This window comes from Eulemur rufifrons, chromosome 12 (genome assembly GCF_041146395.1).
Source record: "Eulemur rufifrons isolate Redbay chromosome 12, OSU_ERuf_1, whole genome shotgun sequence".
Classification (NCBI taxonomy): Eukaryota; Metazoa; Chordata; class Mammalia; order Primates; family Lemuridae; genus Eulemur; species Eulemur rufifrons.
The window spans coordinates 1,820,673-1,892,761 of record NC_090994.1 but is presented as its reverse complement, the minus strand read 5'-3'; positions in this window follow the sequence as shown (position 1 = coordinate 1,892,761).

Sequence of the window (72,089 nt, the reverse complement as noted above, 5' to 3'; positions counted from 1 at the left end):
TTTTACACCCTAAGAATGTCTTTCTCAAGGACCTGGGAGACATCTCTTTAAGTGTGATCATCAAGGAATACGGAGTCCTTCTCTCCCAGTTTTCCCAGGAGGGTAGGAGACCAACTCCTGTGGGTGCCTTAGCCCCAAGTTACAAAACTACCTCCTGCTATAAAGATATAAGAAGTTTATTTTTCCTTTAGATAAGGCCAATTAGCTACCACAGACAGCTAATTACTTCAGTTACCTGCGGAATCTAGGATGAACTCTGTGTGACAAAGGGTGCTATTAAATCCTCTTACTTGAGAACTCGTTATCGTTTATCTTGAGAACATGTTTGTGATGTAATGGGGTTGTATCGCCTTAGCCATACAGGAGGGTGAAATTTCTTTCTGTCTTTGCAATCTCTTATTGAACTGTTATACATGTGATACACATCATATTCTGGTTTAAAGCTTATTCAATAATATAGCTTTTTTTTTCTTTAGTATCTTTGTGGAGAGATTTTCTTGGGTTGAAGAAAATTTTGGTTTTAACTATATTTCCCCCAACATAAGTAATAAAATTATTAAGAATTAGTAAAAGGATTTTTTCCATTACCAGTTTTTAATATAAAAGAATTCTTCAAGTTCATGCCTTTCTCTTTATTTTGTTAATGGAAGAAAGCCAAAATCATCCTAAAAATCACTGAGAGACAGTATATAATCATTCCTTTTATTGGGAGTTAAAATTAAAATTAATAAAATGGTTTCATAGTGTTTGATATTCCCTTGACAATCAATGAACAAAGGCAGTTTAAGAAGTTCTATTTTATGTGTAAAAACTACGTAATTTTCTAATGATAATTACAAGCATTAGACATGTAAATTTAATATATATGCACATTTTAAAGCCTTTATTGGTAAATATGCCCCAAACACCCTTCAACAATTTGTATCAATTAAAAAGTTAATACTTATGTATAAGAGTTTCTATTTTCCTATGCTTTCACCAAAGCTACATATTAATTTTTAAAAATAAATTATTTTTGTATTTATGTATTTTATTACCTGCATAATTAACCTTATCTTTATTTGAATTGGGACATTTGTACTTCTGATGTTCTCCTATATATTGATGATTTTGATTTGTTAATATTTTATTTAGAGATTTTACATCTATGTTAATGGGAGAGATTGGCCTATACTTTTTTTCTTTAATCCTTGTGAAGTTCTGATATCAAAGTCATGCTGTCCTCAGATAATAAGTCCTCTTTTATGATTTTTGTAAGCATGATCATAAAAGTGGCATTATTTCTTCCTCATATGCTGAGAAGCAGTCACATGCCACCTAAACTCCACCAGTAACAGTTTACTATAGTCATTTTATGATGTGTCTGTCTATGTAGCTAATACACCCTCTCGCTACCCATCAATCATATTCTTTTTAAGCATTTCTGGTAAATTACTCATATCAGTAAACTCAGCTCTCAGTTTTTCAGCATGCATTTCATTAACTAGAGTTCTGTCTTTTTCTATATAAAATATGTATAGAAACAAATCCACACATTTTAAGTATACATTGGGCAAGTATTCACAAACACATGCAGCTGTATAATCCAAACCTCTATTAAGATATACAACATAACCATCCATCACTTCAGAAAGGTTTCCCATGTCTCTTCTGGGTAAATATCCACCCTAACTCTCCAAAGGCAGCTGCTCTTCTAATTATTTTTCTGCCACGAATTAGTTGTGCTGTTCTAGAGGATCACATAAATAAAATCACACAGAGGGTGTCTTTTCTGTAAGGATCCTTAAGGTCAGCATCATGTTTCTAAGATTCATCCTTGATGTTGCATGTGTCAGCAGTTCATGATGATTTTGTGACTGTCGTTTTGAGTTGTTTTCATTGCGTGAGCATATCAGTTTATTTACGCATTCTCATATCGATGGGCATCTGCATTGTTTCCGGGTTTTCTTTTCTATTATGAATAAATATACTATGAATATTGCTGTCTAAGACTTTGTATAAGACATATGCATTTTATTTCATATAATTCTGTTTTGCATCTGCCCAATTATTCCACGGTTTTGTGTGGCTTTGAATATTTGCTCTGTATACTGTGGTTTGACTCTGGAAATTAGCAGGGAAGGCAGGGAATGTGCTTCCAGGGGAGGGGCTATTTTTCTTGGGGTAAGCTTCCTTTCTAGCAGTTGGTTGGTCATTGGAGCACTTCCCTACCTGTTACTCCTCCCTGGCTAAACCCACTACTTTAGAAATAGTGCAAATGGCCCTGGTCCCACAGCCTAGCTCAAGCATGGGAACAAGAACCATACCAGCTGCTCTCAGTTCATCCCACAGTTAGTCCCTGTCTCCCCTCCTTGGGCTTCCGCTGACCTTACTCAGCTAGAAGTTTCCTGCACCCTCTCCTCCCGCTGTGAAAGTTTCTCCTACCTATTCTTTGAGTAGTGATTCATTCCAAGTAGGTTTTGCTTGGCGTCTGATTCCATGTGGCACTTAGTCACCATATCTTATCTGGTTTGTGATAGTGTCAGTCTTTCCTTATTTTTTTTTTGATTTTTTTAAAATAATTTTAAAGAATACCGGTCAGGAATATAGAATTTCCCTCAATTCAGGTTTGTCTGATGTCTCATGATTAGACTAGGGTTATGGGTTTGGGGGAAGCATATGTATGAGGTGAAACCCCTTCTTACCACATCTTAATACAAAGATTTAAATTTAAAAATGAAAATTTACTGTAAGCGAATACAGGCTAATGCTTTTATGGTATCAAAATGGCAAAGGCTTTTGTGAAGTATCAAAAACCTAGATGGTGTTAAAAATCTATAATTTCACAATATACAAAAAAGATTAAGAAGCAAGGATTAACAAAAACATTCTATACGCCATATTATATATAAGAGATAGCTTATCCTTAATGTATGTTAATATTTTTTGGATATAAAGAAGTAAAATTGCAAAATATCATAGAAAAATGGGCAATGGACATGACAAATATTTCACAGAGAAAGGGTTTCTTAATTATATGAAAATTTGCTCATATTCATTATGACAGAAATTCCAATGAAAACTACATACAGTGAATTCTTATTTTCTAGCTATTAAATTAATAAAATTTCAAAATTTGACAACACATACTGTTATCAAAGGTCCAGAGAAGTAAGCACTCTCCTGTACTTTTGATGGGAGTGCAAAATGGTGCATCTCATATGTGAACAGATTCATCAATATTAATGAAAATAAAGAAGGCATTTAGCCTTTGGCACAATGATGCCTCTTGTAGGAATTTATTCTACACATATACCTTTACAAATTCAAAAGTGACAAATGAACCAGCTTGGTTCTTAACAGCATTTCTGTTAAAGGACTGACACAATACATCATGATATATTTGTAATGCACACAAAAAAATATAATTCATAAAATATCATACAATGTAGATTTTATATCACTTGTTAATATTTCATTTTGGTTTCTATAATTTCACTGATTTGGTGCCAGCTTTATCTATTGAGAACTCCGAGAGCTGTGTTTAAGGATAGAAATGCAACAGATTTTTTAAATAATTCAGCAGCCTTGCTAAAGTATATTATTAGTCTAGTAACCTGTGGAATATTTTGAAATTTCTATATGGTAATACACAAAGGCTGTTTTCTTTCTTCCTTACCAATTTTCATAACTGTTATCAGAATAGGCTTCTGTGATGGGGATAAGTGTATGTGTCAACGTGGCACGGTACCTAGTTGTTTGGCCAAACGCTAGTCTAGATGCTCTTGTGAAGGTATTTTTAGATGTGATTAACTTTTACAATCAGTTGATTTTAAATAAAGCAGATTCCCCTTCATAATGTTGTTGGCTTTTAGTTGAGGGCCTTAGCAAAGATGGAGGTTTCCCCAAAAAAGAAGGAATTGTACCTCCAGACTGCAAGATAGAAATCCTGCCAGAGTTTCCAGGCTTCGGATTCAAGACCACATCAACTCTTACCCGAATTTCCAGTCTGCTGGTTGGTCCTAGAGATTTCAGATTGCTCAGTCCCACATCCACGTGAGCTGATAAATCAGTTTGTGTGCATGGGTGTGTGTGTGTGTGTGTGTGTGTATGTGCGTGTGTATGTATATACAGTAATAATAGTGGAGACTAATACAGATTAATGCCACTTTCTTGACTTGTTCCTGATTTTAGAGAAATATTTGAAACCTTCTATCATTAAGAATTAATTTTGTGTTTAAATTGTTTTAGATTTTGGAGCATTCAAGCCTTCCCTTCCTTAGGTTATATTTCCTTTCAGTATCACTTTTTGGAGGATTAAATGTGTGTGTTTCAGTTTGGAAAAGGCGCCAAGATTCTTAGTGTTGTAACTTTCTTTGTAGGATCCAGCAAGATATTGATAAATCTCAATATATTATTTTTGTACTCCTATGTTCCTCTGGTTGTTCCTATTTTGTTTCTTATAATTTTGTATAATGTTAAGGGTTTTGCCTAGTATAGAACAAAATGATTTCTAGCCAACACTGGGTGTGGTGGAATTCAACTGGGTGAAGAAGACATTGCTGTAATTGCCCTTCAAGCTAAACACATAATAAAAATCACCTGATTTGAAAATGCCCTGTTGCTGATATTACTGAAACTATTACTGGCATAAGTATATTATTAATATGTCCTTACGGCCTTTGTATTTTTTTAAATATGAGAACATGATAGAAATATCTTTTAATGGCTTATTTAATGTGTCTATCAAAATATAAATTTAAAATGGTGTATATATGTGTTGTATATAGTATACTCCCTTTATATAGAGACCCATCTAATATATTTAAAATATTACTTAACTGTATTTACATATTTTAATGATTTTTTTTCTCCCTCATGATGCTAAATGACACATAAAAAGTTTTAAAAGTATTTTTAGTTAATTTTGACATTCCCCACTTATAATGCAGTTGACTTATGCTTAAATTACTTTTATTCTAAATAGTTTGACCTTGTGTTATCTTCTGTACTTTGTATTCTGTTGAAATTACCTGAGTGTCTAATTTCTTATCTTGAAGAAAATGTCTTAAGAACAATTTTTTTAAAACAACTAGTGAAAAAATTTTTTTTCAAGTTTGAAGTTGTTTTTGCAAATATATTTATAATTCACATGCCTATCAAAACCCTTTTTAATGGTCTAATTTTTAATTTGATATTGTACATAATCATTCTCCTTATAATCATCATATCACCATCATCACCTCTTATCTTTAATGAGTATTTGCATCTTAAGGACTGTGTCCATTCCTTTATTACGTGTTCACTTTTAATCTTTAATTCTGTAAATTAGGCACTGCTATTCTTCCAATTCTCAGAGGAAGAAACTGAAGCTCAGAAACTGGGCAATTTGTCCTTCAGAGATTTTGGTAAGTGGTGAGAGAGATCTGACTCCAGAGTAGTTTCATAGACCACACTCTTAGCCACTGTGTTATATGGCGTGTTTTTATATATATATATATATATGTGTATATATATATATATATATATATATGCACACACATATATACACACACACACACCCTATTCATTGCCTCACCAACATCCTTAGTAAAATTTTTTCTTGGCTGAACAAATTCTAGAAGCATCAGCATGTTTGTTTGTTTTGCTACAAACCATCCTCATTTGAACCTTGTTCTCTCTTTCCCAGAAAAAAAAAATTGTTTATTTGAAAAACTGTCACAGATATATAGTATTTTTAAAAGAAAGGTAGACCAAAACAATGAATAAACTGAAATTTGAGGGAGGAAATGCTGAGTACCACATAAGTTTAGTTTCTAGAGAGGAGCCAAAACTGGAAGAGATGTCCAAGAGTAGCTCGGGAGCGAGGCCAGTCACCCGGTCAGCGAAGGAGGAATTTGCTGCAAGTCAATAGTCTCCTGGGACCATGGTCAGATACCCAGGATAAACTTGTTCCTTGTTAGGAATGCCCATGGTATTCCTTCACAGCCTTAAAAAAAATTAGTTTTGGCCATCTTATTAATATGTTATTTGACTACAATTTATTAGTTCATCTGCATCAAATAATTCATGATTAAAATTCATAGCAATGTTTACTTGTAGAGTACAGAAAGCAAAGAATGGGGAAAGGGAAATAAAAATAAAACCATAGAAGCAGGTTCTGTGGACTTATTTCTAAAATACTCATAGCAGAACTGTAAGAAAAGAGTAGTTAGGAAGTTGTACTAATTTGTTAGGTTGAGGCTGTAATGAGGTTGATTTATCAGGATCTCATCACATTCAATCTGCTTATAGATACCTTGCTCCATTAACTCTCCTAATGCTATATTTTCTAGTTCTCATTTTTACTGAGTCCTTTATACCGGCATTTGAATAATGTCAATACTTTTCCATCCTAAAATTAACAACAACCAGAAATTTTAACCCTGCAATTACTTCTAACTTGTACTTTAGCTCTGCAAACCCATTCATACCAAATCTTTTGAGAAAGTTATTCTCATTCATTTCACTTTATTATTATTTTTTTACTTCCCATTCATGTCTGTGCCCATTATAACTCAAATTCCCTCAACACAGTATTGATGGATTTTTGCCATCATCCACACTGATGCCAAATGCCATGAGAAATGTTTCAGCAATTATATTTCTTGACCTTGGATTACATTTCTATCCTGCATTTGTTCTTGTTAACCACTCTTTTCTTTTTAAAATATCCTCTGGCGTTGCTTTTCGTGACATCAAGCTCTCCTAGTTGTCATTCATTCTCTCCCTCTGCAAATTGATTTACATATTTCTCTCCTAGATTACGGTAACACTCTCTGTCTTGACTACAGTAATAATCCCCTTTACTAACCCTTTTAAACATGGCCAGAACATTCTTTCTAAGTGTAAATATGACCATGCATTTCTTAAGTATAAAATACATCACTGAAAAGTTTGAATAAAAAAATATTAGGAGAGCTTTCTTGCTTGAGTGATTACATTGATTAAGTATCTTTAATTTATTTTGAAACATCATTAAAAGCTTACGAAATGATTCTTACTTCCTTGGGTTTCAGTTCTCTCATATGCAATGTGAGGAATTTAGGTTACATTAGTGGCTTTGAAGACTGGATTCTCAAATTAAAGGAATTGGGGAATGGAATTTAATTTCAGTATTTCAAAAAGTCAAATTGATACTGCATTTCTATTCTCAAGTAATTGGTTCAAATTGTAGTAAATACATAGATTTTTATATTTAATATGTTAAACATAATCTTATGTCAAAATGTTATATATGTTAAATATAATATCTGATTAAAAGTTTTAAGTATCTCATGAATATAAATTTTAAAACTTTATAATTTGTTATACTATTTTGGGAGACATTTTAAAAACAAAGGGTCAATGAAAGAAAAAAATAAAAGCTATGTGATAGTTACAAGTAAAAATAAAATAAAATTAGATCCCTTCTGTGGACCTTTCTAGATATAAATACTAGAACTTTATGCATTCCAAAATGTGTTGGCGTCATCGAAATTCAAGGAAAGTAACAGAAGAAACTTTCACGACTGTGAAATGACACTAAACACAGTCCCCAGTTTTTCTTCATATTCATTAATGGTCATCACTTTGCTAAAAAAAAATACTATTATGACAGAGCTGGATATTTAGGGGAAGATATACATGGATACAGATAAACTAAAATAATTAGAGATTTATTTTAGTTATATGTTGAAAGTCTAATAAAAAATGAGAAAATTATGGATACCCACTGTGTAGGAAAGACTTTTGCTGACCTTTGATCTCAGTTCCTGGGAGGGGGCTTCTAACCCCTTGGGATTTTCAGAGTGATAGGAATATTTTTGTTATTCGTATAACCTCCTCCTAGACCACACCTGATAGTTTTATGCTAAAGACTTAACTCATATTTGGCACCTGATAGTTTATACTAATGAAAAGACTCCAGGTGAAGTCGGCTACATCAATGGTCTTAGGGTGGGGTCTGGCTACACCAGAAAGACCAACCTTGGGATTGGAGTGTTGGGACTTTGGTCCATGTGATGTGATACCAGCCAGAACTTTGGGAAGGTGAAGGCACTGGAGTTGAGTTCAGTCTCATGGGTGATGAGTCAATCAACCCCGTCTGCATACTAAGACCCAACTATACCCCCGGGCACAGAGCTCACAGGAGCATCTGGCTTGGTGTTGCCCCATGTGTGTGTTGCCACCCATCAGTGCCAGGCAGGTAACAAATCTGAAACACAGAAGCTCCATGTTTCAAACCCTTCTAGTCCCAGGTTCTACCCTATTGTCTCCTCCTTTGACTGCTTCCCATCTGTATCCTTTTGCTAAAATAAAATGGAATCATAACACTTTCTGAAGTTCTGAGGATCATTCTAGTGAACTACCAAAAAGGAAGGAGTCCATAAAGATCTCCGCATGTGTTGCCAGCTGGGCTTAAGTGAGGGTGGCTCTTGGGACCCCTGAGCTGGTGGCTGGTGTCAGAATTTTAGGTAGATTTGGCAGTTTGGAAGACTGTGACTTTAACTTCAAGTACAGCTAAATTCTGGTAGGCTCCTTCATCAGATATTGAGGTGTTACGTCATAGTGCACCCCTGTTACTCAAATGATAGAGTTGATAAAAGTAAGTACAGTAAAACTAGTATTTCTTAAAATTAATACAACTGAAATTTTCAAGAAAATTGAGTGGTACAGGGAAAAGAGAAATATTTGGTTGATAGAACGCTAAACAGAAGACTTAAGGTCAACTTTCAGAAACTTTTCTTTCATTAAAAAAAAAATCAAAGTGGAAAATTATATTCTAGTCTCAATAATGGTGAAAATTGCCTTTGATAAAATTTGACACTCCTTGAGTATTATTATAAGTTAAAAATCCTCAAAAAACTACAAAGAGATTTTGCCTTAATCTGATAAAATGCATCAATTAAATACTTACAAATAATATCAGATTTCCTGTTGAAATATTCAACATTCCTTTCCCAAATCAAGAACATTATATGGGTGTCCACTTTCACCAATTCTGTTAAATGCTGAACAGGCAATCACAGCTGGTGAAATAAGGCAAGGAACAAAAAAGCAGAGACATGAGAAAAGAAGAAGAAAACTGCAGATGACATGACTGAGTAGTAATAAAATGCATAGGAATGTACAAAATACTAGAGGAAATTCCTAAGTATCATAGTTATATGGTACAATGACAATATATAAAAATAATTTCTCTTTCTGTATGCTAGCAACAGACTATTGAAAAATGAAATTTTAAAATACCTTTTGCAATGTATTGGAAATATCAAATACCGAAGAATAAATTTGACAAAATTTGTTTAAAATACATACATTGCAAAAAATTGCTAAGAATTTTTTTAAAAGACCTAAACAGAGAGTTTTGCCCTGTTTGTAGATTTCAAAATCCAATATTGTACAGATATCAGTTATCTACAAATGGATCTATAAACCCTATGGAAGCCAAAGCAAAATTCCAATAGACCATTCTTAAAAATTGCAAAGTTGATTCTGTATTTTATATGAAAAAGAAAAAGACTTAGAATAGTTAAGACAGTCTTAAATAAGAGCAGATTTGGAAAATTTATATCACTTATTTCAATCATTAAAATAAAGCAGTGATAATCATGACAATGTAATATTAGTATCAGGATAGATAAAAAGATTAGTGAATAGAATAGAGCCACACATACGAAGTCAATTGATTTCCAGCAAATGCACCAGTGCAATTCCATGTGGAAAGGAAATCCATTTAGCAGATGGTACCTGAACAAATGGAAATCCATATGGAAAGAAATTAACCTTGGCTCTAACACATCAGCAATATAAAAACTAATTCAAGTTGGATCATAGAACTAAAGGATAAGACTTCAGAACATAATATAGAAGAAAATCTTTATGGTTAAGGACTTGAAAAATATTTTTTAGCATACACAGGGTACTAATTATGAAAGAAAATGTTGACAAACTGGCCTTCATCAAAATAAGAAAAGAAACAACATACAGCTACCTTTCAGTTTTTAACTGCAAAGACTTTACTTTGAAATTTTCTTTTTGCCTGCAAACCAAGTAACCACTAATGTATTGGACTAAGTGCATTGCCTAATGAATATTAGCTCTTCCTGCCCAGTGACAAAAACTAACACAAGCTTAGCAGCTATAAAATGGTAGGCAATAATGATAGCTCGCCAATTATGCTGCATTCTTGTCAGAGGGAGTAATGGGCAACATTGCCTGTTTGGAATATACATTTGTGCCTGCTCATTAAGCTTCTAAGCTATCTATTAGCTCACACATGTCTTCCTTTCTTGACAAAAATAGAGAAAGCTAAATTGATCTATTGTATATAAGCCTCTTTATAGCAGATATGGATGGAAAATACTAGTCCAAGGAAAGAAAGGCAAGTTATGGGGCAGATAACAAGTGTGTGCTCAGCTCATGTTTAACTCCTCCCCACCCCAACTTACCTCAAGGAGCCATTCAATTCACTTCAGCAAACATACTAATATATACAGCACCTGCTGACTAGAGAGTGCATTTTGAGCTCAATGAACTGAGAAACAAACAAGACCTAAATATTTAACTAAATACAATACAAATGTTGGAATAGCAAAGAGAGCAAAATACTTGCATCACAGGGAGTCTGTGAAAGCTTCCCAAAAGCAGCAGCATTGACCTGGAGAGAAATTTGCTCATAATGTCCTAGACAAGCATGTCTTGCCTCGACTTTGTGCTGCTGACGTGCCTGCAGAAGCGTAACAATGTGCTGTATGTTTGGAAATGTCCCTTTGTCCATGTGGTCAGAGCACATAGCAGAGTACGATTAGAGGTTGCTATTGTAGGAGATGGTGCTGGAGAGGCAGTCTGTGACCTTGCATAGAGTCTAAACACACACACACACACACACACACACACACACACACACACAAAGTTTTGTCTGGTTTCATGATTAGCATCTAAGTGCCTGGTCATACTCTCCCATCTTAAACTTAGATTTCATACATGGAAAAAACGCTGTGGTTGCTTTCTCTTAGGTTGGCCTTTTGTGAAACAATTAAGAGTTATGTCTCCATCCTTCAGAGTCTCTTTCTCTCCCACCCACACGGCTCTTGCTCAACTTCTCACCCCTGAGCTGGCCCTCAGCAGTGCCCCTCCATATCCAGCCTCGCTGGGTCAGTGAGATCTACTCTGTCTTCCAATATTTTATGATCTGTTTCTCATTTTCTTCCTTAGAACTTACCTATCTTATGTCTTATCCTCATAAGACTCCGTGTTCTGAAAACTAATCATGAAGTTAATTATCAGACATGAAGATCTTCAATAATTTAATTTGTTCTGTCTCAAGATTGGTCTCTCTCTCTCTCTCTCTTTTTTTTCCGCCAGGATCCCAGAGCACTCGTGTAATCAAAGTTCTAGCTGGGAAGTGGTAGAAATTGTAGGTCTCCCTGGGTAAATGATAACGAATATATTTTGCATCTCACCTTACACCATCCTTCAACACTCATCACTAGAGCTGTCTTTTCTGTATGTAGAACGCTGCCCCAGCTATTTACCAAGGAAGGTCACTACCAATCCTGTTATAATTTGGAATTATTTTTAGATGTCCCATCTATTTTTGGTCTAGAGGTAGATTTCAATAAAATTAATCTTCTGTATGAAACTGGGAATGTGTTCCGTGCCATTTCTTATTACAGTCGGGCATTTCCAGACACTGTGGATATGCTGATTAATGACCACAGTGGAACCCACGTCCTGGGCTTTGCTACTTACTTCATATAGCAGGGACACATCATTCATCAGCAATGACCACATGGTCTGCCATATTTTATTTCTTAATTACATTTCAGCTTTTGCAAACTTAGATTGTAAGTCAAGAGAAATTTGAAATTAGAAACTTTCAGAGCATATGAAAAGCATTTTGATTTGTACACAGAATCCATCTGGCCATCGTCGGAAGCAATAAAACACACTTTAAAACTCAAGAGACCAACATCTATAACTCTAGATTTTTCTGTGCCCTGAAAATATTAGCATGCACAAGTGAAAATGTTTTAACTTATAATTAGGTCACTAATTTTTCTATGCTTGGATATGAAATCAATTAATTTGAATAATAATTTTACCAAAAAGCGATATTAAACTCAAGTCATTGTATTGTAGGCCCCATTATTAACTTCTGAGCTAATTTTCTTTGCAAACCTATTGAGTATGCATGTTACTTTCAAATGTTAATTTTGGTTAACTGTTTAAACAACCACTGCCTTTGGGGCTATATCTACATTGGATGGATGGAGTTCAGTTACTTTAATTAAAAATATTCAATTAACTCAAACCCAGGTGACTGTTAGTCCAGACAACATTAAATTTCTGATTAATAATTAGTAAGTAAATAAATATTAGATGGAGAAAGATTGATTTTTCCCCTGGAAACTTGAAGTCAAATACAATTACTCATCACATTTTATTTTTAAGTAATTAGTTAAGAAAATACAAAATTTATAAAGAAACTCATTTCAGAATTAAAAGATAAACTTGGAAATGGCAAGAAAGGACACTGATTCTGCTTCCAAATGTTGTTAAATTAGAATGGAATGTTTACTTCTTTAAATACATTTGTATCTTATTTTTTAAACGATTAAAACATGAGCAACTTGTGTGCATACCAAAGAAATGATTAGTAATGAAACTAAAGAATATTAACGGATATGATAAAATCCTATTTTGCAAGCATTTCTATTACTTCAGACATACATTATCATGGAAAAAAATGTCAATGATGCTGAATAAAATAATATAAAAAAGCCAGACGCTACAGAATTTTGCAGCATTTCTGCATCTTCTTAATCATGTTCAACCTTCAAAAAACAGAAAAATTTCTCATGAGGTAAGGAATCCATAATTCCACATGTGCTTGTCTTAAATCCCTGTTCTGGTTGGCAAAATTTCCATACCACTGAGATCTGAGAACACCCATGACCAGAATGTTTTATAATTGGTACATGACTTTCTCCACCCTTGAGACATTATTAAATGTTTGGAAAGTGTGTCCTTTGCCTTTAAAATAAATTTACTTAAATATACATTCTTTCTAGTTACTAGTCTTGGTATAAATAGTATGCTTTTTTAAAGGGGACAGGAATGGTGTGGCTTGAAGAGGATATCATTATTTAATTTATTATTTATTTTATTTTATTTCAGAATATTATGGGGTTACAAACATTTTGGTTACATCAATTGCTTTTGTACCATTTGAGTCAAAGTTTTAATGTGACCATCACCCAGATAGTGTGTATTGTACCCAGTAGGTGTGAACTTACCCAGCCCCTCCTCTCTCTCCCACTTGCTTGATTTCTGATGAATATTATTTCTAGAAGCACACGTAAGTGTTGATCAATTAGTTCGAATTTAATGGTGAGTACATGTGGTGTTTGTTTTCTCATTCTTGTGATACTTCACTTAGAAAAATGGTCTCCAGTTCCATCCAGGTTAATATAAGAGATATTAGTTCACCATTTTTTGTATGGCTGAGCAATACTCTATGGTATACATGTACCACATTTTATTAATCCACTCATATATTGATGGGCACTTGAGTTGTTTCCATATCTTTGTGATTGTGAATTGTGCTGCTATAAACATTGGAGTGCAAGTGTCTTTTTTATGGAATGCCTTTTTTTTTCCTTTGGGTAAATACTCAGTAGTGGAATTGCTGGATCAAACAGTAGTTCTACATGTAGTTCTTTGAGGCATCTCCATACTAGTTCCCATAGAGATTGTACTAACTTGCAGTCCTACCAGCAATATATGAGTGTTCCTATCTCTCCATATCTGCACCAGCATTTGTTGTTTGAGGACTTTTTGATGAAAGCCATTCTCTCTGGAGTTAAATGATGTCTCATTGTGGTTTTGATTTGCATTCCCCTGATGATTAGAGATGTTGAGGATTTTTTCATATGTTTGTTGGCCATTAGTCTGTCTTCTTTTGAAAATTTCTGTTCATGTCTTTTGGGGTGTTAAATGAAAGGAAACAAAATTTAGGTACATTGACATGTGAAAAAATTGGGGAGGCATTTTTTTCTATACTGCTTTTATTCCAGATGTCATATTTCCTATAAAATATAATTAAATTTCTCATGTTTATTTAAGTAGATTATTGACCTTTAAAACATGAAAAATTTATTATCCAAATGATTTATCTTTTCAATGACTGAGATGAGATTGGTGTTGCCTGGGACAGGGAAATTTTAGGTTTATTGAATATTCTATATTTGTGACAATGGTTACTGGTAAATAAAAATTTGTTAAAACTCAATGAAGTGTACACTAAACATTCGTGCATTTTATTGTATGCAAATTATACCTAAAATTGATTAAACAAGCAGGGTAGATTCTAAATCAACTTTAGGTAAGATACTGAGAGGCATTTTCTTAAGGAGTTTCACTCTCCCCATCCTAATACCTAATACTTAGTAAGTCAGAATATGTATGCATTTAAAAAAATCCACTTCCACTGTTTTCACTACTACTACCAATAGATGGACTGCTTTTTAATTTGCTTGACATCCTTTTCCGGCTCTCTGAAGAGATGTTTTACTTTCAAATGTAACCATGTTTCTTCTTGGGCCTGTCAATCGAAGTACCTAATCTTGTTCATCGTGGTGATTATGTACTCCAAACTGAGTCAGTCTGCCTTATCTTGGGATTAATAAAGTCAAATAAAATTGTAATATGAAGATAATTCTTTCTCCATGGTGGAGAATCTGGACTCTGAGAAATCATGGCCATGGATCTGGCTTTAAGGTTAAGTGTTAAGTGTGCTCTAAAAGGAATAACCTTGGTCTCAGAGGTTAAAGCCTGAAGGTAGAGAAAGAGAGAGATGTTTGTGTAAAATCTAGAGTTCTGATGATTGCACTAATGTCGGTGAGTGCTAACTCTGGGTCAGGTGCTGCGCTGAGTGCTTTGCGTGACTTACTTCACCTGTAAACCAGTTTCATGGAGATTAATGACCTCTATCTCCTCTTATAGATGATGAAAATGCCACTTAGAAGGGTCCAGCATCTCATCTAGTCCATGGCTACAGACTCACAGAGGGGCAGAACTGCGATTTAGACGTAGATTGCCCGCGAGTGTGATTGCCATAAACTACTGCTTATCAGAGCAGGTGCAGGGAAGGAGGGGTTAACAAAGAGCAGTACAAGGGTGTTGGGGGTGAGAGTGAAGAGAAGGGAGGCTGATCACAGCAGGCATCTTAACATCTCTTCCTCTCCATCAAATTTTTACTAAAACTCATATCACTCTTGGATCATTTATTGTGTCAGTTCCACTGTCCTCCTTCAGAGTGGCACATTATTCCTCCCAGCATCTCTCCTCTGGCCTGATAGGATAAGTGCACACCAGGAGAAAGAAGAATCAATGCACAGCTGATTAGAGATATAAAACCTGCCCCATCCCTTGGAGACATTCTTTCCCCTCCTTTACCGACGACACTGGACTAACCCTAACCAAATGTACTGAGTAAGTACCAGCCCCCTGGTGCCTTACCTGCGTGCTGCTGTGGCACGGCTTCTCGAGCAGATGGTGAGAGAGTTTTGCTGCTGAAATGCTTCGGACGGTGTTGAGGCACGTAGGAGGAGGAGCAGATTTTAGTGCCACCCATGCAATAATGTAACCAGAACTGGACATGGTGATTATGACAGGGGTATTTGATGAGATAGCGTGGAATGATCGTTACAAGTAGGGATCTATTTAACAAAAACGGATTTCATTTCACAATTTTAAAGAGAGTTCACATTTTAAGAGGAATCATGTTACATGATTGGGTAGCTTTATTGTTGGAGGAAGAAATGTTATTGTCACGTATATTGAAAATATTTATAAATTCCCAAATTTGGTCCCTCCTTGTGCTACATTCTGAAATGCCATAAATGCCTTAGTCGTGTCATATTCTTTCTCACCATCCTCAGTGGTTTCAATATGGTTAGCAAAATCTACATATTTTACAGACACTCCAAATATACTCCTGCCGTTGTAGTTCTAGTACCATCTGCCTAGAATGCTCTTTCTCCAGGGCTAATTCCCTCATCATATTCACTTGCCTGCTCACACAGCTTGAGATTAAAGACTGTGTCCATAATTATTACATTGACAGTCATATGTCCTCAACTGACTTTACTTTTCTTCATTTGTTATTACCTTACTTATTTTTCTCAATAGTGTTTATTATAGCATGGCCTATTATAGGTTATTTTATGTAAGTAATTACGTGGTAAAATAGGTGATATGTCACATATCATATTTTGAAGTATTTGGTTATTTGTGTCCCTCCCCCACAACGTAAACTCCGAGTGAGAAGGAACTTTGTTTTGTTCACCACTATATCCTCAGGGCCTGAAATGATGTCTGTGATATCAAATGCATTCAATGAAAGTGTGTTTTACAAATTAATATAGTGAATACACAACTTTATAAACATGTTTGACATAGCTTTCCTTGCATTATCTTAAACTTTTCTAGTTATTAATCCTCCCTAAATCAGAATTTCTAAACAGATATAATAGCGAAAATCACTGTTTAGCCTAATAAGACCAAGGTTCCTTGTGAAGTTATTTCTACGTCATCATCGACTAAAGCAATTATGTTAATTATCATTAGTATTCATCTTATAGTAAACTTTGACTATGTAGAATACATTCTATACTGAACATTATAATCACCATAGTGTCACCATGCCAGTCTTTAAATCTTATTGTTCCCCAAGTTTCTGTATTTGTCATTTATCTTTTCTTGTAGAATCTCATCTTTGTGTGTGTGTGTGTGTGTGTGTGTGTGTGTGTGTATGTCTGTGTCTGTGTCTTTAACCTCTACATGCCTAAATCTTTCTGTCTTGTCTAGAGTTCTCTCTTAGCTTCCAGATGCCCAGAGCTAACTTCCTCCTTTTATAAATGTTCAATTAACTTAAAGTTGGCCTGAGGTTGCCTACATGCCTTGTGTTTATAAGTAGCAAACCACAACCTAACGTAGTATGTAAACAAACCAAAACCTACCATAACAATATGAAAAACAGCCAAGTTTCAGCCAGTCATAAACAGCCTACTCTTCACACCACGACCAAATAAGGCAAACCCAGCTGTAGCCAAGTAGGTGATTTCTCTACTTTGCTTCCTTGTTCAGCTTATGAAAGCTGACTCCTCACACTGCTGGGTGGAGTTCTCTGAACCTCCACTGGTGCAGGGAACTACTGATTCATGAATCATTCTTTGCTCAAATTCTGCTAAATTTACTTTGTCTGAAGTTTTTCTTTATTAACAAAAGATAATTTCTGTGAATTTATAATTGCATATGTAATAGTCTCCTATGATTGTACTTCATTCGTTGAACGATTACCTGTCTAGTTTTTCAAGTCAGGAACTCAGAAATAACTCCAGTATTCTCAACTATTTCTCATTAGATACATATAATCCCAATCTCATTAACTCTTCTCTTTCTTCTTTCTAAAGAGTCTCATAAAAAATCCAGCCATTAATAGTTTTAATTCAGCCCTTTATCACCTTCAAATATATCATTTCCTTTAATCCAAACTGCTCTACTCAAATTCCTTTATTACCTCTCTGTAATCTTTCTAAGTTCTCTCATGGCAAGTGAGGCTCTTTGAGATCTTGCCTCTATTTTCCAACCAAATTTGACATCTGTGAGCTTCTCCTTGGCAGAGACTTGGGCTTATTCATCTCTGTCGCTCTAGCACCTAGGACAGTGTCTGACAAATAGCAGCTATTAGGACAGAGTGCAATGAATGAATAATATATAAACAAATGAAAGGATTTCAATAGAATCCTTGGAACATATTTGATTCTTTTCTGGCAGTCTTTATTGTCACATTTTTGGGGAAGAATCAGCAAGCCATTAAGTAAACAGATAACAAACTTCACCTAATTCACATTTTTAAAAAGAATTTACAGTATAAACAGATTATCATCGATAATTCTGTGACAGTCTATAAACTTTATTGTCACATAATATTAGATAAAATTAGCACATTTCCTACAATAGAAAAGTATCTTCTGGGCATACATTTAGGAAGGTGTTATGAATTTAATATCTTAGCTGCTTTATATTCCTGACCATTCACATATAACCATCTAGTATACACCTCTGAAATTCAACTTCTTATGTCATTTCATTGTCTCGAGGTCCCAAAAGTTCATGAAAGTTAACATTTTCTTCTGTTTGGAAGAAAATGATTATATCCTGTTGGAGAGCTGTCTTTGCCATCAGTCTCTTAATGTCCTTACTTAATATGAGAAGCAGAGACATGCAACCCGTAGTTATTTTACTTCATGGGCCAACAGAGGCATTCGTTCATATAGCAAAATTTAGTGAGTGCTTCCTGGATATTAAGGGCTTGATGGAATCTAAGGGTTTAGAGGTGAGTAAGAAACAACTGCCCTGTTAAACACTTGGCTTAAAAGCAAGATGAGACTCTTGCTAAGTCCTACTGACAAAAGGGTGAGTGTAGTCAAGGATGTTATGGGAACATTGTGTACAACAGGCTCCTTTCAGAAATTCATCTTCAACAACATGCTGAAGTTCTGATAAGTTGTAGTGTTAAGAGACCAGTTTGGTTTAGTTTAACTCACTCTTTCTAATATATATTTGATGATAGAAACAGTCTTAGGCATTTTTTATTTATTTTATTTTGTTTTTGAAACTTTTTTGCATACTATAGAATTCGCACTGTACAATAGCATGGCATTAATAACAAGGATGATACACTTTCAGTTACTTAATAAAAATAACAAAATTATATGAACTTGGCATGGGGAGTAAGAAGTAACAATTGTACAGTGTCAAAATAGTTTATCTCTGAATAAGTTGGGATATCTGATGCTTTTCCATAAAACTCTAAGTGAATAAGATCAATATATGCATTATATATTTTAGCAAAAACAAACAAAAAACTCACTTTATATCTCAGGAATGATTTTTATCATGAATATGGATTAGTAGACAAGCGTCAGGCTTCACATTTCTCCATGAAATAATAATAATTTTAAGATATATAGTATTGTTCACATGAGAAGTCTTTTTACTACCGTTAATTATGAAGACTTGTTCAGATTGGACAGGTAGGTTTTATACAGTATATTTGTCTTTAAAGCATATTTTACATGAAATATTTGCATATATGTTACTTAGAAAATATTACTCAATATATAATAGGAGCAAATTGTTTCTTATTTTGTTTTCCATATAAAACCTATAGTTGTTCTTTGAACATATATTGCCTACTTTTTAAAAAACTTCATCTTCTTCCTATGCTTAGTGAATATTAAAAGCAAATAAATCCCCACACTTTAGATTCCATTTTAAGGGTATTTCTGCCTGAATTTCATTTTCATAGAGCATAGCTATGGCTACCTGTCTTCATTTATTATCTATGAAATGATATTTATCTTGATCTCCTGTGATATTATTAATGAACTTTGCCTGAGAAACAGTGCTCAACCATCTTGCAAAAAAATAAAACTTTACATGTCATTTAATGACATGACAAGAGCTGAAATGAAAAGCTAAAAAACAAAAGGTCATAAGAACAAAGGACGCAGACATACACAGAAAACACTCAGTTAAAAGCCATGGCTTTGAGGGCTTTAAAAAGAAAGAAAATAAGATCTGAGAGATGATGGAGAGCCTGGCCCTCAGAGGTAGGAGACAGTGGAAGCAGTAGAAATGTCAGAGGAAAAGGAGAATGACGATGACAGCTCAATCCAGGCAGAAGAGAGCAAACCCCATGGAGGAGAAAGCTAGAGATAAAAGAGTAAAACTAGTGTGATTTCCAGGTCATTACTGGAAAAAATAATGTTACACAGAAAATAATACATCTATGCTCACTGCATTTTTTTCAGCATCATGGCGCAATTCTATCTTATAAACAGACAGGAAAAATACACAACACACCTAAGAATGGATCCTGAAGGAAAATACAATTTCTATTCTGGGGGAAGAACAAAAGTGAGCTGGAAAAAATAAAAAAATGTTTGTGCCTTGTGAGAAGGCTAGAAAAATAGACATTCTGTGGTGCAGTTAAATGAGGACTGAATTTGCAAAACTGATTCAAAATTGGGTCTATTTACTCTATGACATACCAGCCATATGATTTGGGCAGTTACTTTATTCTCTGAGCCTTGGTTTCCTCACCTGTGAAAACATGAAGAAAGTACATTTCTCAAAAGGTTCTTTGGAAATTTAACAGGATGATAAATGCCCCACTTACCAGCAATGTAGGGTGAAGGTTTATTTGTTTAATGTGAATCACCAACTCAGTGTCAAAGGACCATAATCATGCAATAGAAATAGTTACTGTTAAAACCTTAAAGGATTCTAATATTGCAGTTAGTTGCACCTACAATTAGTCTACAATGGCAAGCCTAAAAATAGGACAAGATATTGAAAAAATAGTCTCAGAATAGATTTAAGCTATAGTTAATTATTTGCATAATCTGTTTTTTAAGGAGTCAGACAAGTCCACAACAATCAGTAGCCTAGAAAACATAAAACGTTATTCTTACTTTTCTTAACTTCTACTTTTATTAAATGCCTATTTCATATTAGGTTCTGATAAATGAATACACATAGAAATAAATTTTTGCTACTGATATGTTTTAGGGAAAATTAGAAATGCCTTCTTTTCTGACACATGGGTGGTTTTTGATTCAATTAAAAGAAAAATAAGTGAGGATTTCTTGAAAACCATGAGAATTTTAAAGCTATATGATGATATTTTTCTTTCCAGAACTTGTATCTCTCTCCTTAGTGGGTGAGAAATCACAGTGTAGTTCAATGGTTTAAGGCGTATCTCCGGAGTTAGATACACTTCGGAAAAAAGTCTTTTCTCCAACATTATTATTTGTGGCCTCTGGCAAGCTAGTTACAAGATCCTCAATTTCTCTCTTTGTAAAAGCAGAGATGATTATCCCTACCTGATGGAGTTTTAAAGAGAATTAGCTAGCACAAAATGATTCCAAATCGCCAGTCTTTATTGTGCTTAGGAGATAACTTTTGTTTTCATCTTCTCCTCTGGCTTTTGACGTCTTTTTCACCACAGAAACAAAAATGCTCATTCTGTTTTTGGTTTTCATGTTCTTTTGCTGCTGTTATTATTTTGGGGTTTTTGTAAACAACAGAGCATTTTTTTCTAGCTACATTTTCTTTAATTCTCAAAGAAATTATTCCATCCCCAAAATATATATAACTTAAATAAAAACCAGCTATTGAAATAACATTAATCTTGTCATTAAACTGAAAAATGGCTTTGATCATACTACAGAATGGATGCCAGTATCTTAGTTGTTGCATAAAAGCAAATGCCACAAAGTGATAGACAAAGAGTGATAGATAAAGATCATAGATGTCCCTCCCATGTGATGACTAGAGTATAAATCATTATCATCATCTTCTTATTCATCACCATCCTCATCCTTTCCTTTTAATATATAATAATTTATAACTCAGTAGTTGTTTCACAACATCACTCACTTGATCTGCAAAAAATTCTGGATTTAAGCAGAGCAGCTATTACTATTCTTTTTTCACAAATAAATAAATTGACTCATAGCGTCACTTATCCTATAAGTGTAGTGATGGAAAGTTAGTGTGTCAAGGTCCTGCTACTTCAAGTCCAATACTTGATTTCAATCAAAATCAATCTTTAGAGACAAGGTAAAATAACAGTGTCTAGATTTACAAACAAAAAGTAAGCACAAAATATAAAATAATTGTTTTCAAGCACTGGATATCAAACCATAAAGGACAGTGATCACTGAGGGACCAAAGGAAAATAAGATGAGTCCTGCGATTTCCTCAATTTACTTACTTGAGTTTCCAGACTGGAAATAGGTAGGGGGACTGAGTTGAGCCTGGCAGAGTCTCTGAGTTGAGATGTTGCTGAGCTCCAGGGAGACCAAGGTGAATAGAATTTGCAGGGAAGAATAACTGAGCAGTGAGTGATGCACAGAGAAATCTCTCCAGACCTTCCAGAAGGTCCACCTTGTGTATGTAGCAGGGCACTGATCAGCACACACATGTGATGAAACCACCAAACATGGGAAAGCACTACCCACAAGGACTAGAAGTAACATTGCCAGTCAGAATACTCATACTATTATGTTACCAACTTTTCCCAACTGATCTAAAGAATCAATGCAATCAAAATTCCTACCACCAAATAAAAAACAAAAATCTTAGAATAGCCAAAACAACTGGGTATATATCCAAAGGAAATGAAATTACTATCTCAAGAGAGATATCCACACTCCCATGTCTATTTCATTATTACTCACAATAGCCAAGATATGGAAGCAACTTAGCTATCCATCAATGAATGAATGGATAAAGGAAATGTAGTATACATAAACAGTAGAATACTGTACAGCCTTAAAAAAAGTTCTGTCATTTGTGACAACACGGATGGAACTGGAGGATATTATCCTAAACTAAATAAGTCAGTTACAGAAAGACAAATACTGTATGTTCCCACTTGTATGTAGAACCTAAGTTGATATCATAGCAACAGAGAATAGAAAGGTGGTTACCAAAGGGAGCAGGTTGGGGAAAGGGAAGATGTTAATCATAGGGTTGTAAGTTTCAGTTAGATTGGAGATACAAGTTTTGATGATCTACTATACTGCGTGGTGATCACAGTTAATAGCAATGTACTGTATACTTCAAAATTGCCAAAAGAATAGATTTGTAATGTTCTTGCATCTTTGCTGAGGTGATGGATATGTTAATTAGCTTGATGGAATCTTTCTACAATGTCCACATAGATCAAAACATCACATGGTACCCCATAAGTATACACAATTATCTGTCAATTAAAAATAAATTTTAAAAAACACATGAAAAGATGCTCAACATCATAAGTCAGTAGAAAAATTCTCATTAAAACCACAATGAGGCCGGGCGCGGTGGCTCGCGCCTGTAATCCTAGCACTCTGGGAGGCCGAGGTGGGCGGATTGTTTGAGCTCAGGAGTTCAAGACCAGCCTGAGCAAGAGCGAGACCCCATCTCTACTAAAAATAGAAAGAAATTATATGGACAGCTAAAAATATATATACAAAAAATTAGCCGGGCATGGTGGTGCATGCCTGTAGTCCCAGCTACTCGGGAGGCTGAGACAGGAGGATCGCTTGAGCTCAGGAGTTTGAGGTTGCTGTGAGCTAGGCTGACGCCATGGCACTCACTCTAGCCTGGGCAACAGAGTGAGACTCTGTCTCAAAAAAAAAAAAAAAAAAAAACCACAATGAGTTACTACTACATACCTGCTAAAATAGCTAAAATTAAAAAAAAGAAGTATTGGCCAGAATGTGGAAGAGCTGGAACATTCAAATATTGTGGTAGGAAATTAAAATGATACAGCGACTTTGGAAAAGAGTTTGACAACTTTTTTTTAATGTAAATGTACCCACTGTGTGATCCAACCAGTCCATTCCTTTTTATTTTACAAAGAGAAAAAAATTGCACACACAGATGTATATATGAATGCACAAATATTCATAGCGGCTTTATTTGCAATGACCTCAAACTGGAAACCCTCCAGGTGTCCATCAACAAGTGAACGTATAAATAAATTGTGCTTTATACATACAATATGATGCTACCCAGCAATGAAATGGAAGGAGCTATTGAAACATGCACCAGCAAGAGTGAATAGTAAAATAATTATTCTGAGTAAAAGAAGTCAGGCATGAAAGAATATGTGCTGTGTAATTTCATTTGTATAAAATTCCAGGAAATGCAAACTAATCCCTACGGACAGAAAGAACTTTCGTGGTTGCCTGGGGATGGAGGGGAGAGCAAGAGAAATGGATTACAGACTATCCTAAGGAAACTTTTAAGATGAGGGATGTGTTTAATATCTTTTTGTGGGAGGTAGTTTGATAGGTATACATAATGTCAAAACATATCACAAGGCACACTTTTAATATATGAAGTTTATTCAATTACACTTAATCTTACATTTAAAATTAATATAAGTTATACTTAAGGAAGCATGTAAACATTTTAAAATATGATTTTCAAGGGCCATATTTGATTTAAGCTGGCCAAATTTACCATTAAGATCAGTTTTAGGTATACCAAAGCTGTCCAGAAAGGATCCAGCCATGTAATATGAAAAATATATTAACAATGGCTGGATCATTTTGGACAGCCCTAGTATATTAAAATTGATGAGACTGATATTTATCTTTGTTTATCAATAACCATGTAGAGGCCATTTGATATTATTGGATGTAACTATATGAGATATTACATGTCTACTGATTGTTTTTTCAGAACCAAAACTTCTGGCTCTACTAAATCAAATTTTACAATGCTAAAGTGAATGAGTACACCCTGCATAGAGTTTCATGAAATTGGTTACATTAAGGAAGGGAAGGGTTAAATTGAAAGAGGGCACAGAAGTGCATGCATTTGAGATGGTTGTAATTTGTAATGCATTCATGAGCTGTTCTCATTCATAAGCTAGTTGAGGAAAGACTATTGCACAGGAGTGAGGAAAGTCGACATTTGTCTGATTTCTATAATCTGAGTAATTATGTGTGCATTCTGAATCTGAACCAGCAGTTGCCTATTAACACGATGTTGAAAAGTTGAACTCTTCCATGACAATACTCAGGATTCTAATACCAAATTTTGCAAAATTCTCATCCTCAGAGAACTTTTTTAAGAGCATTAGGAAACAATCTGTTTCAAGGGAGACTGTGAGAAATATTTTATTTTTTCATATGTGAATAACATCTTAAAAATTAATTTGGTCGAGGAGCCCCCGATAAACAACTTCTGGTAACCATATGGACTCGTGAGGAAGTACAACGGTTATCATTCACATTCTATTGCTATAATGAAATGTGTCTTGGGTCCTTTTCCAGAAATTTTTTCTCAATGACTCTTGAATCAACACAGTAATTTCCCTAAGAATGCCAAGGGACCGTTCCTAAATGCAGTTTATGGTTCCCTGAATCGTAATAATTTTGTTACGTACTTATATAGTTACTCAGGGGACATTCTAGCATTTAATCCATTCAAATTCTCTTTCTACCTGAAAATCAGAGAAAGTCATGTAGAATTAAATGTTATTTGATGAAATATTACCATGACATTGTTCAAAATGTAAATTAACCATATTAGTTATTTCTATAGCAGATTATGTTGATAATTGCCAACATTTTATAGGAAAAGCATGGCGCCTGTGGAAAGTGGGTCTTTTATAAGAATGTTGTGCAGGGATCTTTGTCCCGTAATGTGCCCCTAGCACTTAAAACCATGACCAGCACATGTTAGGGCCTCAAGAAATATTTGTTGAATGAGATATCTTGATTGTTAGTTGTTTGATTGTAATGGCTATTCTCCTAAACAATATATTTCTGAGACAAAGGCCATACTGTGATTTAATGTTTACATTCATATATTTTATGTATTACATATTGATTACCAGCAAGTTGACATTTATAAAGACATGCTTTCACTTAAAAAATCAAATCAATCACTCTGGAGGCATAAAGAGCAATGAAACAGAAAACGCCAGGAGGCCCTGTGCCTTGGAAGCAGAAAACGTTCAGAGTCAAGATGCTCCCAGCCAGTGAGAATCAACATGCTTGACGAGACTTGAAATTCCAAAGTATTGTTCCTCTGACGTTTTGCCACACTTGCCACTTTAAATTACTTAATTCTGAATCTCCTAAAAATAAGAATGTGTATGATCACTATGCCATCTATTATATCTAAGTTAACGTAGCATCCGTGATACTTTCATAATTATGTACAGCCCATATTAAAATATTCCAAGGTGCTCCAAAAGTTTTTCCTAAATTTTAAAAAGTAAAATTGTATAAATTATGATGCAATCAAATTTTATGCATTGTCATGGAAATTTTGATATGCTGTTCAGATCCCACTTTAAGTTTAAAGGATATATCCCCCCAGTTGCCAGAAATATTCCAGGCCAACAGCCCACCCTGAGAATTGTTCTTGGCTTAAGAGATCCCTCCTTAATACACTCTTGTGCCATAATCTCCACTTCAGATTTAGTTTCCCAGGGATGCCAACCTGTAGCACACCTTGCATTAGGTTCATGACTACAGTATATTAATTTTAAAAATTCCTTCAGCCTTCCTCCTGCTTTTAATAACATTGATATTTTTGAATAGTCCAGGGAATTTAATCAATAGACTGTCTCACCTGTGGTTTTCCCTCATGAATAGGTTCAGGGTAAATGTTCCAGATAAGTACACGGCATAGTTTATATTGCACAATTCTTTTTACATAATTTCAGGAAGTACATAATGTCAGACAGTTCTAAAATGGTGATGCCAAATTGATCAATAAACTAAGATGGGCAGCATGGTGGCCTTCACATCGTCCTACTTGAAAGGTAATTTATAAGCTGAATGTTTTTTCCACCTCCCAACAAAATTTATATGTTGAAGTCCTAACTTCCAATGTGACTGTATTTGGGGACAGGAGCTCTAAGGAAGTAATTAAGATTAAACGGGATTCGTGCTCCTATAAGAAGAAACATCAGAAAGCTCCCTTCCTTTCTCCCTCTCTTTTCCATGTGAGTACACAGTGCGGAGGCAGCTGTCCACAACCCAGAGCCCAACCATGCTGGAACCTTGACCTTGGACTTCCAGCCTCCAGAACTGTGACAAAATAAATTTCTGTTGTTTAAGACCTCTTATCTAAGGCATTTTATTACAGCAGACCAAGCAGACTAATACAGAGACATTTTTCTCCTCTGTTGTTAATCTGTGCAATGGTACTTTGAAAATGTTCTAATAATCTATTTCCCAACAATTGTTCACCCAATGGTTATATTGTCCATACGTGATTCCTGCCTGAAGTATTTATGACTTTGGAAAAGTTGAAAATTGATAATTTGTTTGATACTATCAATTTTCTTACATTTGGAGACTCACAAACTTCTGTAAATTAGAGTTTATCTTTGCTCCCTCTCTCTCATCCTCTTCCTCCCTCCCTTGCTTATCTTCATCTTGTCTCTTATCTTTGAGCTTATCTTTGTCTCTCTCTCCCTCCCCATCCCTCCTTTTCTCCCTCTTTCTCTTCCTCCCTCTTTTTTTCCCTCTCTTAGTATTACTCTGTGTTCATTGATTCACTTTTCTTATTGAATGTATTACAACCGTTTAACAAAATTATTATTTTTTTCCTTAAATTCATCCACGTATCAATGTAAGAGAACACCTCAAGCTATCAGTAGTTCCTATGCGCTTTGTTTTTAGGCAAACATCTCCCCTTGCTATGGTCTGAGTGCCCTCCCCCACTTGAAGTTTCCCATCCATTATCTCCCAGTTTCCATTGTTTCTCTTGAAAAGTCAGCTAACTTTGACAGTATCAAGGCCTGCCTTTTTCATCTAGCTTCTTTAATACACAAGGAAGATATGTTACAGAATTTTAAAATGCATGTAATCGAAGCTGCAAAAGAAGTAGAATGAGAATGCGTAAGAAGCAATTTGGGAAGTAATAATATCCAATATTTTTCCAAGGTGAGGAAAGATGGATTCAAGGAGCTCTGCAGGACCAAACAGGATAAAGGAAAAAAAAAAAAAAAAACAACTAGTAAATGTAAAATTACATACGTGGCTCATATCATATTTCTACCAAACAGCACTGCTATACATGCCATCATTAATAAATTCTCCTTCCATGACTTAACTTTGTTAACCCTTACAATAACCTTATGAGGCCAATAACATGTCCAACACAATACAACAGGTAAGAGATGCTCCTGGTATTGAAACCCAGTTGACTAAACTCCATAGTCATTCTATGAACTAACAGCCTAGATGAGATCTCAAACCTCTGCTGCTTTTACTTCTCAATGTATCTGTCCATTTCTCAAGGGAATTGCCAATAACTTAGTCCACAAGACTATCATCTCCTTTTTCATGTTACTGCATGTGAACTTGGTGCTGTCAAATTTATTCATCGTACATACAGTACCTGAGGGAAGTTTATCAAATATAAATAAGATTATTTAGGGTAACATTAAATATGTTGATTTTTACCCTAATGACAAAAGGAAGCCACTGAAATTGTTTAATTATCCATGATGTTTCTGGCATGGGTCTCTCTGACTTCCTACTTCAAATATAAGTTTAATGAAGGCAGGGACCATCTCTGTCTTGCGACTGCTGTATTCCTGGCCCTAGAACCTTACTTTACAATGAGAAGATGCCTAAAAAACATCCTGTGACTGAGTAAATAAGTCACTCCTAGGAGCTCTGTGTTATGTTTTGTTACCAACCTTTTATTAATCTCTGCTGTGATCAGTGTAGCATACCTTTTTTTTCTAGCCATGGGACTACCTGGGGAAAGATATACCGCCTCTCCCAGCTTACTCCACATGGTACATTACTCATGCTTACCTGCAAATTATTTATTATGTTTTACTTTGACAAAAGCTTTATGACTTCAAACAATTGTTTATTGAAAGAAGACTGGTGTCACAATGGGACCAATTACTCCTTTGCAAACATTGTCAGGTGAAACAGCTGTTTTACTCCCTTCTTTAATTTGAAATTTATTCCAGAATAAAGTTTTTGCAACCTCTGTACCTTCAAATACTCCTGATAAAGTTAGATTCAGAGTATTCTTAGGACGTATTAACAGTATCCTTTTCATCCTAGGGCTGGCCATTTACAAGTGATGTCATTGAATTCAGAAAAGTAAGGAAGGTATCATACCCTGTAAACTGGGTTTGGTTTCTTAACCTAGATGTTTATGATCAATTCTAAAATGATTTCTTTTTAGAATTGACTGAAAAACAATGCCAACTTAGAATCACCATGTAGCATCATGGATATCAGATTATTTTAACATTAATTACTTTTCCAACATTAAAGTTTTATGATTCTAAGTTATGTATCCCATAGTAACTACAACTCCTTCTTATAAATAAAAATGGTGAGTCCTATTTCTATGTGGTACTATTTTTTAAATGTTGTATAATAACTATTTTGAATCCAGCAAAGGTCATGAAGGGAGTGTAACTTTGAGTTTCTTGAATTCTTCAACATGAAAATTGTAGTACAAAACAAGCCCAAGTATTAATTTGTAATCCTGACACAGGAAGAAAGATCATTTTAAATTCTGTCTAGCATCTAATTTTTGGCAAATTAATGTAGATGCATCACTGTCCTTTAAACAGTGAAATCATATTTTTGATTCTTTAAAGATTTTGAGAAAACTTGAACTATTTGGAGAGAACTTATATCATGAATAAATACTATCATGATAAATTATATATTTATGTAATGAATATGCTAGTTGAACATATCATAATAGTTATTATCATAGAAGGCAAGTAGGTACATGTAAGGACAATTGTGGATTACATACAGCAGTGCAAACAATCGCCACATGGTTTAATTAATAAATTAATTAATTACTTTGAAATTGTTTAAACTGTCTTTACACAGTTGTAAACCAACTTATGTAAATCTACATAAAAGCATAAATAGGATTCTAAAGTAATTTTATTTTTCGGTGTTCCTTGGAAAATATGATGTAGCTCCAGGTAGTTGGACTTTTTACATGGCAGCTGATTTCCAAAGAAGAAGTATAATCTGGCAGAATTCTTAAGGCCTAGACTTGGGAGTCCCACAGCATCACTTTCATTGTGTTTTATTGGTCAAACCAAGCCACAAAGACAGCTCAAATACAACAGGAGGGGAAATAAACTCCAATGCTTAATGCTAATGTGAGGTTTGGCACACTGGCAAGGGGCGGAGGAAAGGATTTTGATTGTCATCTCCGGAGACTATCACGGGGTTAAAAATAATAAATACTATGAAGATGAAAAAAAAATTACTGGTTAAAAATAATAAATACTATGAAGATGAAAAAAAAAATTACTGAGTAGGAAAAGGGATGTGTGAATAGAATGTTTGATGATGGAATTTACTAAGGATGTTTTATACGTGTGGTATTTACACTCAAGGTTTTCCAGTGGAGACATTGATGTGTGACTAGTTCAGTGTTGAAGGACAGTCAAGGGAGTGTCTGGCTGCTGGTTGTGCTGCTGCCAGAAAACCCTCAGTTTTTAGACCCTGAGGAAAATGCCTTAGTGGAGGAGAACACCGTGAACAAGATCGTAGCAGCCTTTCATAAATGTAGGTGCCTACAAACCGAGACCCTCACTCTACAGGAAGGCCACTTGGAAGTATCATCTCAGTTTATCTCTCTAAAGACAGGGCTGAAGCCTGCTAGGACTCCACACCTCTGCTCAACCCTTCTCTCTGCTAATCCTCCTTCTGCAGGTATTAATGCTAAGAGCAATCCTAATCTTTCTCCTGGATGCTAAACCCTGGCTCAGAGTTGGCTTCTTGGAGACTCCAGCCTGTTACACTTGGTACTGAAAATGACACAAAAATGCAGTAACTTAGATGAGATTTTTGGAGCCAGCTCACCCACAATTCACCCCCTGCCTGGCTGGCAATAAAGACCCACCCTCCCACCCAGTGGTAGGTGGGACACAGAGATATATATGTGTATCTGTGTGAGCCCTAATGCCATGCATCTAATTCAAACTCATTACATTTAAACACAAAATTAGAATTTTACCCATTAAATCTGTCCATCTCTTAGTATTTTTCTAAGTAGTTACACCATCCATTGAGTGGCAATGTTGGGGCACTGTACCTTCTTTTCCTAAATCCTCTGTATGCAATCTATCACAAGAACTTACTGACTTAAAATTTGTAAATAATTCTCAAAGCCATTCCCTTTTCTCTTTTTCTTCCACAATACCACCTGGCCAGATATTCATTAATCTAATTTGGAGTATTGCCATATTAGCTTACTTTTATCTCCTCTGCTCCTGGCCTCCCCTTCATCCTACATACACACACACACACACACACACGCACACGCACGCACACAGCCCGTTCACACAGTAGGCAGATCTGTCTTTAGAAACTCACGTATCCCGCTGAACATGCTTCCGTGAATTCCTCTTGACTTTTCTCATGAAACTTGCTTATAGACAAGGGTCATTCATGGTCAAAAATTATTGCCAGGGGAACTTCTCAAGAGAACATGGCACGTTAATTGAAAGGAACCACACTGATTTGGGGACTGGAAGATCCTGGAAGGCAGTACCCATTGGTTTTAGAGCATATTTTGAAGAGAAACCACAACCACTGTTTATTTCATCCTAAAAAAAATCAAGTTCTAGTCTGTAAAGAGAGGAAGAATTTCTATCTCTTCAGGTTTCTAGAATCTCATCATAATAAAATAAATAATATGTGGAAATTACTTAAAGTAATAAAGAGCTCAAATAATTTTTTCATGAATGAATGGTAGTGGAAAATTGTGTGATTTTGGAAAGATAGATCTTTTAGCAATTTTTGATCATGTTATAGAAACAAATCATAGTTTTCCTTATATATTTTTTTTTCAAAAAAAGTTTAGTTTTGAAGAAACTGGCAGGTGGAATAAGTGAATTATAATTGAAACAAATATTAGAGAAAAGTGAAATTGCTCTGAAAGTTAACAGGGAAAAATAATTGTTATTCTGTCTTCTGCTGCAGATTTTTTACCTTTGTGGTCACAGGGGACATCATATTGTCCTGATATCATGCATTACCATACTGACAAAGACCTTGGTTCCAAGACAATTACATACTCTCTCAGGAGTCCATCACCAAGTGATAATGAGGTGTGAACACATTCCTCAGAAACCACAGACATGCCAAAAGGGCAATTTAACACCTCTTCAAAAGATAGATGAGATATGAATTATTCATAATGAGCTCAGGCCAGACTCTCTGCACCAGCCTAGTTCAGAACGTAGACTGGAGCGGGGCTGCCATCTTACCTGGAATTTGAGTGTCTTCTCCTCAGGCAAAGGTCACAATTTGTAATCTGTTTAATCCTTTTATAGCAGGTTGCTAAGAGAACTCTCTCTTTCTCTAAATTCCATTATTGCCTTTATTTCATTTAGGATTTCTCTTTGTTGTGTGTGTGTGAGATTGTGTGTTGTGTACACTTCATGTGGACTTCACTTACACACACACACACACACACACACACATCCTACATTTGAACCCCAATATTAGAAAACATGTTCTGTTCCGAGTTTTCTTTCATTCTTCAGGTCTGCCTGTTGCATGCTCTTGTGTCATAATTTCAATACATAAGAAGATGATGCTACTGAGTTAAAACACAGATATTCATTTCCACCAGCATGGCTGGCTTGTGCCAGAGTTCATCCACAGGTCCACAGAAGAAGCCAGAACTGGTTGTCAGGTAGCTGATAATTGCAGTATCTCTAAGAATGCGAAATATTTTCATTGTATTGAGCCAATTGAACTGTAAAGAATCATGAGGAAGATCTGCCTGCTCTAAAACCAGTGTTTGTCAAACAATTTTTGTGGAACCTCAATGGTGCTGTGCAAATTTAAGTTCCTAAGGTTGTTTTGAAAATGAAGAACAGTTTTAAATAATTACGTAAAATTATTCATTTATGTCATTGATAACTTCGGAAAAGGCATTAGTTCTGAGTTAAATTCTAATTTTTTTATCCCTCCAAATCATACACTTGTCTTACCCAATAGCTTTTCCTTTGCAAAATTGATAAATGGGGTAGAATATATATTGAAAGCGTATCAATACTGTTAGGAAGAACATTCATGATTTTTTTTTTACTTAGGTCTATTATAAGGAATTCTGAAATACACATTGAGCAAAACATTTTATTTTCAATAATATATAAAATTGAAGCAGCATTTTCTTCTTTTTAGGCACTTATTATTTTAAGGCTGTTACATTGTGCCAAATTCATTTTTAAATGCTCAGATTTAAATTCTCATTTATAAAGTGGATAGAAACAGATTCAGAAAGTAGATATGAAAAGAATAGCTTAGTGACATAATGAAGTAACACTCAAATGCAAAATGCAAGCACTTGTTGCTATGCTTGGAGCTACTTTTGACCAAGGACAGTCTTTCCCTGAGCATATATTTACCTTGTTTTTTATTTTCCTGTTTTCCATATAACAATCTATCAGTTTCCTTTCATCAAATCATAATTACATATGTAGCCTGTGTAAACTCCTTTCTCAAAATCAATTTTTAACCAAAACTCTATTATTGCTTCTGTTTTCTCATATTTAATTTTGCTTATGTATTTTTTTTTTTTACTAACATTACATTAGGGTGTTCATTTAAAGTCATCATCAAATTTAAGGAACACTATAATTTGAATAGCAAATTGAAGAGGGAAAATAAAACACTATCAATTAAATACCCATAGATTTCTAAATACACTCAGATTTCTAAAAAAGAATTCCTTTTTTCTTTCTTTTGTCTTGAATCCAGATTCAATAAAAAAGAATTCTTTAGTGGGAAATATATTGAGGTATTATGCTAGAAGTTTGATTATTTTACTGATTTTCTGTTTCCAAAAGAATAAATTATTGTGAAAATTTTTAAATTACATGTATTCTTTTATCGTCTAAAATTTTTAAAGGTATTATTTAACAATATTTTTTACTTTTTCAGCTTTCCTTGACTTTTCTTCTTTTTCTTTTTAATCTAGCTTCTTACATGGTAGACTCTTTAATTGATTAATTTTCACTCATTTTCATTTAATTAAGAAACCAGCTAAGAATAAATGCTGCATCTGGGTAAAATATTTCCTGGATTTCAAAGGTTTTGATGTAAGGTGTCCTTATTGCTATTTTATATACATTTATTCATGCATTTGTTTAAGAAATTGGTCTCCATATTCCACATGCAGGCACTATGCTGTGTTCGAAATAAAATGAGGAACAAAAATGAAATTTGACAGGCAGTCTAGTAGGGCATACAGCTATTAAACAAATTGTCACACAAAATATGTAAAATTGAAAATGTTGCTGTGTTACAAAGCAGAAATATATAGTGCTTGGTGGCCACTATGTATTAAAATGTACCCATGGGATTTAATTTATGGAGGTGCCTGAGTGATGACACAGGGAGGCTAATGCCATTGGCAGAAGAACCAGCTGCGTTTTCTGAGGGGGGCAGGTCACACCACACAGGGCTCCTAGGGAAGCTCCAGGTCGGTCTGGAGGGGGAGTGAGGGCCAGAGCCTTCCTCTTGTTCTCCAAAGGAAAGGCCAGGTAGGGCCAGAGGACTGCTCAGAAATGACTAGTTTGAATAATATGGGTGGACCTTGGGCTATAGGGGTAGTTTCACAGCCTGGGTTGATTTAGGTTGATTTTTGTTTTCCTTCACAGATTTTCTGATATTAAACTATTCATTTCTTGAATATCCTTAACTATCTACTGTCAGGTGAAAATATTCTAAATATAATATTAACTATTAAAGTTTGAAAATGAAATGGTCCTACTTTCTTTTCTACTTTCTTTTTTTAAACGTCAATATGATACTACCTAAGGTGTAAAGAAACAGCATTAACTGAACAACTGATTGTAACATTTTTTGTAATACAAGGGTTCTTTGCAAGTTTGAAAGTGATAAACCTTAATAAGACATTGTGTGTATTTGTGTCAAATGAAGATTTTTAACATTTTAACATTTTAATTGCTTTGAGCTTTTTTATCTATTAATATGTGTTCAAATATAACTATATGTATTCATTTTTATTGTTAATTATTAATATTTGAGAGCATGTCTAATTTCTTTGCAGTTCTGAAACTTTTATAGTTTTATATTCTATTTATTTCTATATTCTCTGTTTTTTGAATAGTCTTTCCAGACTTTTTCTTATTAATCTACCTTTTAAAATCTTTTATTTTAACTTTTTCCATTGTGTTATCACATTTTATCATAATTATGTTATTTATTTCATTATCTTTTTCCTTCATTTTTATTATAACTTTGCTTCATTCTTTGGGTTGATTTTGTAGTTCCTATTCTAATTTTTGTGTTAAATGGTTTGACTATCTTTTTTTATTCAATTTTTCTGACAAATGTATTTAAAGTTATAAAATTCCTTTTGAAAACTGCTTTAACACTGCATTTTATGTGCATCTTTACTATATTCTAGTTGTGTGTTTTTTTTGTAAGGTTTTTAAAAATGATTTCTTCCTCAATACCATAGTATCTAAGATGCTTTCTAGACATATGGCTTTTTAAAACTCTCCTTTATTTCTGACTTCAAAAATGAGAGAACATATATATTCTATATGATGATGATTCTCTGTCACTGTGCCATATTCAGTCAAAAATAATACTATTCTCTATTGGATTTCAAATTATCTGTCTGTGTATACCCATATGTATATATGTATGCATGCAGACAATGTCTATCTTATGTGTATAAAATACACAATTTTACCTTTATTGTTCAACTCTTTCTATGTTTATTATTATTATTATTTTGGTTTGACTGATCTATTAGTTTCCTAAGGAATATTTTAAAAATCTTGAACTATCATCACCAAGTAATCTATGATTTCATTTCCTGGAAACCGAAGGACTTTCCTGCCCCAGAGCTCTGCCCCATTTTCTGCCCTAGCCTGGTGGTGCCTTTAGCCCGTCCTCAGCTCTGTGGCTGCCAGGAAGAGCAGCGAGGGAGCCGGTCAGCTCACCACGCTTCTTGATGACCTTATTGGGAAACAAAAGCCTCCTATGCTAAGTGTTTGAGCAACATTTTCAAAATCTTTTATACTTTTTATGCTTTCCTGATTTCAATATTACTGCCAATCATTTTATAAATGATGCTAACATTTTGATCTTTTAGTTTTATTTTTTATGAAGTGAAAGATCTCCTTAAGTACTTATCACATTAAGAATGTGAATAATTTTTCTGAGTGCTTGCTTAATTAATTGCCTTAAATCAGGACCACTTCTTTTTTTTTTTTTTTTTTGAGACAGAGTCTCACTCTGTTGCCCAGGCTAGAGTGAGTGCCGTGGCATCAGCCTAGCTCACAGCAACCTCAAACTCCTGAGCTCGAGCGATCCTCCTGTCTCAGCCTCCCGAGTAGCTGGGACTACAGACATGCACCACCATGCCCGGCTAATTTTTTCTATATATATTTTTAGCTGTCCATATAATTTCTTTCTATTTTTAGTAGAGATGGGGTCTCGCTCTTGCTCAGGCTGGTCTCGAACTCCTGAGCTCAAACGATCCGCCCACCTCGGCCTCCCAGAGTGCTAGGATTACAGGCGTGAGCCACCGCGCCCGGCCTAGGACCACTTCTTACACACACACATACACGTACACAGAATTACAAATGTTTTCATTTTTCTTCCATTATACCCAAGGAGAGCTTCTGCAAACACTATTCCTTGTTTTTATTTATTGTTATAGAGGAAGCTGAATCTATCTGAATTTGTGTCACTGTTAGGTAAACAGCTTGGCTTTTGACTTCATGGTTTAAAGTTATTACTGTTTTGTTTTAAATATTATGCTGGTATTTGACTTATTCACTTATTTTTTTTTTTCCTTATTATCCCTTCAATGATTTGAAATCATTCCAGGATTGATTTTTGCTTTAAAGAAACAAGGTTATGAGTTGTTTCTGGTTTTAATGATAGTGTGTGCCCATGTTTGAAATTCCTTAGATCTACAAGCAGCCTGGGGCTTGATGCGCGTCAATCCTAAGACAAGACTCTTCTCCAGGCAGTGGTGTATTTCCAACAAGAGGCTTTGCTGGTTTACCATGAAGGTTTCTGTGTTTGTACAGACCTTTGTCTTGCCTCCCTCACGTGCTGTTCTATTTGAGGCTTCCACCACTGCAATGCACTTAGACGCATGGGAGAAGCAGCCATGGGAATGTTCTGTACAGTTCAAACACCAGCGCATGTGCAGAGGCAGGATGCTCAAGGGGCTTTCTGTTCAGTCAGGCATCGGGAGCACTCGAGTAGGGAGCACTCGCCACAGATGGGATGAGACGGACAGTTTTCATATTGTTTGTGCTGAGCATGGCTTCTCTTTCGTGAGTGACAGCCGCTGAATTATTTCTTTGTTTAGTTTTTGTAACTTTAAGAAAGAATATTCCTCACACAGCCTTGCAATGGTTTGTGAATGTTTGTGCCCAGCCCATGTCAACTCTACTATGAATCACACATGAATTGTAGCACAAAGTGGGAAAGCACTGGCATTTTCAACCCTGAAATATAAAAATATAAATTTAGATCATAAAATGTTATGCACTGTTTGAGGAAAGATCATCCCTGATTTCATATCTCTCTCGAAAACCCGGGTTTTCTGAGGTACATTTATGCAGGGTAGTGTTTTCTAAAGTCACTGCATCTGTTGAAGACAAGCCACAATCCCAAGTCTTTGTTTTAATGTTGAACACTGTCAGAGTCAAAGCAAATTAGAGAGTAACCTTAATGGTGGAATAGCTGGCGAGGCGCAGGAGATAAAATATGTCTGCTCCCAATGAGAAATCGATAGATCTTGTGAGGGCAACCCTCTTAAGAGGTCCTGTCAATAATTAATGGCAAAGCACTAGTTTTCCTGGCCTTTTCGACTTCTCTTTGAAGGATGTAAGACCAGGCTGGCAGACTTTGAACTTTTTATCCCACCCACCAATCCTGTCTGGACTTCCTCTCAGGTCCCCAGTTTTCTGTCCTCAAAACAATGTTGTGCTTTGAAGTATAAGATAAAGAAAAAATTTTAAAAATTATATTAGAAGACTCAACCTGGGATACCAATAAATGCAAATTTCCCTTTGCATGAAATGTCGGTTTTTGATGTAATCATCACATTCTATTATTGACTTATTTTTTTAAGCAGAAGAAAGAGAATGGAACATTTTTTTTATTGTATTGTTGTAAGTTATTCTCACTGGGAATCAACTGTAATTCAATCAGGGAAAACCTAGATAAAACACATGGAGTTGAATTTATGCTGTTTAGGAGTCACTGAGACTTTTCCAAAACATTTTGGGGGAAAAAAAACCCACAAAAATAAATTGAGAAGATAGTGAAGACAGGTACAGAATGGTGTTTGGCATTTTCCCATCTGGAAAAGCACATGCTTGTTCCTTTAGTCAATCTTTAAATACAAATACGTTGAGAACTCCCCTTTTTTATTTTTAACTTAAAATTCCATCAAAGCTTTGTTTAAAATCAGAACCTGCTGAGATTAATTTTGGACAGACACATAACTTTTTGAAACAAGGATTCACAATTGTTTTTCACTGTAACTCCAATACACTGAGGACTCATTAACCTAAATAAAAATGCACGGGTAATAATGAATGAATATTGCTCTGAGTTCTTAACAATACCACAGCGTATAGCAGGAAAGGAATTCAGAGGAATAGAACTTTTTTCTTTTCTTTTTTTCATTTTAGACATTGGTAGAAAAATCTTAATACCATCTTATTATTTAGGTCATTTTTTTTAAAGTGGCCTTGGCAAGATTGTAAGTAGATTGGAAATGTGAAATATGTCTCACAGTTACTAAAAGACATAGGATTTATTATAAGATTGCTTTATGAGTATATGCACTTAAAGAAGCTTTTTGTTTGGAGTTCTTCAGGGAATTTAGAGTATCTTTTAGCCAATTTAGTATTGCCACTCCAATTTGTTGTATTTATTTCTCTTCAGCACTTTTTGTCCCCCTACCTTTTGCTTGGTTCCTACTCTAAGATCTGTAATAAATTCCATCATCCTTATTTTATAAATGCGGCTACTATGGTTAAGGGGAAGATTGAGTTGGTGATCTGTAATGCCATTTCTAATTTTATTCTTCTATGAATCTAGCACTTTATATTTCTCAATTTTAAAAGAAAACATAGTTCTGTGTACATGTGCATTTTTAGTGCAGTTTTTTTAAGATGACATATTAATATAACCACATTATGAATGGAGAAATATGGCCATAAAATATGAATAAAATAATAAATATATTGAAAACAGCTATTGTTCTATTTCCATGCAAGGCCCTCATAGTACATTGCGTCTAGTGACCATTACTGATCTCCTGTGGGCGAATGAGCTTGGGTTCCTGACTAATGTCTTCAACAGGTGGAAATAGAAAATGAGAGAAAAGTAGAAGTGGCAATGAGGACTGACCAGGAGAGTTGTGTTCTTAAAACAGAGACATCTCTAAATAGCGCTGTAGGTCATCATTCTGGGACTTGATTTTCTCCCCTGTAAAACAGGGGAATTAAATTAAATCGTTTCCGAGGTCTCTTCTCACTCTGCCTTTCTGATCTTCTATTTAATATTCACTGATTCCAAAGTCATTCAGCTACAGAGAATGAGTGGCTAAATACTAATGTCTTGAAGGTTCTGCTCATGGAACTATGTGTAATAGAAACTTACTTTAATTTTGTTGTAAGTTAAGAGAGAGCAAAGGAAATGGAAAGCATTGGCCTAAATGTCAAAGTCAGATAAAACAAAGTGCAAACCTGGATTTTACTCTATTAGATACATCAGTTTGACTTTCTTTCTTTTCTACATTTGTAGTAATGCTATTTGACGTTAGTAATAGAAAGTGAACTTAAAATGGTATCAGTTCAGGTAAATGTCATGTTTTTGTTACAGTGAAGTCTGAATAGTGCAGATAGAAAAGGAATGAAGAAAGCAGTGGTTATAATTTCTAGAAAGAAAAGCTATTTAAACAAAATATGCATTTATTTTAACAGAGTGTATCTCTAAACAAGGGAAGAAATGTAACTACCACCCAAATAGTTATAATGTAGTAGAAGGGACTAAGTCTCACAAAACACAAGATAAATTCAAGATTTATTAATTCCACAAGTGGAAATCTCATAAGCCATGATTGTTGATAATGACTCCAGATAGGAGACTATTACAATAATGCACAATAGTTGAAGTCGGATATTGACAATAAAGATAATAAGGGCTAACATGTATCAAGTGTTTACATGTTGGATACTTTTCCATGTACTATCTATGTATTAGCTAATTTCAGTTTCAAAAAACTGTGATTAACCTCTCTAACCTCAGCTACAAAATGAAGAGACTGTTTCTGGCTCCTTAACCATTACTGTTTCCTGTCTTTTCAAGTACAGAGGGTCAGAAGGAACGTAGTTGATAAATGATCAGGAGCTGGAAACAGTACGCCTTGGCAGGCCCGCATGCCTTGTCACACTTGGTGTTGTGTAGAGCCACACTGAGCAAAGTATGAAATTTCTCTTTCAAAAAGCTTCTGACCAGTAATTACACACACACACACACACACACACACACACATTATACTCTACCAAATCTCTATGTGATTCCATAAACACCTCACTGATGCTGCAAAAATTCTTGTTCGTTGTTTATTAATCCCATATTTTTCAGAAATTGAGTGTCTAAGATATAAGATTAATGTTCTAAAGTCAAACAGGTTTAAACCTCTGTTTCCTGTTCACAAATCCACATTTTTTCCCTTGAATTACAGTTTAGCAAGAATTCAGGAAGAAGGGGAATGAAGTAGCACAACCCTGTTGACTTATTTATTTTTGCCAGTAACAATGCATCCAAGAGATTTTCCTGATCTTTTTTTAGAAAGTTCATAGCTCCCACCCATGTAAATGCCAGTCTTACTTAGGTTTTGATACCAAGGACTCAAACGATACTCATGAACCGTAATTTTTATTAGCTAATCAATGGAGTTCAAAGATGTACATTTTAAAATCCTTCAGGAGTTCTCTTTAAGTATGGGCAATGTAACAGTATATGATTATTGTGAAAATAAATTATACCTCCTGCTATTGAAATTAGATGATACTCATTCATGCAAATATGGAATTAAGAATTAGAAGTGTGTTTGATCCTCTGTTTACTTCCCCAAAGAATAAGATGGAACTGTCTAAATCAATCCATTAGATGTCAACAACTGGCTCAAAATGTCCTATCATGTAGTTATGTGGGGAAAAAAAACTCTGAAAAAATAAAGAAATGGAATAAAAGCATTAAAATGTTTTATGTATGAGAAAGAACAATTTGAGTCAGTCATAATAGATAAGTATGCTTTTAGCACTTAAAACAAATTTCAAAGGCATGGACTAGCTAAATAATATAAGCTGACTTTATTTTTGATTTAGGCAGACCTCTTCTAATGCAACAATTGGACATCTCCTTGATTCCATACTAATTAGTTAGAAATAAGTTAGAAATAAAAATTGAGGCCTAGCTCCTTCAGGTCTTTCAATTTTCCTCCTTAATAAAAATAGCCCCGAGACTCCTAGGACCTCGGCTGAGGTGATTAGACCTGAGAAATGAAGAGCATACGTGGCCATGGGCCATTGATCAATCAACATTGAAATTCAGAGAGACTAAGATTATTGTATTACCCAGAATAGGGTTTTATGGAATCATAATGTCTAATTACATGATAAGCAAATTATCAGATATTTCATAAAGCTGGATGTTCAGTTGTAGTTTCAAATGCTAGGTGTGTGCAGAGTAGCCTTAGAAAGGAGCTCTCTCTTTGCTGAATAAAAGGGAATAAAAATGATCATAAATGCTTCACAGTTTAGTTTGATTTTTTTCTCACTGTGTTGGTATAGGGTTATGATCCCTCTAGGTGCATAAATAGATGCTTTTAGAGCTCTAGGGGGATATGGTTAGTAAGATAGTAATGAGAGACTAGAGTTCTCAGGTGAGTTCAAGACCAAAGATGTACATATGTGAGCCTTTATGGTCATAGAACTAATTGTGTTTACCTTGTACGTGAGTAAAAGCAGAAGAGAAAAGAAGTCTCAGGAATGAGTCTTGGGCACCTTGACATTTAATGTTTGGTAAAGTGTCCCTAACAGCAGATTGAGGAGGGGAAATGCAGAAGTAGAAAAATCACACACTCTGTTGAGTATTTTATTTTGTAGGCCAAAGAGAAAAAGCTTCAAAAAGGAGGGAGTAATAAACTGTGTGAAGGATGCTTAAAAGGTTACATGAAGAGGTCTGAGAATTGTAGCTTTGGCAACATGGAGACTGGTGACGACTTGGGCAGGGAAGGAAAGCCTGATATGTGTACATTCAAAAGAGGAGAAGAGGTGGGGATAAGTGGAAATTGAAACTGTGTGTAGAGACAAAATTGTAAAGAATTTTTCTTTTGTAATGGAGAGCAGAAAAATGGAACGAGTGGAGAAAAACAGGACCCAGAGGACAACTTTGACAATTAACTTAAATATTTGTTAAGATAGGGTATATTATTGAATAGGGATTTGCTGATGAAACAACCTACTAAGGAGAGGGAAATGGTAACACAAGAGATAAGAGCAGAAAATTGCTGGAATGAATTACATGAGTAGGCGCGAAAGAATCTAATCCGGAATGTAAGTGAAAGTCTTGACATTAGATGCAACTTGTAGAGTAATACACCTGGCACTGAGGGATTGGGATGCTTTATGTGAGTGAATTTCCCAAAGATGTGAAGTGTTATTCACAGTGATTATTTACAGGATTTTGTAGTTACGTCCTCCTAAAATTTATTATATACTCTAATTGTCTAATTTATCTTTGCTCTTAAATGATTCAAAATCTCTAATATGACCAATAACATACCACCCACTATGCAGACTGGAGACTGATGGACTGTTTTTTTCTCTTCTATTTATCTTTGTAATAATCTCAGCCACTGTTTTATCCTCATAGGTACAAGAGATTTTCGTGCTGTAGGAAATGCATTGATCAGCATGATCAGGAATACAACTACATAGAAATTTAAACAGGCAGTTTTAATATAAAGAATTATTACCTATTTATGGGGGATCAAACACTAAGGAAACACAGAACAGAACACTAAATAATGCCCTAGGACTGAGGAAATAGCCAAGTTTGAAGCAAATTTGGAAAGTACCTCCTCCCTGCCCAGATGCTGGGATTGCTGCCTCAATGGGGAAGGTGTGGTTGACAGCAAGGAGTGGCGGGGAGCTCTCTGGGTTCATCATCAGTGCTGAGCACTAGGAGATGCAAGGGTGACCCTGAGGGCAGCAGGGGGACAAGCCCATGAACAACATTGCTGTGCAGTGTGAGGGCTGCTGCAGTGCACACGAGCATAGGAGGCTGTGGAGAAAGAATTGATACTAGAGAAAGTTTCCAGAAGATTGAAACAAACAATGTATATGACTTTCCTCAGAGAGCATTATGGGGAACAGCATATTTGCAAAAACACCTACACCCGTGTTTCTTGACACATGGACACATTGTTCAAGAAAATCAGGGTAGGACATTTGGCTTCCACAGGTGGAGAGATGCCGGAGTCACCGTGGGGTGAGAACATAGAAAAAGGATTTTCAGTGACAGGTAATAGGTGGGGCTTGGGCATGCTGAATTCAAGGCTCGGGTGAAACCCCACAGGGAAGGGGCCTGACAGGTGATTCAGGGTATAGATGCTGAGGTCTGGAGCGAGGGCTGGTCTGGCAGCACAGACCCGAGAGCAGCTGGCACCGGGTGGGAGGGGCTGGTGTTGGGACAATCAGTAAAGAACAAAAAGCAGAGAAGACGGAGTTTTGCTGATAGCCAAAAAATAGTGCCGCCTCTTCATTTTCTACATAATGGCTAAATCCACGAGGTGACATATCTGTGCAATCAATATTTTTCACAAGACACAAGAGCTATTTCTGGAGAAGAATATAACAGAAACTTACTTCAGGAAAATCTTAATTTGAAATGTATTTTCTGTCCGTAAATTAAAATGTTTCTCTTTTGCTGCATCCAATCACTCTGATAAGCCACTTTCCCACCGCTTTAGAGAACCTGATTTAGAACACAGGCCACATGACATACGCTGAGTCACATGGGGTTGCCCTGGGGAACCTGGGGATGGAGACTGGATGTGGCCGCTGACGCCGGGGTGTGCTGGGGGCCCGAGAGACCACAGTGAGGAACAGCCCCGTGTGGGCGTGAGGAGGCTCTGCACTCACATCAAAAGTGCAAACGTGAACCACAGAAGTGGGCAGATGCCCTGGAGAGCCATGCAGGGCTGCACGGGGACTTCTCCATTCTGCCGAAGGTGTCACAGGCTGTCTCAAGCAGCACCCGAGACTAATATAGTGAGCGGAGGTTAGTTACGCCTCCAAGCAATGCTGGACAGGCCTGCCACTGTTTCAGAAATTTTCTATTTAAGAGATTAACAATAAGAACAATGGAACTTCTTCGGAAAGATGCATTAGAGTTCTCTACATAAACAGAACCAATAGGATATGTATATTATATTTATTTTATATATATATATATATACACACACATATATATTTACATATATAGTGAGATAAATATATATGTATACTTTTTATATATAAGCATAAGTCTATATACTTACATATTTATTTACACATATATATAGAGAGAGAAGGAAATAGAGAAATTACTGCATTGGTTCATGCAGGCAGGCTTGAAATCCACAGGGAAGCTGGCAGGGAAGAGTTGATGCTGCAGTCTTGAGTTGAGCAGAGTGTCTGTGTTGCAATCTGAGCAGAATTCTGTCTTCCTTGAAGAAATCGTAGTCTTTGCTCATAAGGACTTTGATTGATTGGATGAGGCCCATCCACATTCTGAAGGGTAACCTGCTTTAACTCAACTGATTATAAATGTCAATCATCACCACAAATACCTTCACAGCAACATTAGACTAGAGTCTCACCAAACAACCCAGCATCATAGCTTAGCCCAGCTGATAGATAAATTTAATCATCACAAATACAACCTACAGAGTAGAGCTCACCAAATTTTCATAGCTAGTAAGTTGTTGGTTAAAAAGTCACTCTGAGGAATGCCGGTATATTTGTCTAACTTTGTTCATAATTTCCACACTCATACACAACCCAAAATAAGGTTTGCCCATTCCAAAGAAGTGACAGAGTTTCAAAACTCTAACAATGATAATCATATTAATAAAAATAAAATAAAACTCATATTTGGGACGTTAGTTCCTAAGAACCATCTTACATTTAAGACAGTTCTTCTTCCACATAATTTTGTTGTGATGTTGTTATTTATCATGTTTTTATATATAACCATCAACATACAGCAGAATAAAGGATTCACTTGATTAGTATATATACCAATTTCATCAAAATTTTAGCAGCTAATGAAAGAAACCTAACAATGCTTTCCAAACTAATTGATATTTTTTCTGATGCTATTTAATACACATCAATCTTAGTTCAGTATCAACTATGGCAGGGGTGTGGTGTGTTTTTGTATACTCAAGATCTTTATTAAAATTAAACTTATACAGCTTCTCCTTCATGAAGAAAACTTGAACCCTTTTTTTATTCTAAGGAATAAAAGGAGTTGGGCATTATAGAATAGTTACCACTACTATGTGTAATTCATATGCGCTTTTTATTATAGCATTTCATGTTGACTATTTACTTAAACCAGTTAGGATAATTTAATTAGAAAAAAAAAGTATTAGGCATGGTCCAACATATGTGGACATAGGTATTATTTTCATCCATTTCCTAGTCTAATTAAGGAGCTTGGAAATGTTTCATAGGTTAGGAATAACCAACTCTCTTCCAAATTCTGCTTAGGGTGTTATGTAGATAATTAATTTCATATTATAGGTTAAATTATGTTCCCTCCGAATTCATATGTTGAAGTCCTCAAAATGGGACTGCATTTAAGATAGCGTCTTTAAAGAGGTGAGTAAGTTAAAACGAGCTTACCAGGGTGGGCCCTGATCCAACACGACTGGTGCCCCAGTAAGAAGAGGAGATTAGGACACAGACACACACAGAGGGATGATCATACGAGGACACGGGGAGAAGACGGTCATCCCCAAGCCACAGAGAGAGGCCCTCGGAAGAAACCAACCCCACTCACACTTTGATCATGGTCCTCTGGCTCCCAGAGCCAGGAGAAAACACATTTCTGTTGGGTATTTTGTTTTATTCTCTCGTGAAACTTTGTTACAACAGCCCTAGGAAAGAATGCAGTCTCGTGTCTGTAAATAAGCATGCATTTACCCACCTAAGGATTTTAAGTTTCCAGTATTAAATACGTCCGTAATACAATCCTGTAGCATTTGAATATTAAGTTTTCATTTACATATTAAAGATGGAAAAATTGAGGCGGAATCACAAGAGAACTATTTTTTTCTGTATGCATGCAGAACACAGGCCCTGCTGCAAGAGCACTGGCTCTCGTCCAACACACCCGTCTAAGCGTCCAAGAGGCTTAATATATTATGAGCAGGTGGCCCCCTGTCATCCCTGGTCAAAGGAAACACATTAAAACGTGGGATCTTTCAATCAGTCATGCTGGATTGTCATGAAAATGGCAATATTTTAGACTTCCTTAATGCCTTCCATGAAGCACATTCTTTGAGGTTGCTATGGGAATAGATTATACCATTTTAGAATTTTAGAGCCTACAAGGAAAACCAAGATGAATTTTTCAGAATCCTACCTGTCTCATAGATGTATCCCCAGGTAGACATACAAAGGAGAGGTTAAGTCACGTCTCTGAGTACACGCAGGTCGTTGGTGATGCTCACACTAGAGCAAACGTGTCTGGAGTGACGGTCTAATACGCTGCTCAGGTCGCGGCTTACCGCCTGTGCTGGCAGATCTCATCACCATGCTGGTGGTTCTCAAACATTGTTATGCGTCAGGATCATTTGCAGGAGTTGTTAAAATCATAGATTGGAGGACTCCCCCCCCCGCCCCCGCCACCGGCAAGGTCTCTGTTTTAGTAGATCTGGGTTGGACCCTGATAATTTGTGTTTTTCCTGAGTTCCCAGGTGAGGCTTATGCTGTTAGTCCAGAAACTACACTTTGAGAACCACTGTCTTGTACTATTTTCATTTTATAACACACACCATCATTTCCTCTTGCTTATCGACCAAAACCCTCCAGCATCATAATTCTGCCCTACCAACCTCACAACCATTCGCATTTTTGACTGCAAACAGACAGGTCTGGCTTTGAGGCGGCGGGCAACTCTGTCGAAAGACAAACATCCCAGTGACAGATGCACTGATTTTGCCTTTACCCCAACTCTACTTTCAAGGTCGTCTGTGATGCGAAGTATGCTTCCTCCATCTGTTGAACAGGAATCCATTTGATTTCTATTTCACCATCTGTTGGGAGAGACATAGCTGCAAATATATAATACAAGATTATGACTGTTGTAACAGTTTACTCTTTATGCAGTTGTAACAGAAAGATGTGGCAAGTATAGGATGCACAGAGGAGGTAAAACTTACATCGTTTTGAGGTTTGAACACCAGGTGGCACTTGAGGTTAGGCTTAGGGAATGGCGAGTGCATAGGGGTTCCAAAGGTTGACAAGTTGAAAAGGACATTTGAGCATAAAATGTTCAAAATTGAATATAGTGGTTCAAGCCACTCATTGATTCATTCAAGAAATGCCCATTGAACCCTTGGCCAAATATTCATTAAGTAAGAACCTGTATAGTTGTTCCACATGAAAAATAAGTGAGCACATGTTTCCACTCTCAGTGACTATGTATCTCACTGGCAGACAAAGGAGGAAACAGACAAAACAGAGCATCGTCACTGCTGTAATGGTAGTGTGGACAGGCTTCTTTCAGGGCATTGTGGAAGAAGGGTGAATTCATCCTGGGGACATCAGCAAATCTTTATATGAGGGCAAAGTTAGGTGATAATATACTATCCCCATTTTAAAATTACTAATTATATTTACAATCAGGGTATATAGTTAATATAGGCAAATTTTTTTTTTGGAAAAAATCTGCATATTTAGAAGGGCTCAAATGTAAGCTCACATGTATTCTTGGCAGAGAATGCCAAGCTCTCTGAGTCGAGCAGACACATGAATCCAGGTTCCTTCCATTGTTGGCTCTGACATCCTTGAAGGCCTTCAAACATTTGCGTCCAGCCGGCAGAGTGAGAAGTAACAACACAGTGGTTGTGGCAGGTTCACATGAGCCGTCCAGTTCCACTCACATTTCATTATCTAGACGCTAGTCACGTGGCTACATCTATCTCTAAGGAAGAGCATCAAATAGTCTAATTGGTCCAGGGAGAAGAAGAAATGGATTTTCCTGAATATCTAGCTGTTTTAGCTACAACAAATTTAATACTTTAAAATTTGCCTAGTGGAGGGTGTTATTGAAGGGGTAGAGAAACAGAGAAAAGAATATTTGGTATAATAGTAGGTGCAAATGCATGGAGTTAGAAGGAAACAATCCAAAACAACAATTTTCTTAATTACAATGCAGCAGCTCACTGGGCAAGCTATGCAACAATTAAATCACCAAGAATTAGAAGTGTAGATAAGTAGAGTGATTTAGGTTATATGTTTCAGATTAACTCTAAGCATAAAGAATAATTAATCAACACATTATAGGCTAATGAGTTATTGTTGGTCTAAGTAGAAATCTCATGAACAAAGTTATATTTTATAAACAATTACAGGGAATACTTGTCATCATTTTATTGAGCAAAACCCCTAACCCAGACCACACATGTGTCTACTCTATGTACTTTGGTGCATTTGTGGGCAAACTGAGAGCAAACATGTTAGGTGATGTTCCTAAAATCACACCAAAACCTAATTCTCTCAGCACCATTTGCTTTCCTGTGTTCATTGAATTGCTGTTGTGTTTTTTTCTTTTCTTTTCTTTTTTTTTTTTTTTTTTACAAAGATTGGTTCACTGTATTTTGTGAGTCTATTTTTGGATTCCCTTTTGTGTTACATTGATCTGTGTAGCTATTCTTTCACCAAGACCATGCCGTCTTGATTACTGCAGCTTTATAGTAGGTCTTGAAATTTAGTAGTGTCAGTCTTTCAACTTTGTTACTCTCCAGTACCATCTTGTTATTCTTGAGTTTCGCCTTTCCATATAAACCTTGGTATCAGTGCATTGATATCTACAAAATAGCATGCTGGGATTTTGATTGGGCTTGCATTGAATCTGTTTACAAATTTGGAAAAAGTTAACATCTGAACATGTTGTATCTTTCAATCCACGACCATGGGATATCTCTCCATGTATTTATATCATCTTTGATTTCTTTCATTTGTGTCTTCTATCACTTACTTTTAACAATTATAATCCTTATTTAAGCAGCCAAATTTTAAGTGGTTCTTCACATGCTTTCCTAGAATAGATGAAGCAGTATTCAGGATACTGTTGAAATAAGCACACTAATCTAGTTAGTGTTGGGTGCCTTAATTATATATCTTCAAATGTCATCCTAATATCTGTTTATTGCAAATTTTCTAACTGTGTTAGGTTAGTTCCTTTGGAAAGCAGAGTCAAGACAGAGATTAACATACTGATACTTTATTTAGGAGCTGTGCAAACCTGGGGAAGTGAGAATAATGGGAAAAGCATAGTGAGGCAAATAAAGATGCAGGTGGTTTGATCTATTTCCAGGCTGGGCACAGTTTCAAAACAAGCCTCAGAGTCCCAGCAAGTCTTGACCTAGGATTTTGCTCAAAAGCTACGAGGAGTCCTACCTTTGAGTGACTTCCAGAAGGAAGACAAATGGGAAGAGTTTATCTGCCTAAGCTTTCCTTACATCTATTTCTCCTTGGGCACCGTTGCCCCTGTGGGAAGCACTTCTGCACTTCAAGTTGATGTCACTCAGCCTGTCAGTGGCTGCTGAGGAAGGCAAACGACACTCATCAAGTTCAAGGGTTTTCACAAAACCCTAAAGTGGGGGAGATGCTCTGCAAAGGTTAGACACTGACCAAAAGAGGGAAAGACGAAGAGAGTTGAAAGAGTCTGAGCCGGTCCACAAGGTTTATATCCCAGTGCATTACCTCGAGGCTAAAACAGACCTGAAGCATACTTCAGAGGCTAAAGAGACCTTTGTGGAGGGCTTTGAAAATAGCTTTTCTCAGTCACCAGCGTCTCCACCCCCCAGCCAGGAGTGTCCTATTTGTTCTTGCTCCCCAAGGCCTTTGAAACCCCTCGGCTCCAATTGCGCCCTTGAGGGCCAGCGCCCAGCCTCTGCTCCCATGGATGCGAATGTCCTTACTGTTTTCCTCTGCAAATGAGCAGGACAGAATTTTCCTTGTTTTTCCCCTAAAGGAGAACCTTCTCTTCTAAGTGAGTTTGGGGTCAAATAAATAGAGAAGATTTCATTCCTGTTAAAAAAAAACTAAGTTAAAAATGCGATTTCTAGGTGCTGCAGTTATCCTTTCCCAAAATGGGTAGATCATTCTAGGGGAAGCAGACACTGATTTTTCCACAGTGTCCTACGGCATCATGGTGCCACTTTCCATTCATTGCACAAGTAGAACTGTATCACGGGGAAAAATGCAAATGAAGGTAGTGCGCTTACAATAGGAGATGCATGTGAGGTGAGATGTGGCAGGAGGGGGCTGTGGATCTCTTGAGCTAATGTGAGGCCTGACGGATGAGGTCACTTTTCTTTCTTTATTTACTTTAAGTTCTGGAGCTTTCCTTCCATTGAACCTGAACACATAACGATCATTTTGCACGGAATAAAAGATGGAAGAACAAACACTTTGCATTAGACATTATAGTAGCCCCCCGAAAAATGAGAACAAACCACGCAATAATTAGTGGGTAAGGTCTGCTCTGCTCCACTGGGAGGGGAGCCCGGGACCTGTCTATATAGCTCAGTCATGGGGCAGGCAGGCAGGGGAGAGAAAAACACCCAGAAGCTTTTCTACCATCGTCTTTTTCTTTATTCAGTGTTTGCTTGGTTGCCGTGAACTTTGGTTGTTTTTCAAAGCTCTGACAAAGTGAGTTCTGATGGTTTCTGCTTGTTTCTCAATGTTTTGTTTTTTTGGGGGGGTGGGGGTAAGAGCTTGCAGCTGCCTATTCCGTTTTGCTGACATCACTCCCGAAATCTGATTCCGTTTTAAGCTCCATCAACTTTAATGAGAGCTAAAATTTTTATGTAGATAGAACAAAGGACTATTAAGAAAAAAATATGATTTTTCTCCTAAACTGAAGTTAAAATTGAACAAATTGGGTATTCATCCAGAGGTTTACAACAGCTTTCTACTCACGTTCATTATTCATTTCTTGAGCCATGTTAACTAATTTCTTTCTAGATAACTTTCGTGATATTTTTGATATCTCATTTCAAGTAAGGATTATAATTCCATATTATAAAAATTATATTTTACAATATTAAATTTCTAACTATTAATACACTATATATTTAAAATTATAATTATACCACTAATATTTCTTGTTATTTAATATTAGTATGATTTTAAAGTGTTTGAGATACATAGTTTATAGTGGTCTTCACTGATCAAAAACTATTAACAAATACAAACTGTTGAGCATAAAAGAAATGTCTTAAAAATACCAGTACATTAAGAACATGATAAATTACTCCTCAGGGAAGTCCTGCCCCTCACAGCCACCTCCCAACCTCAGGTTATTTATTTTACTTTTGCTATTACAAGCTAATGGCATGTTTCAACAATACTTTCTAAAATATGAAAAAGTACAACAGTGAATTAAACAACAGAACATTAAAAGTACAACTTTTAATTTAAAAATTAAAAGTACTTCTCCTTTTTCTTCTCTTCAAAAGCAAGAGAAAAGTGAGAAACTATTCCGCTCAGGGGAGGCTGAGTTGGTGTTTGTCAGACACATTTCAGGAAGGGACTCTAAAACAGTTAATGGCAAATCACCACGCAGGAAGAAACAGGCCATGGTCTGTGGTTAGAAACAGAGAAATCAGTAAATGATATTTCTCCAAAACGAGAGACACACCTGAGGTGCAGCCTCCTTTCTGCACAGTGCGACGGGGCTCAAGGGGCTGGCAGAGAGCTTCTCCTTAGACTTAGTCTGCCATTCCTTCTAGAAAATCTGGAGCATTTCCACATTTTCAAGACAGTGTATCGGTGAGGAAGGCGGAAGGAGAGAGATTCCACCCTGTGAACAAACCACCTGTGCTATATTTCAGCCAAGGGAAAAAGTAAAGGTGAAAATACCTCATGAATACCAAAATCAGAGACGAATAAGACTCTCTAGCCAGAGACACAACCCTTCCCTGTTCTCTCACCCACAACATTTTTTTTGTAAGTAGCTCATTCAAGAAATACTAAGAAAGAAATGGGGGAAAAAGCAAGTCCCAGATCACTACCAAGAAAGAACGACACAAAAAGAGGAAGAAATAGGAAGTAACACATGGCAGCCCAGCGCGCTCAGCTGGAGACTCTTTCCAGTGTGCAGGTGACAGTTGTTTCCAAATATAGTCCTGTTAATTAAGGAAATGAAAATTAATAAAAGAATCACTTTTGTAAAATGAGAGAACAATTAGCAGCGCAAAAGCTTAGGGAAGCCATGGTTGATAAGAGAAGCTGAAACATGAACTCCTCCTCAATAATTTCAGTGAACTGTCTCTCAGTTTGCCAATTTTTTTCTTCTGCTTTATCAAGTCTGCTGTTGATTCCTCTAGTTAGTTTTTCAATTTGGTTATTATATTTTGTAGCACCGTGATTTCTCTTTGGCTCCTTTTTATAACTTCTATATGTTTATTGAAATTCTCATTTTTATGTGTTGTTTTTCTGATTTCATTTAGTTGTCCATCTGTGTTCTCTTATCGTGTACCGAACTTCTTTAATATGATTAACTTGAATCCTTTTTCAGGTAATTCATGTATTTCTGTTTCTTCATGATCAGTTTCTAAAGATTTATTTTGTTTTTTTGATGGGGTGATGTTTTCTTATTTCTTTGCGTGTCTCATTATTTTTGGTAGTGATCTGTGCATTTGAAAATACACACACTTCCCTCAGTCTTTCTAGGTTGGCTTTACATATGGAAAGATCTCCATCCTTCAGCAAACTAGAGATTCTGGGCACCTCTGAAACCTTCATGTGATTCTAGATTGTCTGGGCTTGTCTGTGTAATTTCTCAGAGGGGTGGACCTGTTTCCTTTTCAGGAGCTTATGGTCGGTGGTTCCCTCTGGTGTTCGAACATGGTGCTGCATGTCCCTTCAAGCTGCCACAGGCCACTGACTCTGAACTCTCTGTTCTTTGTGGAGTCCAGGCACCCAAAGTATGCAAATCTGTCAGCATTCTAAGTCAGACAAGACAGAAACTGATCCCTCAAGCAGACCTCCCAAAAATCTGGGTTATTGGATGTACATTCCACTCTTCTCTTTTCCTCGCAAGGGAGAAGCTACAAGTTGAGCTTTTTCTCCTGATCATGAGCTGTCATTGTTTGAAGGAAAGACTGATACAGTTGAAATAAAATGGCTTATTTTACCCCTCTCGCTGCAGCAATTCTTAGCTTTGAATTTGCCTGGGGCATTGCAACTTCCTAACTAATTTCTGGAATTCTCATAAAGGCTTTTTGGATTGTATATTGTTATTAGGTTGGTGTCTCCGTGAGAGAACAAGGTCTGGAGCTTCCTATTTCACTGTCTTGCTACTATCCTATCTCCAGATACTTTTGGCAACAGTGTACATTTGACCCTTGAACAACATGTGTTTGAACTGTACTAATTCTCTTATGTGGGTTTTTATTAATAAATACAGTTGACCCTTCAGATCTGTAGTTTCCACATTCGCAACTACTCAGATTGAAAATACAGTGTTCATGGGCTGTGAAACTCATGGATATGGAGGGCTGAATTTTCATATCTGCTTTCTGCAGGGTCAACTGCAAGTCTTGAACATGCACAAGTTTAGGATATGCAAGGTGTCCTGAAACCAATCCCCCACGGGTACTGAGGGATAACTGAGTATTTAGTAATCTTATTTTGCCCTAGTAATTATATTCTTTGGGAAATCTTTTCTTTTGGGTTTTATTGTTGTTTTATATTGTAGTGAATAGCTTAGTAATTTTACCTGAAATATTTCTATAAGCATGAGAAAGCCTTTATATAATTTCAAAAATGACCATATGTATTGCTTATTATTCAGGACAAAGTGTATTGGTAGTGAACATATTATTTTCACAGCTGCCCTCATTGAATTTTCCTTTATTGTGTTAATATATATGTTAATACTTTGGAGATATGTGTTAATATATATATGCATACATGCATATACATATATTTATATGATTAAATATATTGATAAATGAATGAATATTAAATTATATATATTTAACTGTAGTGTACATCTATATCTCCAAACATCTTGAAGCCTAATTTATCTCCAGATTTTTTTTTGTTTATTTTCAGATTTTGTGATCAATATCTAAGTTTATTGAAACTATGCTTCTCAATGAACTAGATATCAGCTCAGTCCTAAAGACCAAGTTAGGTATGACCATAAATAAAAGCTAAATTTAAATCACTAAAATAGCTGTCTTAACTTTGCATTCAGATAATAATTATTTTTCAAAGGAGATTAAAATATCTTTAAGGGAATATTTAGAGTAGCCTGTCATTCATATTATAGTTGTTATTGTAAAAAAAAAAAAATCTTGAATTAAGGAATACCATAAAAGAACATGTTAAATGTTAATGAGGTATAATACATTTCACAGTTGGCATTAAACATTTATAAACCACTTTATGTCACAGAGGCCTTATTAGTAACTCCAGGTTCACACACAGACATAGCATCTCGTCTTGTTGAAGTAACTAGCAGAAGATATTTTTGTCTCAATAAATAGCAAAGTTCATGGCCAAATTCATATTTTGGGTTTCATAATTGTATTGCCTAGTTAGGACTCCTTATACAAAACACTCTGAATCAGTATGTGCCACTTCTGGCACCTGCTTTAATAATATATTAGAATGAACAAGGTATAGTTTAGTCTCATTTAAATTATTTCAGGCTGTAGACCTCGAAATCAGGTTTAAAGCAAATATCTAAAGCTTTTTAGATTTGAGTAACTTGATAGCAGAGATGTTATTTTCTAACAGGGAATTAAAACTTCCCTAGGCCATAAATGGTATGGAGAAAAGCCTCCTATCGGTTGAGAAGCCCTCAGTGAGTCTTGCTGATGTAAGTAAATATTCACTTTTTTATGTGCAATAATTTTTAAACTGTAGTGTCTCAGTGTACCGTCATAACACATTGTGAAGAAGGCAAAATAGGATTTATTTGCCTCGTTAATTTAAATTTGTGTAAAGAAAACCATGCCTAATTTAAATGACTCACCCAATTTCATACAGATTATTAGAATCTGTAGATCCCAAGATTCTTCAAATTAAACCAAGTGCTTTTCCAAATAACTTGCTTTTCTCCCTTTGGATGAAAAAATAGAAGAATTGAAATCAAGATGAATAATACAAGGGCCTGCCTTTCTCAGGCTTTTATGGGTTTGAGCATATTGGAGACGCAAATTTCTGAAAAAGGGTCAGCCACATGCCAAGGTATGTATAGGCAAAATCTTGGGACAGTGAAGGGCTTTACACACATTAGACCCCATGAAAAAGCGCTTGATTGTGCCAAAGACAAGTGTGGATAGCACTCAACACGATAGCCATGGGTGCTGACCAACGGGCCTCCTGACCTCCAACCCTTTTGCTGTATATTTGAAATGATTGATTATATTTAAAAATAAAAGCATGTTTATGTTTTTAAATAATCCAGAAAAGAACATTAGGAAGATGGTATCAAATTAATTATTTCTCTTCCCTCCCACTTACGGAATCATTGACTGCAGGATTCTTTTCCTTTCCTGTTTTCCTACAGCTATTTTGTTTCTATTCTTTCCTCATGTAGCATAAGATAACACCCATAAAGACCCTTGGAAAAATACAAACAGGGTGTACCAGGAAATATTTTCAAGGCTAAAAAGATTGTGTACCTGTACAGCCAAATAATTGAGGTTCCATTCAATTATTCTATTCTATTCAAATAAACCAAACTGATTCCTTCTTAATGTATAGAAAACAAGAAAAAAATAAAGTAAAATGATTTTTCCTTTTATGAATACATGCTGAGTTTGCAGTTAATATCATTTGCATATGAATAGAATAACAGAATTCAGATCCTACCAGAGTAAAATATCTCTTCATTCATTATATCTGAGGATTGAGTAATTGGTTTTCTTAAGTAGTCTCATTTTAATATGCTCTGTCCAAACCTCTTTGTCCCACTAGTCACCTTACGCTCTATCCTAAGACTTTTTTGCTCTATTAACTCTCTCAGGATTAACTCTTTATTCTCAACAATCAGTATTGCCTGGAGGGTTCTTCTGAGTTACAGACTAGAATCTCCAATTCCCAAAAGAGATATATATAGCTAGATTTATACAATATCTAAACCAAGCTCAGCTTCTTTCTCTCAAATCTGCTGCTCAGGATTTGCTGCCTTTTCTCAGATGATGGCATCATTGTTTTCACATTAATCAAGATGCCAGAATAGTCAGTAATCCCCTCTCCCTCTTTGCCATGAATCATGGGTACCTCGGTTTTTTCACCTCTATGATAATAATCAAAAGGCTTAAAATAAAAATGCTTATGGAGAGATGGATATGTTTTAGTGGGCTGGAAACAGCAGAAGTGAGCTGGAAAATGCTGACTGATGCATCACAGGGCTCAGGGATGATATGGATGGGTGGGGACTATGGCAAACTGGAAATCAAATCCACACTTGATTATTCCCATGAGGAAATGTGAGTTTAGTTTTGCCTTATTCACACACCCCTGCATCCCATGCCACTGCCTTTTATTTTTTTTTTAATTAAAAAAAATTTTTTTAGGAATCTGGGAATGCAAGTTTTAAGTAAAATATCTTAGTATTGAATTAATGGCAACTAATTTAAAAAAGAAGAATTAAATTTTTAGCAAGAAATTCAGAGAATAAATATGTTGATGCGGGGCCTACTCTATGGATAAGTGCTGGAAATTAAAGTGAGAAAAGACAACTTATTGGAAGAGGAGAGGACTGGATTGTGAGAAGTTCTTAGAAGAGGTGAATTTGAAATATTGTTGCCCCTCTAAAATACAGACATAAAAATGTTTCGAGAACTGTAATAATTTGTATTCTAGGTTTATTTATGCCCTGAGCAGGGACTCTAGACAAAAAGAAAGTGAGAAACCTCTGTCTTCTAATTTGGGGAAGTTGATTTAAATTGGAAAATATGCAGATTTGAAAGGCCAGGTTATTAGATGGCTATTTGGCCACCAGTATGTAAAGCAACTTTTCTGATGCAATTTATTCATCTGAAAAATTGAAAGCAATGAAAGTGATATATATTTTTAAGGTATAAAACTATATAAAACTTAATTCAAATCCCATGTTTGCCACCAGTAATCTGGGCAACCTACTCAGCCTGCATGAGTATTAATTTTCTCCACTGTATATTGAGATAATACCTAACTGACAAAGTTGGTCTATAAATTATAATTACAAGGAACTAGCCCTACACTTGAGAAATAGAGGAGACTGTCATATGTTATGAGGATAAAATAAAATGATGCATACAAATAACAAATCAATTGCTAAAGAAATGGAAACTAAGTTTAAAAATGGCTTGGACAGTAATGGATGGGTTTTAACAGGAGCAACTATACTGTTTTGTAGAAGAAGTCATCTATTGCTGCTTGGCAGATACTTATAGATAACCGAACGCTATGGCTTACACATGCAAAAAGAAACAAATTCTGCTGGATGTAATTATCAGCATGAAAGTGAACTGTTCACAAGTACACAGAGTCTCCCAAGACAAAGCAGAGATATCAGTCACGCTGTTAGTGGTAGCTCAGTCATGTGTGAAAAATAAAACAATTTTCTAACATTTCAGAAGGGCCTCAAGAGATTAACTATTCAATTCTCCTTCTGCCTATTAAAAACACAAACTGACATATTCTGCTGGTCATCTCATAAGAGAACAGGATCATTTAAAATAGTCTCAGATTCTTGTTTGTATTTGGGGAAAATTATCTATTACACATGACACAGGTTAAAGGGATGGACAAAATTGGCTTGGGTGGGTCACCCTCTCTTCCAAACACACACATACTTGACAAAATATAAATTAGCTGAGTTCCAAACAAGAAAATAATAATTTTTCAGTGTATTTTAAGTGTGTATTCAAAGCTAAAAGAATAATGTTACTACCATATGTGCACATAAGATTTATCGGGTGTCAGGCTGGGAGGAGTGGAGGGGATGGTATATTCACACTTAATGGGTGTGGTGCACACCGTCTGGGGGATGGACATGCTTGTATCTCTGACTCGGGCAGGACAAAAGCAATATATGTAACCTAAACATTTGTACCCCCGTAATGTTCTGAAATAAAATATCTATCTATCTATCTATCTATCTAATAAGTATTTGCTGCAGGAAGTTTTGGACCCACAAGTAGAAATTAGGGGAAATGGCATTAATACCTAAGTCCTAAGTGGGTACAGGAAACGAGAGTTCATGTTTGTGTGAAGCAGGAAGTTGGGACAGGGGAATGGGGTAAAGCTTAACACCTCTAAGAACCGTATTGTCCGTGAAGCTAGGAAGAGACAAAAATGCTCACTATCTTGAGAAAGGAGCAAGGAAGATTACAAGCCAACAAGAGCCACAACTAGTAATAGAGTTAGTAGCAACAAATCAAAAATCACAGAATGTCATTAGCAGACACAAGGTCAGAATTTAGAGGATTTGCATGGTAAAATCATGTTTTTCAAAAAAGTATCAATATGTATCTAGAACTGGTAAAATCCTTACTGCTTTAGCAGTGGCAAACTCAAAACACATTTATAGAGTATTTCCACAGTAAAATTTCACATAAAGCAATTTCTAGTAATAATGATCTGAGAGGGAGAGAGAGAGAGTGAGAGATTAAGTGTCATGAAAAATAGTCTGCCTACCTACAGCAGGAAAACAAGAATTCTAGAATGAGAGCTCAAGGGCTGCATGTGTTTCAGATTTAAGTGAAGACTACAATTCTCAGGTGAGAAGAATACCCAAGGTTATGGATGGGAGAAATGAAAACAAGACCATATCTAAAGCGATCAGACATACTGTTAATATAAACCTCAAAGTCAAAGAGAAAAATCCTAAGAGTTAACAGGATAAGAAGGAAAAGTACAGGCTCCATTTTCGCTGTCCCCTGGATGAATCCCCATCTCTGCGGCTGCGCTACATTCCATACTTCACAGACCGCATCCCATGGGGCCGGTGGCTCCTGAGCTTCTGGGTGGCTCCAGCCCATGGGAAAAACTGGCAGAGGATTGTAGAGCTGGAGGGGAGAGAGGCTCGTGTTGGTTCCTCCTGCACCCTCCTGATTCGGTGTGGTCTGACAGCGGCTGCATCCCTCATGATGAAACCTTCCCCAGTTCCTCCGATTTTCACACAGGTCCCGGACACATTATTCTCTCCGCTTTTAGATTGACGCTCAAAGGAGTGATGGCTATCATCGATGATGGCCACAAAACAATAAATATCAGTGCTTATACATCTTAGTAAAATTAGTACTCAATTTTTTTTTTCAGGAGAATTTCTACATCATGCAATTTACAATTCTTACTTCATTTAGAAAAGTTCTATCTTTACTTGACAAAAATTCCCGTGAAGCTTATTTCACTATCTTTAAAATAGAATTCAAAAGAGAACTGATTTTATTCACTGTGATTGAATAATAATATTTAACTATTATTGAACAGAGCTCTGTGATTAAAATTAAAAATGATTATAAAAACAAGCTATCAAACAAATGAATAGTGACATATTCTCAGATTTTTACACACCTTTAGATTATAATTGACAAATTCACCTTAAAATAGCTCATATTTTAATAGGATATAATTGAACAAGGCTGGTATTCTCTTGCCACGTGTGACTCACCAATGGATTTTGGTGCCTGAATTAGTTTATATCTTGTTTAATAAAGCAAGTCCATAATTTATGCACTTAACTGATGTAGTGATTTCAAATTTGTATAAACTTGTCTAAATACCCGTTCTGAGTGTGTGTACTCACCTCATTGTGGATTTTGTAATCTATAGTTCCTGGACCAGAACCAGTTTTCAGACCACACTTTGAGCATCCCAGTCATCAGGGGCAGTGCCAGGGACTGCTCACGGGGAGGACGATGAAACCTGTATTGTGGACGCCTTTGAATCATAACTCAGGAAGATTTACTTCAGCAGGGAGTGGGGATTTCTTAAAGTAGGAGAATGGAATGATCAGTTCTAGGAAGATTAGTCACACCAGATGTTTCGGGTGGTGTGAATAATGGAGGGCAAGAGTCGGGGAAATTTACATAATCCAAAGACTGAGCTAGAATAATGATGCTGGATGTGAGGAGGAGCAGGTACCTTAAAGTTGCAAAGGGAAAAGCAAAATCAAATTCAATACGGTCCTAACTCAGATGTTCCTAATGCCTCTTTTGAAATTTCTAACAATATATTATACTTATTTGGTCTTAGTGAGACAAAATGTGCGCTTAAATATTCTAAAATATATTTTATAAAATCCTCAAAATGAAACAAACATGGAGATGTCTCTCTCCTCTAACAAAGTAAAGAGCATATGGAAAAAAGTTGTAAAAAAATTGACATTTCCAAGACTGAAAATTAATCGGCGTTTTGAGACAATCTAGAAGGCATTTATTAATGAAAAACATGCAGCATCACAGTCAGAATTGTGGGCTTTGCAGCATTTTAACTTGTCAAATTTCCTTGTCTCTCTTCCTGGCTTTGTGGTAGGCCCTCAGCCAACAGTCTCAACATCACAATGAAATCCAGCAATGCAGTAGCCACAGGAGGGGCAGGCCAGGTGCAGACACCGTCCACAGCCCCACTCCCAGAGAATTGTCCTTATTTGTCTCACGTGTAGCACCTTGAAAAAAACCCCGTATGCAGGGATTTTATTTATTTGACATTTTGACATTTGACTCCTGAAAGAAAAGTAGGAAAAAGGGAATTTGTGTTATTAGGAAAAGATAAATAATTCTCCATATTTGTGTCTAAAATGGCTAAAGACCTCAGTGCCTCTTTAATTTAGAGAAGTGTTTATTATTTATTTATTTTTTTCACTTACTAACACACGCTAGGTTAGTGTCGTCCTTTCAGCCTTACTAGTGACTTGTTTGGAAGTAAATGTTTATTTTAAATTCATGATTAAATTAATCTATATGCCAAATACAAAAGATGATTTGTCTGTAGAACATTGGACATCAGAATAACTTATGCTAATATTGAAAATAGGAAAATGAAACGTAAATTTCTCTGATAAAAACAAACACTAATGCCTAGGACACAAATTTTATGCTTTAAAGTATAAGCTTACACGTGCACTTGTTTTTAGAGATGATAGATATAGATAAGACAGATTCCGAGATAGATTTAGGTATGTATAGACAATAGATAAATTAGATAGATAGATTAGATATATTAATTAGATTAGATAGATAAGGAAAAAGATAGATAAATATAGATAGATGGAGAAAGAGAGAAAGTGGTTGTTTTACTTTTTCAATATATTAGGAAAATTGAGAAAATGTAAAAAGATTTCATTTTCAAAAGTATTTTTCCTTATTACAATTGTCATCTTTATGTAAAATGTTTGAAAAATTAGAAAGAAAATTAAATAAAATAATCCAGAATCTAAGTACTCTGAGGTATTCACCTTCGCTCTTGGTATATTTTTCACTTCTTTTTCTTTTTAATTCATTTTTAAATCATTAAACAATTTCAAATATTCAGAAAAAATTATTTATTGCCCCACCCAGACTGACTGCCTATTCCTCTATTTGCTTCAAATAATATTTGACCAAATCAGACTCCAAATGTATTATGGGAATGTCCTTTGCAACTCTCCTTGATCCCATCTGAGCTCTTTCTCCCCAGGATCGGAGTTTTACTCTATAAACATTTTTCAAACACTATATTTATTATTGTTCTGTGTTCTTTGAGATGTGCAATAAATGACAACACATCCGAGAAATATTTTTCTCTATTTTGTTTTTTATTTAACATAAAACAAAGCCTAGGATTGCTATAGTTAGGTCTGATTTATTTGTCTACTAATTCTTTGTTGGCTTATTCTACTCATTCTTTGTTGGTTTATGCATTTTATATATCTCTGAATTCATTTATGTGTTTATTTTGTCAAAAAACTTTTAAGTTTTAATGTATGTGATGTCTCCATGTTTTTCATCATTCATTGTGCTTTTATATTTTATTCAAGAGGGTCTTCTGTATTCTGAGTTTATGCATATAATATTCTACATTGTCTGCTGTTATTTTTTAAAGTTTCCCATTTATCGTTTAGTTCTTTAGAGCAGGAATCTATTTCCTGAGTCATATGATGTAGGAATCTAATGTTATTATTTTCCATATAGCAGGCTAACTAATCCAACATAAGTAATTCAAGCAATTCCCACGGATTGGTAGTACTACCTGTATTCCCACCAGCTCCCATTTATGAAAGGATCTATCAGGGTCCCTCTAGTCTATCTCAGTGATGTGTCTAGCTATTCTTAAACAATACTCTTTTAATTACCACAGGTATATTACATTTTTGATATCTAATAATGCATGTTCTCCTTCCTGATTCTTCATCTTGGTGAATTTCTGTATTCTGTAAGGGGAGGAAGCAGAGCAGTGCACGCGTGCTCCAGCCACAGGCAGCAGGTGTCAACAGCCCTAGCGTGCACACAGAACTGAAGCAGGAATTCAATTACAGCGAGCAGGTATGCAAGTGCCCTGCAGGACAGACATGGCTGCTTCAAGGCACAGGCTGTTGGAGCTGAATTTTATAACCCTAGCTGGTCAAAGGCAGGCATGGATAAGACCAAAATTTCATTATACGGAAAGGAGAGTTGTTCCAGGCCTTAAGTTATTAGTGTATGCAACGATATTTACTCCTTTTAAACCACGAAGCAGCTGAGTTCTGATGTTTGTGCCAGTCCTTGAGAGCCAGGATTAGATCAACAGCCTCAAATCCCACTCTACGTGAAGTTAAGTACAAGCTACGGGGATTAACCCTGGGCTCACAATGGCTTGCTCCAGCATTTGAGCAGTGGTTCTCAACACTGACTGCCTATTAGAATCACCTGGGGAGCTTTTACAAACACTGGGGCCCAGGCTACACCCTAGACCAATTAAATCAGAATCTCTGAGAGTGGGATCCAGGCCTGAGTAACTTTTTTTTTTTTAATTCCCTGATGATTCTAATGTGCAGACAACTTTGAAAAGTGCTTTAGTGTCAACTCAATCATGTGGTTTCAGTCTGGTGTGAAATAGTTAATCGTATAAGGAGAAACTACCGGGAGCCATTCAGAAGCCGAAGCACATCCACGGCAAGTCGGAAGCAGCAGCCAGTAGGCCTAGGACTAAAAATGGCAGCGCCCAAGGTATTGTACAAATGATGTTATTAGATAGAGCGTACCTTTAACATAGCGTTGAAGTGCGAGGAACTCGGGGGGAAATTAGAGAAGGTAATGCGGCCAGCTACAGAATCATGTGAGAGACAGTTTATTTTACTCTTGCCGTACCCAGGCCTCAAGCACAAAGGGCAAACGTGGACGCTTGGTCAGCTGGGCATTGAGACTACTACTTTGTTGCTCCGCCAATGCTATGATGCTGCGTGATCCAAGACGGTTCTGCAGCTCGTCTACACTCTGGCCAGCAAGGAGTAGGGACGGGGAGTGCAAACAAATCTCTTCCCTGAAAATAATAAACAGAACACTTCTGCTCTTACCTTCCTGGTGAGAATCAGTCATCTATCCTTGCCCATATGCAAGAGAGTCTGGCAGATACACTCAGGGTGGTCATGTGTGTACTGAAAGGAAGAGTAGAGAATGGGTATTAATAGATATTAGGAGACAGTATTATTACATCGTTTTTTTCTTGTACCTTGTCAATGCATAGTCCCAAGTGTATCTTTTGCTGAGTGCTATCTCTCACTTGAGTTTCTCTTTGGAGAAATGGCTGATTGAAGTACCAAGGCAGAAAATACACAAGGTGCCTCTGGGCCATCTTGTAGTTCCAGAGAGTGAGTGTTAAAACACACACACGCACAATCTCACACACACAGACACACACGTCAAAAGGACATTAGAGCTAACTGAAAGGGTTAGCCAAAAGCTGAGACAACTTGAACAATAAAATAAAGTAATAAACTATACTCCACAGTATAAAGTAAATATCTTTGATTTCACACTGAAATAACTAAATGATTGGTTAAATAAATGGGAGAGAAAAGACAAATCTCACGTGCAGAAGAATTCAAAATAATTTATTAAGATGGCTGCTCTAAAGGAGATGGATCATAACTCTCCACTCCTTAAGTTTGGGGTGCACCTAGTGACTTCTTTCAAAGAGTACAAGATGGAAAAGTGGGGGGTGTGACCTTACAGTGGAGAAACCTGACAACAGTATCTCAGCCGGATGTCAAGGTTAATATCAACAGTAATAAATCACAGTGACAGTGACAAATCATGGTGACCCTCTTTCAACATGAAAGCTTGAGCTATTTTGTATTAACATGATTCTTTTTCGCCAAGTTAACTGTAGGAATTTTAACTGAGAGTTCTGCTAGATGACTGTTTTGATGAGATGTGATGTAAATGGTACTTTACTTCTGGGTCTTTCTCCCCAAAACCCATAATTACCATATAGTAATGGTAAAAAAGAAAATCAAAAAAATCCCAATCAGAAAAAAAAATTAGACAAAATCTCAATATTCTGCAAAATAACTGGTAACTTCTCCTTAAAGCTGCCAAGGACAATTAAGCTATGAGAAACTGTCAACAGCAATGAACAAGCTAAGAAGACAGTGACTTCTAAATGTGATGCAGTATTAATATATTTAATAAGATTATACAGTGGAAAAGGGACACTTGCTGGTAACTAAGGAAATCTGCATGAGATTTTAACTTTTACTACTAATAAAAATAATAATATACTACTAGCTAGAAAGATTATGCATATTAGAACAGTAGAAAAAAATTAAAAGGAAGGGAAAGCAATATCTGAGTCTACTGAATTCATAACTACCTGGCAAAGGAAGAAGTGGATTTGCAAAAATATTTGTTTCCACTTGGAAAGGTAAAGATTTTAAAAATATGTAAGTTCCATTTTCATAACTCCAGTGACTATATTGTCTTATATATGAAATGTATATACACTGCTTACAAAGCAAATAGTGTTACATGGAAGAGACTTAAGAAAGAACAAGGGTATTTGTAGGTTGTATGCAAATTTTAGCAACTTTCAGCTCTTTTGCTTTCTGCTGAAAACACTATTCATAGTGTGCCTATGGAATTGAACTTCCTTTTTGTGATTTGAAGCATATTGATGGTTATTGTAAACTTGGTAAAATAAATACAGTTTTAAATGGAAAAACAACTGTTGTCCGCCCAGCAGTTCCCTATTCTGTCAAGAGGCAGTGTTAACTTTTGCCTCTTTACCAAGGAGAAGAGTAGTTTCCTTCTTTCAAAGCCCTAATGATGGCATTGATCAAAATGATAATTTATGTTGATTTATCAAGACAGGATGATTGTAGTGATAAGCCTTCATGATTGGTACTTCCAAAGTAAATGTACTGAAATGATAAATGTGTGTTTCCCTGGCCACAGAAATGGATTTAGCTCTGCAGTTAATGTTTCATATAGCCCAACTTCATTAGGCAGAACTCTGCTAATGACATCAGGAATTTGTTTCATTTTATCAAATTGCATTAATTAGGGAAATGTGTCGAATGTTGATTGTGAAGAAACATACTCTTTTTCCTTGGAATGAGGAAAGAAAAAACAAGGTAATTGGATTAATTTGTCCTTCTTTTTTTTTTTAACCTCTGTTAACTAGGAATGTAAGGATCCTCTCTCAACATGAAAGCATAAGCAACTTTGTGTTAACATAATTCTTATTAGCAAATTTAATTGTAGGAATTTTAAGTGAGAGCTTTACTGGATTAGTGCCAAACTCTGACAACCATATTAAATACTGTATCTCCAGGGTCTTAGGTGTTTGATAATAAAAGCTGGAGGTTTCCTATAATGATTTAAAAAAACAAAACAAAAAAACCAAGCACTGGGCTCTTTCTCATGGTTCTATAAATTATTTATGTTTGGTTTGCTGTATCACCTCTGCCCTCAAAGCTTAGAATAATATCATTTGTGATCTGGGAGTTTTTTTGTGATTATGGTGCACTACAGGATACATGATTCATAGTGATCTGTGTGAGTTGTTTAAAATACTGTTGTACTGCACTTAATTATGGTAATAGATTATCCCAATAGTTGAGAATCACATCATTTGCATGCAATTATGGCTGTTCTCTAGATTGGAGAGGCATAGGTAACTCTCTAATAGGAAAACACGGGTCTTTTGTGATCTTTATTCCCTGGAGGACTCTAGTTTCCAGTTCCTGTTGCAAAATACAGTTCAAGCATAAGGTGACATGCAGTCCGACAGCTGTTCTGTATTCAAACCAAGTAAGCACGTCCCAGTGGGGCATGAAGCAAATCACACCCATTAGAGTTACCTACTGGGGTCATCGCTGAGGTCATCTTCATGCTGAAGTTCTGAGTACCCAAGAAGGAGGCTTTATTCTAAACCCTGGAGTGATAATTGCTTCATGCACATAAAAACCATCATCAGAGGTGAGACATAAACAAATTACACGAGTGTTTCTGTACAAAACTATTCAGAAATTACATATATATATACACACAAATGCACACAAGCACACAAACTATCAAACTAAAAGAGGAATGGCCCCTTAGAGTTTTTTGTGATTTCAAGAATAGGGTTCAATAGACATATGATGAAATATATTTTAAGGAAAAATTGCATGACTAATTTTCAATTAAAATTTGGATGCCTAAATATTTCTACAACTCACTTGAGGAATTCTCAATCTTTTGTCTTTCTAGGCCTCAGTCTGTTCATCTCTAAAATAGCTGCTCTCCTTCCCGCTCTGATGTTTCATAATTTTATGACTTAAAAAATTACTTCCTGCCATTGGTCATATTAAATCAGCTGTGTAAACAATGTTTCCTTATGTCAATACTTTCAATTTATCAGCCTTTATGGAATCTGAAGGATAAGCACAGCATTCGATTTAGGAATATTTGCTAGTTATCCACGTGAAAGTAGTGCTCTTCTAGTAGTTTTAGAGAAATCAGTTATAAATGCCAAAGACACATATAAGGAACATCAGATCAGGTCTAAGCATTCTATCACTTCATTGTCACGGAATAGAAGATGAGACAGAAATTCACATGTGATGACACAGGTTGGGGGTGATAGGGCTCGAATTTAAACCTACTGAACACAGGGCTCTTGCTATTATTCTCTGAGTCTTCCTGATAGATAAAGAAATGTTAGATTATATTATTTTACAAGCTTGTGAAGATAACAACCAAATTTAACATTTATTTGTTTTTTTAAGAAATATGTTATTTTATAACACTTTTGCATTTATGGAATTTGAGAGGATAGAACAGAGAGTTGACATATTCCATGTATCTGATGTTTCCTATCAGAACCTTCTTGTATTAGTTTGGTATACTTTTGACAATTTGTGAATCAATATTGGTGCATTATTATTAACTAAAGTTCATGTTTCATTCTGATTTCTTTAATTTTTAACCACATCTTTTCTAGGTTCCTAGCCAGGAAACCATATTGCATTTAGTTATCTTGTCTCAATAGGCTCTTGTCTGTGATAGTTTCTCAGACTTCGTTTTTGATAACCTTGACAATTTTGAGGCATACTAATCAGGTATATTGTAGACTATCCTATCATTGGATCTATCTGATGCTGTTCTTTTTTATTTTTTTAATTGTTTTATTTATTTTTTTTACATTTATATCAAAATTTTAATTAAGGGGTTACAAGTGTTTTTCTTACATGGATACCTTGTATAATGCTTAAGTCAGGGCTTTTGGTCACCAGCATAGTGTTCACTGTGACCAATAGGTAGGTTTTTATCCTTCTCTTCCCCTCCCAACCTCCCCTCTTCTTGGTTTCTCACCTCCATTATATCACTTTGTGCCTTTGTGTACTCATCATTTATCTCCCACTTATTAGTGAGAACATACAGTGTTTGGTTTTCCATTCCTGAGATATTTCACTTAGGATAATGGTCCCTGTTGCATCCAAGTTGCTACAGAAGACATTATGTCATTCCTTTATATGGCTGAGCAGTACTCTCTCTATATATATATCCATTTTCTTTATCCATTCATGAATTGATAGACACTTGGGTCAATTCCACATCTTTTCAATCGTAAATCATTCTCTAAACATTCCAGTGTAAATGGTAAGTGTCTTTTGATGAAATGATTTCATTTCCTTTGGGTAGATACCCAGAAGTGGGATTGCTGTTTTGAATGGTAGGTCTACATTTATTTCTTTGAGAAATCACCATACTGTTTTCCATAGAGGTTGTACTAATTTGCAGTCCCACCAACAGTGTATAAGTGTGCCTTTTTCTCTGCATCCATGCCGTCATCTATTGTTTCTTGACTTTTTAAAGTTTTAATTTGCATTTCCCTGATAATTAGTGATGTTGAACATTTTTTTCATCTGTTCATTGGCCATTTGTCTATCTTTTGAAAAATTTCTGTTCATGTTTTTTGCTTCCTTTTTGGTGGGGTTGTTTAGTTCTTGCTGATTTGTTTGAGTTCTTTGTAGATTCTGGATATTAGTCCTTTGCCAGATGTATATTTTCTCCTATTCTGTAGGTTGTCTATTCACTCTGCTGATTATTTCCTTTGCTTTGTAATTTAATCAAGCCCCATGTATTTATTTTGTTGTTGCTCTATTTGCCTTTGGGGTCATAGTCATAAATTCTTTGCCTAGGGTAGGCCAACACCTAGAAGAATTTTCCTATATTTTCTTCTAGAATTTTTATGGCTTCCTGCCTTACATTTAAGTCTTTTATCCATTTTGAATTAATTTTTGTATATGGCAAGAGATAGGGGTCCTGTTTAATTCTTCTGCTTGTGGCTATCCAGTTTTTCCAGCACTCTTTATTGAATAAGGCTTCTTTTCCCCAGTGAATATTGTTGTCTGCTTTGTTGAAGATCAGTTGCTTGTAGGTAGATGGTTTTATTTCTGGGTTCCCTATTCTCTTCCATTTGTCTATGTTTCTACTTTTATACTAGTACCACACTATTTTGGTAACTATAGCCTTATAGTATAATTTGAAGTCAGGTAACATGTTACCTCCAGATTTGTTCTTTCTGCTTAGCTATTTGGGCTCTTTTTCTCTTCCAAATGAAGCTAAGGTTATCTTTTTTCTAGATCTGTGAAATATGATGTTTGTATTTTGATAAGGATTTCATTGAATTTGTAAATCACATTGGGCAGTATAGACATTTCAACCATATTTATTCTACCAATCCATGAGTATGAAATGTTTTTTCATTTGTTTGCGCCATCTATGAATTCATTCATCAATGTTTTGCAGTTCTCCTTGTAGAGCTCTTTCACCTCCTTGGCTAAGTATATTCCTAGGCATTTTATTTTCTTTGTAGCTATTGTGAATGATATTGATCCCTTTATTTGACTCTCAGCTTGACTGTTATTAGTAAATAGTAATGCTACTGATTTGTGTACAGTGATTTTGTAACATGAGACTTTGCTGAACTTATTTATCAGTTCTAGGATTTTTTTTGGTGGAATCTTTAGGGTTCTCTAGATACAAAGTCATACCATCAGCAAACAGGATAGTTTCATCCCTTTCGCAATTTGGATATCCTTTATTTCTTTCTCTTGCCTGATTGCTCGGCTAGCACTTCAAATATTATGTTGAATAGAAGTGGTGACAGTGGGCATTCTTGTCCTGTTCCAGTTGTTAGGGGAAATGATTTCAACTTTTTTACATTCAGTATGATGTTAGCTGTGGGTTTTTCATATATACCTTTTATGATTTTGAGGTATGCTCCTTCTATGCCTAGTTTGTTGAGGGTTTTTTTATCATGAAAGGGTGCTGAATTTTATTAAGAGCTTTTTCTGCATCCATTGAGATGATCATATGGTCTTTTTTTTTTCTGTTTATGTGGTGAATCACTTTTATTGATTTGCATATGTTGAACCATCCTTTCATCCTTGGGATGAAACCTACGTGATCATGGTGAATTATATTTTTGATGTGACATTGAATTCGGTTTGCTAGTATTGTGTGGAGGATTTTTGCGTCTATGTTCATAAGGGATATTGGTCTGTACTTTTCTTTTTTTGTTCTGTCCTCTCCTTGCTTTGGTATCATGGTGATACTGGCTTCATAGAATGAATTTGGGAGGATTCCCTCATTCTCAGCATTATGGAATAATTTCTGTAGGATAGGTACCGGTTCTATGTAAGTCTGGTAGCATTTGGCTGTGAATCCATTTGGTCTGTGTTTTTTTGTTATGGTTGGTGGTGGTGATAGATATTTTATTTTTTTCCTTGAGATGTGACATTAGGTTGTTAATTTGTGATCTTTCTGTCTTTTTGATGTAGGCATTTATAGCTAACACACAGTACGTGCTGCATCTGTGCTTGGCTTTGTCCTATTTCAGACCCTACTTTCCAATAGCATTAAATGAGCCACTTTAGCAGTGGAATTTTCTGATTCTGGATGAGGACATTCTATGTTACAAGCAGTGAGAATTAAGTCAGTGGTGGATAGAATAATTGCTCCTAATATTTTAATTTTTATACATGGAATGCAAATGGAGAGCTTGATTTCCATAACCACAAGAGATAAAGCTTATGCACTGTCACAGAATAAAATGCAGGGAAGCAAAATTTCTAAAAATGTGTCAACATTCACATGTTCCAGTAAGCCCAGCACGTGGCTGTCACTGACAGCTTGAGAGTGTTCAATAGTTCCGTGGACATTCAAGCAGAAGGCATCTGATGGGCAGCACAGGTGCCATCTGACCACTTGGCTGATTTTGGCTGTTTATGGCTGTTCAGATTTACATACCTGCTATCAAATATCTGCTACACAGACAGGGTTAATTTTAAACTAAAAAGACATTTCATAACTGACACACATGCCACAACTTATTTCAAAATAATAATTTATTTCATTTTGTTTTATTTACTTTTTTTTTGAGAAAGGGTCTTGCTCTGTCACCCAGGCTAGAGTGCAGTGGCATGATCATAGCTCACTGCAGTCTTGAACTCCTGGGCTCAAGTGATCCTCCTACCTCTGCCTCCTGCCAAATATTATTTTAAATATATTTTAAAGTAGATAGCATTCAGCATTTTGTGTGTGCTGGTGTTGTCATTGTCAGCAGAAGCAACATCCTGTCTTTACTGTAATATAGCATCAAAGCTAGCTCTGGAGTTAATTTTCAATTTCTCCTTTTACTTCTTTCCCTTTTCTAACTGTCAGAGCTCGTCATCATTCGTTCTTCTAATCAAGACCTTTCCTGGAACTCTTCTCAGACCTCAGTGAGCGGCAGATTTTATACTGAAAAGAGGATGGGATTGGAGTTAGATTATCTGGGCAGACTCTCATCCCGCCTATGACGCTAGTGGCCCTGTGACTTTGGAGAGTTATGATTTCTCTGAGAGTTTCCTATAAAGTAAATATACTATCATCTTAATTTTTATAAGGATTAATTGAAATAATTAATGTAAAGGTGCTATACAAATACTACTTATTATCATCAGCATTCGTGATTGATAATTGCCCCAAATATTTCCTCTAATCAAGAAGATTTTCATTTTATGTAAAACCAAATCTTTACGATGATGAGAAACAGCACTGAAATTGGGGGTGATGTTGTAAATATCAGAGAATGAGGCCCTGGAAGTTTCTCAGGCTCCTCATTTGTCATTCATATCTGCAGAGAACGAAGCAGGCTTACAAAGAGCTTTTGTATAAGTACTAGAAATGGACAGAGTCAAGAAGACCCAGCTCAAGGAACAAAGGGAAGTCATCCCAAACACTCTGGTTTGTATTTTCTTGTCAAATTATCTTTCCCTGGATTATTTTTGTACCTGGCATTTTCTGTGTCACAATTATGTCCTCATTAAGACAGAATACTAGGTTTGCACGCCCTCGGGTGACTAAAGAGAGCCAGTGTGCTAGCAGCCTGGGTGTTTTCCTATGCCTCGTGACCATTGCAGGGAAGTCATGTTTGGCCTGAAAGGAAGAGAACCAAATGTTGGAGCACACACAGGGTTAATTTGAGTCATTTTCCAGTGTGCTCTTTTTTCTCATGCCTTTGTGACATAAATGGATTCTTATTACACTATTATGGTTTGCCTTTGAGCCAGAATTTCAGGGCAGTAGAAGAAATTATAGTCTCCTACCTTGCTCTTTCAAATAGCTCAAAGCAATTGGTAGGGAAAGGTTGCTGTGTGTCCACAGCT